At 37.2% G+C, this 72,089-nt stretch overlaps 2 protein-coding genes across 3 annotated transcripts in view; both read left to right on the top strand.

Moving 5' to 3' along the window:
- Window positions 1-4,832, top strand: part of DUSP19 (dual specificity phosphatase 19) — a 15,225-nt gene extending 10,393 nt beyond the window's left edge. Inside the window, exon 4 of one of the 2 annotated variants that reach the window (XM_068969213.1) lies at window positions 4,575-4,832. In XM_068969213.1, coding sequence (XP_068825314.1) covers window positions 4,575-4,832 — 258 coding nt within the window. The remainder of the gene's footprint in view (window positions 1-4,574) is intronic. The other variant, XM_068969214.1, reaches the window with a different exon arrangement.
- Window positions 4,833-22,713: 17,881 nt separating this feature from the next.
- NUP35 (nucleoporin 35) lies at window positions 22,714-55,546 on the top strand. Its single transcript, XM_068968329.1, has 9 exons — window positions 22,714-22,792; window positions 28,428-28,598; window positions 30,766-30,893; window positions 34,364-34,424; window positions 48,027-48,168; window positions 50,877-50,946; window positions 51,690-51,818; window positions 53,805-53,969; window positions 54,955-55,546. The coding sequence occupies exons 1-9, from the start codon at window positions 22,753-22,755 to the stop codon at window positions 55,030-55,032; spliced, it is 984 nt and encodes a 327-aa protein (XP_068824430.1). The 5' UTR covers window positions 22,714-22,752; the 3' UTR covers window positions 55,033-55,546.
- Window positions 55,547-72,089: the final 16,543 nt, after the last annotated feature.

Below are 72,089 nucleotides of genomic sequence, written 5' to 3'. Positions count from 1 at the left end.
TCAGGTGAACTATGGAACAGAGGCTGCTCTGGTCCTTAGTGTATTTATGAAGATGAATATTACTAAGATTGTTTGAAAATGCTGATCAAAAGCTGTCCATTGGTTCTCTGACTTTAGAAGACCCACAGAAAGTACAATACTTTAATTTTGGTACTAGATCCAAGGGAACACTCTGACAGGCAGGGCTTCTAGGTTGGCTTTACCAATTATTATGCCTTGAAATTATATCATTTTTAGTCAATATATAATTATAAAATTTATGTGAGATAAATAGATGGGAATGTAGAAGCGCTTATAGAGAAAAGTTAACTGTCATGGAGCACTTGGCAATAAACGATAGTTAACATTATAGCTTAATTAACTTCTAATGATTTTCCTTCTACCTTATCTCCTTGCCTCTCTCTGTTTCTTCCTTTCATTTAGTAATATTTATTAAGTGCCTTATGTGCCCAACACTGTTCTAGATACCTTCCTCTAGATTGCTGGAAAAATATTAAACTATTCAACCTTATTTAATAGTAGATATTTGGATAAGAAAAAAGAAAGAGGTTTTCTAATTCAAAGCCTAATATTGGCCACTCTTTTAGCTTGTGAAAAACTATATAGATTCTAGATTGTCAGATGCCAGTGTACCAGCTAATAGTCTTAGGAATAAAAGTGATAATGTTTCTGTGTTAGCTGCTTTTCTAAGGAGATGTATAATATGCCTTAGATGGTAATGGAAAAATGTAAACATTATTCATATTTATCTTCATATTAGACATATTAGACATGTCATATTAGACATTAAACATATACATGTTTCAAGTAAAAAGTGAAAGGGATAATAGTTAATTAAAGTGGTCCTTAGTTTGGGTTTCTCAGAAAACAGAACCTGAGGCAAGGATTTAGAGCTGATGCTTCATTTGAGAGGTGCAGTCCCTAGGCAGTGAGAGTGAGAAGAAAGGGAAGTGACTCAGAAAAGGATGAGAACCAATATAAGATGATGTTTTTACCCTGCTGAGCACAGCTTCACAATGAGCTGATAGCAAAATAGCTGGTTCCTTGGCAAGGTGGTACCCAAGACATCCCCAGGCAGGGAATCCAAAGAAACTGCACCTCAATACAGATTTTGGGAAAGAGAGAAGAGAGAGAATTTATCTGCCGGGCTCTCTGTCAGCTCCTGTTTCCCATTGGTCAGAGTTTAGGCATGGAGAGGTAACTAACCCTACAATTCCAGGTTACAGCACCCCACTTTTTCAGCACCCACCTTGAAGCCCTGTGGTATGACTTGCCATCCAAGTTCAGAAGCAGCAAGAGAATCCAGAACTCAGGGTGTACTGGTCTATGCAGAGACTGACATGGGGGAAGAGCCAGGCATTCTTAGGCAAGCAGAACTCAGTAGGCCTACAGGAAATAGTCAGGCACAGAGGTGGCAGCTGAGGTGGAACAAGCTGAGGGTCCATGAGGTCAAGGGAATCTGAGGAGATGCCTGAAGTGTTTCTGCTGTGAGATGTATATATAATATGTTCTGATTTCTCAAGCCTTATGTGTTTTACTGGAACCTGAGCCTCAGCGATTATTTCCTTACCCTGGAAACTCTTTATTGTTTAGATAATGCACATTTAACTTTAGCAACAGAATTTTTGAATTTTGTCATTCTTTTTTTCTCCCTAGAAGAAATCTCTTCATGATTTTGCCTGTTGTATATTCAGGTATTATTAAATGCAATTACTCTGTGAATTGCCTATTTCAGAACTACTGTTCTAGGCCCTAGTTTGTTGTTTTCATCTTTTCACATACAGCTGCCAAATAGAATGTCTTTCATTTCCCCATGTCTTTCCTCATTTTTCTCTGTAGTTATAAAACCCTGTTTGTTTGGTTTCTCTGTCCTTCCTGTATCTCCCCCTAATGTGTTATCTGCCAGGCTTATGCCCAAAGGGACAGAAATACACATGACATGGTAGTAGTAAGATAACTTCCATAGGTTCAAGAGTTCTTTTACTTGAGTATTTATTTGATCCCCTTTTTTATGTGCAGAAGATTTTGTTAGTACAAAATGTGTATTTGATATTCCACATTTATTTTATTATTTATAAGATGTGATTTTTAAAACATGTAAGTGGTTTATAACATTGGAAAAATATAGATAAGTAAAAATTGAGATCATGCATTTTCACCAATACATATAGCCACTTGTAGTATTTTAATGTATTTTTCTATATATCAAAAGACTTATTTTTTTAAAAAAGATCTGAACTTGATCTGTCAGAAAATATGAGTTACTTATTCTGAGAAGGAGGAAGGGATGTATATTGCTGCCTTTAAGGAGCTAGCAATCTAATTGAAAAGCTATGAATAACAACATGAAAACAAAGCAAGCTATATAAAATGGAAATACTATAATTCCTAAATGCCCATTGCAAAATGGTGACATGATTTTTTAAGAGAATGTTTTCTCAAAATGCATAGCAAAATTTTTTTTGCTTACCAGACATTTATGGAACACCTACTATGTGCCAAAAATTGCTCTAAGTACTAGGCATAAAAAGATGTCTTGGAGAGTCCTCCTGCCCTCCTCTCAAGCAGAGAGACAGGCTTCTTAGAAGCCATGGTTAGCTGGACCAACGAGAGGAAAAAGCCTTTTAAACATAGGACGATAGCAAATGCAAAAGAAAAATTGCTTTATAAATTATTTAATTGTCATTACTTTGAATTCTTGAAAGGGAATATGAAGCTAGTAGTTTCTTTGGAAATACTTTCAAGGGCAGTATGATACTCAAGGAATAAGAGGTAAATAAGTAAATTCAAAGGCTGTAGAAACTAACAGAAAAGTATCTGTTACATAAAGAATGTAAGAGAAGAAAATACTAACATTATTAAATAATAGCTAAAACTGATTACACTGTAAGACTAAAAATAAAGCTAGTTTCATTTTCAAAAGCATATGTGTAGATCATAAAATAGCGATAACTGATACATAGGAAACATTAAAAATTACACTGGAAGGTATCTCTTATTAATGTTATGAGCCCAAGTTTCTTTGGAAAATCTGATTTGTTTTGCGTTAAAAGAAGTTCATTAATAGTGGGACTTCCCTGGTGATCCAGGGGCTAAGACTCCGAGCTCCCACTGCAGGGTCCCTGGTTTGATCCCTGGTCAGGGAACTGGAGCCCACATGCCACAAGAAATGATTAAAGACACTGCCAGCTGCAAATAAGACATGGTGCAGTCAAATACATAAATATTATTTTTTAAAAAGAAGTTCATTGGCAGTGTCCATTGGTTACTGTAATATGATTTTAAAATGTCTTAAGTCTTATTAAAAAGAGCCATTGTACAAAGTGAGAAAAGTTCTGTATATGCATAGTGAATATTTTTGTTTTGCTTTTCTTGTGCAGAAACAATATCTGGAAATGACTCTGAAATATATAAATATAAACAATTGAAATTGTCTTTCTGATATGAGAATTTTTAAAATATTAACTAATCTTGTGAATCATCTTTCTTTCTTGAAGTGAGATACACTCGCTACACTTGTTATAATAGTCTTAGGAAAGGAATTTTGCAACCGATTTATGCATCTAAGAACTACCTTGTAAAATAATCTAATAAGCCATGAACATAGCATTGTTGATGTATGCTTTGGGCAGAGAGTTTTCAGTTGTCAGGTTTTTTCTCCCCTTCTCTGTTCCTATGTTGTTTGTGTTGTACGAAAAGAAGAATCAAGAAATGAAGTAACTAAAATGACTGGTTCTACAGGGTGTGCTCGCCATTCACTATGTTTCATTAAGATCATTAACTTTTAAAAGGCCTGGGATAAGCCAACCTGTATCAGTGCTGATCCATCAGATATATCACATTCATTATTAATGCAATATTACCCCCATCAGCATTGGTCTTGCACTGTGTCCCTTTTCACTTGTAAAGTATCATTTGCAAGTTACCTGAAACGTTTTGCATTTATTGACCTCATGCTGGTGTCTAAATTACCTTTTCCACTTCATGTTGTCATGAGCTATTTGAGTCAACATTTTACTGCCTCATAAGTTTAACTACTTTTTTAGGTCATTTCCCTCCAGAATAAAATAGATCCAAAGGAAGAACATTTTTTCCTTCCTGATCATTTTATAGATAGATTTCTAAGCCCATGATACTAGTTCTTTATAGGGACGGTATATGTACCTAGGATATGAGCTTTTTGTGTAGTTTATGACTGTGGTTTTATTTATACTTCCACATATATTTTCTCTGATTTTTCTCTTATTTATAGGCCTATGGCTACTAAGTTACTAGATTTTTATGTGTACTTTACTAGATTACTTCAGGGTAGTAAAAGATAATTTCAGAATTCCAAATATATCATCAAAGCATTTCAAACCTGGGAGGTGGGAAAAGAAGATGTTGATTAATTGATTGATTTTTTTCCCCATTCATTCCCTACAGTGCATTGGTTTCTGATGCACTGTATCAGAATAAATTGAGTCAAATAAATTGATAAAGTGAATATTTTTATCTTATAATTTTTAAATAGTGTAAGTTTTCAGTACAACTCTTAAATAAATAATGAAGATTTTTGTTTGGTTTTATTATAGGATGGAGTGGTTCTTGTTCATTGTAATGCAGGAGTTTCCAGGGCTGCTGCAATTATAATAGGCTTCCTAATGAATTCTGAAGAAATCTCATTTACCAGTGCTTTTTCTTTGGTGAAAAATGCAAGGCCTTCCATATGTCCCAACGCTGGCTTTCTGGAGCAGCTTCGTACATATCAAGGGGGCAAAGAAAGGAATAAATGTGACAAACTACAGGAATTAGAAGAAGCAACAGTTCCTGAGTTACATTCTAGCCAATGATGGACAACTGTTACTTTCTGAGTTGGTCTCTAGAGCCACCACCTTCCCTCCTTTTTTGGAGAGTAAACTAGTAGAAACCTTCTTTTCTCATGCTTTTTTTTTCAAGTGGAAATAGAGGTCAATTGATCGTCCTAAACTAGAGTATAAATAAATTTTTAAATTATATCATGTTTTCTTTAGTATTATAACGTGAGATTAAATGCTTTGATTTGCTAAGGAAAAATAACAATGTATTACCAATAATTGACTTCTGCAGAAAGAAAAGGTTTACATTTAACATCTATATTAAAGCATGAAAGATTAAATTAGTTGATTAAAACTTCTGGTAGTTTTCTATGCCAGCAACTATTTCCATGAAAGAAATAACGTGAAGTGCTGTTTGATTTACTACTTCAGAAGAAGGCAAATTTCTTTGTAAAGAGTTTAAGATTAAAAAATGACACCTTAAACCTGCCCCAAAAGGTAACCAAAATCTGAAGATTTACACAATACCTATGTAGTAGTTACATTATTCACAAAATTTTTATGTCCTTTTATGAAAATGCACCCGCTTTTCATTTTGATTTTTAAATTATATTCTGTTTTTTTTCAAACATTTTTGTGTAGCTATGCTCTCTTACATAATTGTGAGCGTATGGTTCTTTAATTAGGTGCTAGTCTCTTAAATTGTGTACTTTTTATTCTGGGTTCCTAGCATTCTGTTTTTGGATTCCATGTCATAATTATCTGATCTCCTTGAATCTGTAGGAAAGTGTTTCAAACTGAAGAATCATTTTTAAAATGTGGTTTGTTTTCTAGTTTGGTATTCTACAAGGGAACATATTTTTAAGGAAAGAACACTTATGGTTTTGTAAGAAATTTTGAATACATTTTAAGAAAGCCCAAAATCATTTACAATTTTATTTTTAGCCAGAGGCTTTGAATGGTTTCTTTTTTTTTTTATTAAGTCTCCTTGTTGGCAAGGCTAAACTCTGTTCATTATGAATTTGTTTAAAGATATGCTTTGAATTATTCAGAATAAAATCCACTTAATATTAATTATAATAATTAAGATAGAATTTAAGAGCTTTCAGGTAGACTTGCATGACTTAGAAAATATCACTGCCCTGTAGATTTTAGTAAGAAAATCCTGAGCTCTCCTTAGATACACATTATAGAAAGCAAGCATTTTCCTATAGATAAGTTGGAAAGTGATCATTGAGCACATCTGTGCATTTGAAAAAGAGGCTTTCTTATGCTGGCAGGAGCAAAAAGTAGAAGCGATAAATGCAAATTATGTTTTAAGATTGCTGATAGCCTGACAAGATGTCATCGTGTGCAAAGCTATGAACTTTCCATCTGTTAAGAAGCAGCATAAGTATAATCAACCTACAGTGAGCTGTCTGAAGCCTGCAGACAGAATCCTCTTAAATATGAGACTGGTGTATGATATTGTCTTTATAGTTAATATTGCTGAGGATTTGCTGGGTAAACCTTGTCTGGTCACGTGTAAGTATTTATTTAAATACATTTTCCTTTGTTATTGTTATTTAGTTTTCAGCCATTAAATGTTGTGAACATGAAGCCTTAAATAGAACTTATTCCTTATGGATAGTTTAGTTTTGTCTGTAGTTAAATGTTGTTGCCTGTAGTGATCTGGTTACAGTGCAAACATGTATATTCTGGCACATCTACAGAAGGGCATTGAGCATCAATTTTGTTTTCTTTTAAATGGTAGTAGTTTGCTGTATCTAAAATAAATCAGTGAAGGGAATTCAGTCTTTTAAATGAGGGGTATTATGTAAGGCAATGATAGGTTATACATGTAACATGTTTATTTGGCTTCCCGTGAGTATGTCACTCTGTCATACCTAGTTATTTACAAAAAGGAGCTTTATTACTATGATTCTCTATTCCACATATTATAGAGAAAATGAAAGTGTTAGTTGCTCAGTCATGTCCGACTCTTTGTGACCATGTGGACTGTAGCCCACCAGGCTCCTCTGCCTGTGGAATTCTCCAGGCAAGAATACTGGAGTGGGTAGCCATTTCCTTTCTGGGGGATCTTCCCAACACAGGGATCAGACTTGGGTCTCCTGCACTGCAGGCAGATTTTTTACCATCTGAGCCACGAGGGAATCCCTCACATATTATGAACAGATCTCAAATATACATCTGTTTTGAGGGAGTGACAAAACTATTTCAAGGACTTTGTGCCTCTATTTTAAAACAGATTTTTTTATTTTAGAAAGTCTCCTTCAAAGGTAAATTCTCCAAAGACTCTGGAATGTAGCAACTATAAATCATAGTATTGTCCTTTTACCTTACACAATAAACTGGGTGAGTTAACACCTTTACAAGCAAACCCACAATACATTAAAAAAAAAAAACAAAACAGAAATGTAGCACAAGAAATTATTTGACTTTTCCAGCTGACCCTAAGTAGTTGATTTTTCTGCCCAAAGCCTCCTGAACATATTTAGTTACCTGTAGTTATTTAAGAGTTTAAAGCAGAAGATTTTAAGGTTTTATATTCTTATGTTACATGCAATGGTATTTACAATGAACACATTTTTGGTTTGTCTTCATTGATATACTTAAAACAGTTTAAACTTTTCTACTTCAAGTGAAACTCTGACTTACTGTTTTGTATCCATATTTATAATGTGCCCTTTATTGTTTCTGGGTATTGATATACTTTAATAAAAATAATAAATTTACTATTTCTCCCATTAGTATCTTTATTTCTTTGCGATTATTTGTTTTAAAAGACTTATTTGCCATCAACTTCTGGATTAAAAAAAATCTTGTTGGCAAAACACTGAGTTATACGTTTTAGAATATAAGTTAGTTTAAAGGTCTGTGGAAATTTGATGCTCCAGCCACCTCAAGAAGTGAAAAGCTAAAGTCAGTTCTTGTAATTGGCATTACTGTGGATAAATTGGCAGTGAAAATTCAATAGCATATCTTAGTACTTTAAGTCAAGAGAAGATGCTAAATTACTCTCAGATTAAACTGAGATTTACGTTCTTAGTAAAACCTTCTCTGACCACCGTATTTCAAGCGGCTCCCATCCTTAGCACTTACATCTACCTTTCCCTGTTTAATTTACTGCATATCCTTAATTGTCACCAAAATTGTACGTATTTTTATTTATTTTGTTGCTTTTCCCATCAAAACTTGGGCTCCCCGGGAGAGCAGAGATTTTTACTATGTTGTTTATCTGTACCAGTGTGTACCCTATAACAGGCACTCAAACATTTCTTGTGAGAAAGAGAGGGAGGGGGGAAGGGAGGAAAAGAATTGATGCATGTTGCTGTGCCAGCTTAACAGTACCCACTGCAGGTCATAATTCATGCTCTGGCAAGTGAGCTGCAGCATACATCTGCAGCCCTGGCAGATAGTGCATGAGCGCGACAGCAGGGAACACTAGTAATAGGTCTGAAACAGGACCGCATAGGACCCTACACAACAGAAAACATGAGCGTCCTTTTTAATTTCTGAATAATTTGCTTTCTCTTTTTTGGCCATGCCCACAGTTTACAGGCTCTTAGTTCCCCGATCAGGGATTGAACCCGTGCCCCCTGCAGTAGAAGAATGGAGTCCCGGCCACTGGACCACCAGGAAATTCCCGCAATAATTTTCTACCAAAGTTATTTAGAAATTAAAAAGTTGATCAAACATTCAGCAAGAGTATCCAGGATATGGTATTTTACTTTCACTCAAGATATGAAAGAATAATGGCTTACGTGCCAATTACCCATTTATTATCTCAGCTCCAACTCCACTCATAATTATGTCTATAAAAAGGAAGATGGGCAATCTACATACCTTTCTCTTGACAGTGGCTGTGATGTTGAGCTTTCTCAGTAGAAGGTGCTGTGTGTTGGAGAGCCCTTTCAGGAGGAAGGATCATTTCTACTGGGCTTGGTGTGCTTCCAAGGCAGGCTGCTGCAGTTCAGATAGCCTCCAACAGTGCTCACAGCTTCTCTGCCACCTAGTTAGTCCTCATTACTCCAATCCTTTTATAATTAATAAACTTTTATATTAAACTTTCCCACTCTTATTGTGTGGTTTATCTCCTGATGGACCCAGGCTGTCTAGCCTATAATTTACAGTCAATTATTTTAATAATTGTCCTTGTGGAGTGTTTCTAGCAGCAGGTCAAGCTATGTTATAGCCATGCACCTTATGATAACAAAGCCTCAAATGGCAATTAATGTTGTAGGAATATTTTTTGAGAGAATAATTCTAGGAATATAAACAGTGTTCTGTGTAAGAAAGTAAGGGTATAAGCACAATGACCTGATTTTGCTAATGCTTCTTGTCTACAGAGTGGTGAATTCTTCAAAGTTAAAAAGAAAGCACATAAATAGTGTAATTTGCTACTGCTCTTATGTTTTCACCCACTCTTCCCATTTGTATATCATACCAGGAGGAGAGGAAATTGCTTTAAGTGCTTGAACTGAATTCTCACTGCACTCTTTGCACAGGCCAGTTGTGCTACTAAATTTGTGAATCCACTTACTAATAGTTGCAATTACTGCTAATGCAACTTCATGAACTCAGGGAGTAAATGAAGACACCTAATGTCTCACCACTAGTGATGTGTGTGTGTGTGATGTCTATACACACACATATATATATTTATTTTTTGTAATAGCAAATGCTTGTATAAGTGCTCACAACCAAAAAGTTCCCTACATTTTCTCTAGAATTGGCATACAGCTTACTATGTATAAGTTATAGCATTACTATGTATACGTTATAGCATTCTCCCTTTCCTCTTAAAAAAAATCTGGTATAATAATTGCCTATCTTCAGTTTTATGACACTCTCACAGCATGCCTTAAGTATAACTGATCTTGCTTTGAGAATATCACTAGCAGATTTTCCTAGTATTTCTTCAATATAAAAAAAATTTTTTTTTCACATTCAGGGACTCCCCTGCATGTCAAATACTGTGCTAGGTGCTAAGGATATGATGATAAGCAAAACAGTCAAAAATCCTTGCCCCCATGGAGCTTGCTTTCAAAGTAGCACCATTGTATAATAAGCAGACACATCTACATTGATCACTCAGCCTTCTGCTGGTTAGATTTTTTTCTGTTTTGACATTTCTGAACCATGGAGGTCTTTCTTTACTAACGAGAGGTAGGCAAATTACCAAGGGCAGAATTTTCTAAGGATCTCCCAACACAACCACTCCTGGTTCTGCTAAGATAAATAGTAGCCTTAAGAAGAAACACAAAAACTCCTCCTCACCACCATCTACCTACAATAATAACATTAATTAATAATAATTACCAAAGTTTAAAGAGAACAATTTCCTAGTAATCACCAGAAAAAAATTGTCTATAGATATCAATTATATATTCTTTCTATTACAGAAAGAATATTCTTTGAATTATAAATATTATAATTAAAATATTATAAAAGCTTTCTTCTTTGATGTGCAGTTTTGATCAAGCTACAGAAACATACACACATATTCCTTTGTAGGCAGTGAATGTGTTTTATAACTGACTTTCAAAACACCTATAATCTTTTAAAATATTAATCAAGCTGATAATTACAGAAATAAGAGTTGATAGTCTTCTGTTCTGTCAAGGTATGGAGTCCTTGGATGACCATATCTGTATGGGAGAAACCTATGTGCAGGTCAGGAAGCAACAGTTAGAACTAGACATGGAACAACAGACTGGTTCCAAATCACCCTGCTTATTTAACTTATATGCGGAGTACATCATGAGAAACTCTGGGCTGGAAGAAGCACAAGCTGGAATGAAGATTGCCAGGAGAAATATCAATAACCTCAGATATGCAGATGACACCACCCTTATGGCAGAAAGTGAAGAGGAACTCAAAAGCCTCTTGATGAAAGTGAAAGAGCAGAGTGAAAAAGTTGGCTTAAAGCTCAACATTCAGAAAACTAAGATGATGGCATCTGGTCCCATCACTTCATGGGAAATAGATGGGGAAGCAGTGTCAGACTTTATGTTTTTGGGCTCCAAACTCACTGCAGATGGTGACTGCAGCCATGAAATTAAAAGACGCTTACTCCTTGGAAGGAAAGTTATGACCAACCTAGATAGCATATTGAAAAGCAGAGACATTACTTTGCCAACAAAAGTCCATAGTCAAGGCTATGTTTTTTCCACTGGTCATGTAATGGATGTGAGAGTTGGACTGTGAAGAAAGCTGAGCGCCAAAGAATTGATGCTTTTGAACTGTGATGTTGGAGAAGACTCTTGCGAGTCCCTTGGACTGCAAGGAGATCCAACCAGTCCATCCTAAAGGAAATCAGTCCTGGGTGTTTATTGGAAGGACTGATGCTGAAGCTGAAACTGCCATGCTTTGGCCACCAGATGTGAAGAGTTGACTCATTGGAAAAGACCCTGATGCTGGGAGGGATTGGGGGCAGGAGGAGAAGGAGACGACAGAGGATGAGATGGCTGGATGGACATGGGTTTGGGTAGAATCTGGGAGTTGGTGATGGACAGGGAGGCCTGGCGTGCTGCGGTTCATGAGGTCGTAAAGAGTTGGACACGACTGAGCAACTGAACTGAACTGAATTGAAACTGTTAATTAACCGTCCTCACAAGAAAGTTGAAAGAATTAGCAATTTGATATTTATAAACTTTTTTTGTTTCTTTGGAAGATATTGCAATTATTATTACAATACTAAAGAAGTTGCAGTAATAGCACCTAGCTTAATAGTAAGTTCAATTTAAATAAAAAATTGAAGTAGATTTCCAAATGGTGAGTAGCCTAGAAATAAAATTTTCTCACTATATAGTCCGTATCCTTAGGATAGATCAAGCATTTATTTGTATCTTAAGAAGGTTGTCTTTTTCAGTAAGTACCAATATTTTCTACAATTCTCATTAATTCCAGACAAAAGAAGCCATTTGTTAAAACTTTGTTTAAGAAGACCATTTTCTTTTCAGTAGTTAAGAAACTGAGAAATCAATAGAATTCAATTCTGTGGTCTTTTCCTATTCAATGAGAAAGAATAGCTGTGGACCTTGTTCACAAGTAATACAGCAAGCTAACCAACTGCTTCAGTGGCTCCTTGACATTTCATATTCTTGGTGCTGTTGAGGGTAACTCCACTCAGATCAGTTAACAATTGGTCTTCCCTTGCAAAACTTCAGAGACTTCCCTGGTGGCTCAGATGGTAAAGCATCTGCCTACAATGCGGGAGACCTGGGTTCAACCCTTGGGTCGGGAAGATCTCCTGGAGAAGGAAACGGCAACCCACTCCAGTATTCTTACCTGGAAAATCCCATGGGCAGAGGAACCTCGTAGGCTACAGTCCATGGGGTCGCAAAGAGTCGGACACGACTGAGCGACTTCAGTTTGCAAAACTTTGGTCAAAGGAGTCTGGAGCAAACTGAGAGTCAAGACGTTCTCTTTTATTACCTGTTAACTTGATGTCATCTCCCCTAATCAATGGCTCTACAATTGAATTGTATGAAACTATGTTTTCTAAAACTGTAGAGTGCTATACTACTAGTATTATTGTGTTGTTACTTCGAATTAGGAAACATTTTTTAGTCATTCTGGACATTCTTCAGATGCTGCTGTGCTTTTTCTGTAAAATATCTGTTGGCAGTACAGGATATGTTGATCCTCCTCTATAACGCAGCCTTCCCTGATTCTGTAGCAAAGAGAATACTAGCCCTCTCCTAGCCCATAGTTCAGGGCACGTCAGTGTTACATGTGTATCTACAAACTTATAGAAATGAAAAACAGATTAGTGTTTTCCAGGGGTTAAGAAGGTGGTTGCAGCCTAGGGAAGTAGGTGTGGTTACAAAAAGGCAACAGGAAAGATCCTGGTCAAAATGTAAATGTATCAAAGTTGAGTATCCTGGTTGTGACATTGTACTATAGTTTGGCAAGATGTTACCACCGGGGGAAACCGGGTAAAGGGTACATAGCATCTCTCTACCTTGTTTTTTACTTCCTGTGAGTCCACAAGCATCTCAAGATAACAAAAGTTTAATTTAATAAAACCATTAACAAAAACCTCCAAGTACCCGACTTTATGAAGCTTACAACTTAGCTGGGGGGAATAGATAATTTTAGAATTATAGAAGGATATATTTCAAGTCATAATTTGTCAAGTTATAAGGGAACGCTCTCCTGAGCGATGTTTGAGATAAGCGCTGAAAGATAAGTAGGGTGTTGAAGATCTTCCAGAACTGAGAAAACAAGGCATGTAAAGACCCAGGGGTGAGAAAGGGCATGACACATTAGAATTTTCGTCTTTTAGAGCAGTAGATGGGATGGAAAGATTTTGATCTGGAGAACAACTTGCTCAGACGTTATTTTTAAAAGCTCACTTCAGCTGTGCTGTGGAGTGTGGATTAGGGAGGGTAAGACTAACCAGGAAGCTAAATACAGGTATCAGATGGTAAAGCCAGGATTTGGTGAAGGCAGTGAAAATGCAAAGAAGCGGATGCATTTGAAAGGTATTTAGGGATTATTACTCGCAGGATTGGATTGGTGTTGAAAGGGTTGGTATTTAAAGACCATGTCAAGACTTCATTCTTTAGCAACTAGATAGCTGGCGGGGTCATTCTCTGAGATAAGTAATTAAATTTTACAGAAAAGGTAGTAAGTTTGGCTTTTTATATTTTATTTTGAAGTGCCTTGGAGATATTGAAGTGTAGATGTCCTATAGGCAATTGTATATGTAATTTTGGATGTCAGAAAATGATTTGGGTTGGTGATATGAATTGAGAGTCATTAGGACAATGGATGTGAATACTATTATACAGAGAAAGAGTTTAGAGTAAGACCAGACCATGAGACTGAGCCTTGGGAACATTTCTGGGGTAGATAGGGAAGGATAAGCTAAGAAAAGAGACTTAGCCACATGATCAGAGAGGTAGGAGAGAAAGCAAGAGAGGAAGGGGGAATTTCAAAGAATGTTTACTGTGAACTAATGGTGCTACAAGTTATATGAGATATAAAATGACAGTGTCTTGGATTTAGCCTTGTGGAGGTCTTTGGTGATGTTGGCAAGAGTTGTTTGTGAATTAATGGAGGAAGAAGCCAAATAAGCTTTAAAAGCTATGTAATAGGTGGAGTGACATAGAAGAGCATTAGGATAAACTTCAGTTATTGAATGTATATTGAATATTGAATAGTGAATATTAAATGATATTATATATCACTGAGTGAATAAGTCAATACATTGTAGCTACTATAATTTCCACTATTCAGATTAAAAAGTTAAGTCCTAGAGTTGTTGATGTCATATAACTATTACTGCTGCTAAATCGCTTCAGTCATGTTTGACTCTGTGCATCCCCATAGATGGCAGCCCACCAGGCTCCCCCATCCCTAGGATTCTCCAGGCAAGAACACTAGAGTGGGTTGCCATTTTCTTCTCCAACGCATGAAAGTGAAAAGTGAAAGTGAAGTCCCTCAGTTGTGTCTGACTCTTAGCGACCTCATGGACTGCAGCCCACCAGGCTCCTCTGTCCATGGGATTTTCCAGGCAAGAGTACTGGAGTGGAGTGCCATTGCCTTCTCCAATATATAACTATTAAGTATTTTTATTTAGTCAAGATTTTTGCACCTCTCCTCAACAAAATGCTACTTCTCTAAATGAAGACATTATCAAGTAGGAAAAGAGTAATTTTTTTCATTGGTTTTTCACTCTCATTTATTCACATAAACTGGGAGAGAATGTATGATCTTTGAACACCCTAGTACTGTGCTTGTGCTTAGTTGCTCAGTTGTGTTCACCTCTTTGCAACCCCCATGGACTGTAGCCCACCAGGCTTCATCTGCCCATGGGGATTCTCCAGGCCAGAATACTGGAGTGGGTAGCTTTTCCCTTCTCCAGTGAATCTTCCCAACCCAGGAATTGAACTGGGGTCTCCTGCATTGCAGGCAGATTCTTTACCCTCTGAGCCACCAGGGAAGCCCAAGAATACTGAAGTGGGTAGTCTATCCCTTCTCCTTATTGCTTTAAAAGAAGAGTTTAACTTGGGAAAATGTCAAAATACACAAAATTCGAGAATACTATAATCAGTTGGCCATCAACAATGATCAACTCATGGCTTTTCTTGTTTAAAGGATGTGCTCAACTATCCTTTTCCTCCACTGCTTCTGCCCTCCCTTATTACAGTGGATTATTTCAAGGAAAGTCCCAGACAAAGCTTTCTGTAAAGTAAATCCTATTTTTTTCAGTATTGTCCATTTTTCCTGCTAAAACTTCCATGGGGCTTTTAAATATCTGATTAAACCTATCTAATAGTTCACATATAAAAGCAGGAAATGAAATCGTATTTATAATATATTTAATTTATAAAAAATAATTTATAACACCTGAAAGTTACATTTTTTAGAACAGTTTTACATTCATAGCAAAACCGAACAATAGGTATGGAGATGTCCCACATACCTTCTGCCCTCACACATGTTTAGCCTCCTTTTTTTATCACATCTCCCACCAGAGTGGTACATTTGTTGTAAGTGGTGAAACTACATTGAAACATCATTATCACGCCCTGAATCGATAGTTTACATTACTTTGGATTCACGCATGGTGTTCTACATTCTTTGGGTTTGACAAATTTATAATAACATCTGTCCACCATGATAATATCATACAAAATAGCCTCACTGCACTAAAAAACCTGTGTTCTGCCTGTTCACCACTCTCTCCTACAGTTATATGTAAGTTTTGATGTCTTTTTACTTCCAACAGGTGTTAGTGAGTGAGTGAGTGAAAGTCTCTTAGTGGTGTCCAACTCTTTGTGACCGCATGGACTATACAGTCCATGGAATTCTCCAGGCCTGAAGACTGGAGTGGGTAGCTTTTCCCTTCTCCAGGGGATTTTCCCAACCCAGGGATTGAACCTAGTTTTCCCACATTGCAGGTGGATTCTTTACCAGCTGAGCCACGAGGGCAGCCCCAACAGGTGTTAAGAACTATCTAATCGGTTAAAAGACAAGTAAGTCAGCTAAACTGATATATCTTTTGATGTTTGGCTACCCTCTTTCTGCCAGTTGTTTACTATAATGAGATCAGAAAACGCTGGTAAGTTTCCAAATATAATATTGATTTTAGTTTATAAAGATGTAGCTTTGGCCATTACTGTTTATAGTGATCAGACAATGCAAATAACAACTAATTGATTTGCATTTTTTCTGGACAAAATCCCTGCGTCTTAAACACCATAAAGCTCTTTTGGAGATCACTTGTCCCTGGGCCCTATGAAATCATGATCTCTCCATATGCTTTATGTGACATCACAATCTACGTCATGGCCTGTCCATGCTACACCAGCTGCCAAAAGCTCAGAGGATGGGAACATGAGTGCGACAATGTTGCCTCTCTTGGCTCTCTTTTCGAAGGTGACAAACTCTATTCTTTCCCTAAATTCTTACCAAACATGGATATCATTTTTCTTTGCTTCAGTGTCAAGATTCTTTGTTTTTATTTTTAAAGTAGACTAGGAGTGGGATTTAATAATTTAGGTTTATATACAAACATTGAATATTAATAGACATTTATAAATAGGTCGATGAGTATTTAGTGTGTATAATAGACACACAGTAGTTTGGCTGCAAATACATCAAATATATTGAAAATTGAAACATTTTGAGAATTCATGTCTCAAATACATTTCTGACTTTTTAAAAATTTGTGTTTAGAAGAAAGTTGAAATGTATATAGCCAGAAACTAATCTGCAGATTGGACTCTCTGTAGCCGTAGGGATTTCACCCAAGTGCTTCAGGGGTCATTTGAAGGCGATCATTGACAGCTGAGAGGGAGAGAATCCTGAGTTAGTGGGGCTTGCACTTTTCCTGTTTTATTTTTCTTCCCCTCAACCAGAGTAGGTCTGTTGTAGGTATTAAGTATCTGCACAAAACCTTGTTAAATGAAAGATTATTCCATATAAATCTGAAAATCAATGATCTACAAAAATAACACTTTGATGGAATCATGTGTCACTGGAAGGCAGCATTCAGAGAACCACAAATCCAGAATAGAAATAAGGAACAGGTGTTCCACTTTGACATTTTATTTACCATGTTTAGAAAAGAAAGTCGGAAAGCAAGTATTGCAATTAAGATAATATCCATGTACGGAAGACTATGATGAACATGCAGTATTTCTAAAGACTGTAGTTTAACAAGAAACATAAAAAGTAAAATTGTGCTATACAATGGTATTCATTCAAGATAACCCATTTTATCTGATTTTATAGAAATTTCATTTTACTAAAAAAGGATAAACAGAACTACAAATAGGTCTTCCATTTATAATATGTATAATAAGCACTTCTAATAGATTTAATGTGTAAAATTATTATTTTAAACATTTTAAAACATGAAAATTGCATCAAATAAGTTATATCAGATAATTACACTTATTCAATGTTTATATAGAGTTTGTCATTAAAATTTGTTCATTCATTTACTTTTTCAACATAGTTTTGTTGGAAAGTGAGAAAAACAGAATAGAAAATATTACGATCCTGTCCTCAAGAAAATTCATCTAGTAGGGCTGAAAAGAAAACTTTAAAAAAAAAAAAGTATCTTGTAGCAAATGAGTTGCAGAAATGATGTGTTGTACCTTTTGAGATAAAACGATTATTAAAGGCTGGCAGGGCTGAAGCAAGTTTCATGGTGGAAGAGAGCTGCCACTTGCAATAACAGGAATTTGTAAATTGCAGTGGAAAGCGAAGAGATGCTAAACAGGGGTACTGCTGTGAGCTAGGAGTATAATGTGAAGATCTTTCTCAAAATGTTGAAACACTTGCAAAGGGGAAAAATGGGAGAACTGATTGGAGCAGAAAGCTAGGGTGAGAGAGTGAAGAGACTGTTTTGAAACTGAGGTTCTCAACCAACTCTGGTGAAGGTAGGGTGACAATATATATTCCTTTTAGGGTGCCTGTTGAATCAGCAAAAGAGATGCTCCTACTGTCCTGTCTCAGTTTGTTTGGGCTGTTTGCTTCCCTGGTGGCTCGATGGTAAAGAATCTGCCTGCAATACAGGAGGCATCGGTTTAATCCCTGGGCTGGGAAGTTTCCCTGGAGAAGGGAATGGCTACCCACTCCAGTATTCTTGTCTGAAAAATTCCAAGGACAGAGGAGCCTGGCAGGCTACAGTCCATGGGGCTGCAAAGAGTCGGACATGCCTGAAGTGACTGAGCACACACACAGCAGAATACCGTAGACTGGGGGGAACGTATAAACAACAGAAATTTATTTCTTCAAAGTTCTGGAGGCTGGGAAGTCCAAGATCGATATGGCAGATTTGGTGTCAAGTGGGAGCCTGCTCTTACAGACAGCATCTTATTGCTCTATGCTCACATGACCAAAGGGATTGGGGAGCTCTCTGGATGGTTTCTTTTATAAAAGTGCTAATCTCACTCATGAGGACTTAACCCTCATGACCTAATGACTTCCCAAAGTTCCCAACTCCCAAATAACATCACACTGGGTGTTAGGATTTCCAACAAATGAACTATGGGAGCACAAATATTCAGTCTATAGCAACTTCCACCCCCAAAGGATTCTGATTTTCCTCTCTCTTGTTGCCTGGGTGAGAATGTATACAGTGTAATGGGAGACACTATTGGTTGGCATGTGCTGCACACGTGAAGCTTGTGAAGTTGAAGAAAATGAGGCTACTGTAGGGAGTGGGAAGTCAGTGAGAGTTCTGGACAGCCGACTAGTGTGTACAAGGAAGGGAGCATTGGATAGTGGTGTTTGGTGGGAGAGATTGAAGCCATGGCATTGTTAAGAGTTGACTGCAATTGTCTAGGCATTGAGGAGAGAGAAAGAACAGGACTTGGTATCTGAATGTTTGATGGAAGGGAAAATGGAAGGCAGAAAAAGCAAAACGGACCAGGCACTGTACTAATCATATTGTAATTGTTAAGTCACTAAGTGGTTCGAATTGTTTGCACTCCCATGGAGCCTGCCAGGCTCCTTTGTCCATGGGATTTCCCAGGCAAGAATACTGGAGTGGGTTGCCATTTCCTTCTCCAGGAGATCTTCCTGACCCACAGATTAAACCCACCTCTCTTACGTCTCTTGCCTTGTCAGGCAGATTCTTTACCATTGAGCCAACAGGGAAGCCTGTACTAAGCATAACCACCTTTCATAGTAGGTATTGTTTCTATTTTACAATCTAAAGAGATTTAATACAAATTGAGGTAATACAGGATTTAAGTGTATGAGCTGGACTTTGAATAAATGTCTGTATCATTTTAGACTCTAACATACTGTGATTTTGAATTTCTAAGAAGTCAATAGTAAAAGGGACAACTGGAATGGGGCTGGTTTTAAGGTAAGATGATTTTATTTTTGAGGCTTGATGTGCTGGTAGATTGTTCATCAAGCATCTGGGAAAGTATCAGTTGGCTTTAGAGAGAGCTGGGGCTTACAATATTGGAGGTTTTTTTTGGCATAGACATGGCAATTCACGAGGACTCCCAAAGAGAACATAAAGAATTTAAGAAGAAGGAGGACAAAGTCTTGACTATTAATAATATGTGCAGGTTAGAATAAAGTAGGATCAGGTATAGAAAAACCAGAAAAAGATTAGAAAGTTATGGGATAAAATAGGAAGTGTAGCCTCACCAAAAACATGGAAAACACTGTCTAGACAAAAAGATGGTCAAAGCTGTTGACTACTGCAGATATCAAGAAGACAGGCTTAATCTGGCCACAAGGAGAAAAATAGCTGGGGATCAGTAGTTTCATAAGAGTTACATAGTAGCCTGTATGTAATGAATTAAACAATAAGGTGGTGAAGTTAGGGAAATAGATCATCTACGAAAATCTGTAGGCTCTTAATTTGAGATCTTGAGAAAAGGAGAGAAAATGTGAGAAAAATTAGTGCATGGTAGCTGGAGAATCCCAGGGACTGGGGAGCCTGGTGGGATGCCGTCTATGGGGTTGCACAGAGTCGGACATGACTGAAGTGACTTAGCAGCAGCAGCAGCAGCTCGGACAAAGAACAAGATATAGGAAAGTTTCTGTGAGAGGGACAAGTAGGCATCTTTATAACTTGGTAAGGAAAGAGACAAAGGGTAGAAGACTGAAAAGCAACTGAAGGAAAATGGCTTTCTTAAAGTAAAGAAAGTGTTTTAATTTGAAGAATACTAAAAAATAGTAAATAATGCCTATAATCAACTATTAAAAGTTATATAAGGTAAAATAAGGGCCCTTCTTAAGCCCCCTGATTTACAAACCCCTATCCCATTCTACCTTCCCTGTTAATAGTTTGGGAGGAATGTTTTCTAGAATTTTCCTTTATTTAAATAAGCATCTCTGTCTCTGTCTCTTTGCATCTGTTCTCAGATGTATACTTTTTGTTAAGTTAAAATGAAATGATGCTATGTAATGTTTTCAAATTGCTTCTTTCACATCAACCATGGAGATTTTTCTAGATCAATACATACAGTCACATATCCAATCCATTTTATTCTTTTTAACAGGTGCATGATGTTCTTTTATTTCGCTAGATCATAATTTATATTGAAATCCCTTCATTGATGAACTTTTCTTGGTACCTTATTTCTAGAAAGGGAATCGCTGGGTGTGGTGGCCTGAATAGAGCCTCCAAAGGTATTCCACATTTTAATCTCTGGAATCTATGAATGTTACTTTTTAGACATCATTATTAGCTTAATCACCACAACTGGTTACCACCGTGGGAAGATTATCCTGGATTGTCTGAGTAGGCCCTAAATGTGGTTACAGAGGTCCTGATAAAATGGACGCAGAGGGGGATTTTACTATACGAGGAAAAGACCACGGGCGACAGAAGCAGAGAGAAGCAGTGTCAGAGGTGGAAGATGCTATGCCACTGGCTCTGAAGCAGGAGGACAGGGCCAAAAGCTAAGTGCATACATAACATATGGTTAGCCTTCAGAAGTTAGAAAAGCAAGGAAACAGTTTCTCCCCTGGAGCCTCTTGAAGAAAGCAGTCTTGTTGACATTTTGGTTTTAGTCCCATAACAATCACTTTGGATCTCTGGCCACTAGAACTATAAAATATAAATTTGTGTTGGGTTTAAGCCATGAAGTTTGTAGTAATTCAGTATGACTGCACCTGAACATGATTACATCTACAAAGACCCTATTTCCAAATAAGGTCACATTCCTATATATTGGAAGTTAGGATCTTAACATTTATTTTGGGGGATAGAGTTCAACCCATTCATAACATCTGTTAAGAAAAAGTCACTTCATCTGTAAGTGGTTTTAAGCTTTGATTTCTGGAAACTTGTCATTTAATGCTGGAATTGTTACTACCTCACCCAAATTAGAAAAGTCCTGTCTGGATTTGGGATTTCAGGAAAACCTCAGAGGAAATAAGACAGGATGGTGAGTATTTGCAGGATAGTGAGTTTGGTATGGATCAGAGAGCATCTCAGAATATACCCATGTAGCATATCACTTTAATTAGTAAGTGAGTAAAATTAAACAACACATTTTTTCCCTTTTATTTCCTTTTAATTTTTATTTTATACTATAGTTGATTAACAATGTTAATTTCAGATGTACAGCCAAGTGATTCAGTTATACATGTACATACATGAATTCCTTTTCAAATTCTTTTCTCATTTCAGTTATTACAGTGTTGAGCAGAATTCCCTGTGTTATACAGCAGGTCCTTGTTGGTTATCTGTTTTAAAACTAGCAGTGTGACATGTCAGTCCTAAATTCCCAATTTATCCCTCCTCCCTATCCTCTCCCCTTGTTAATCATAAGTTCTTTCTCTATTTTTGTTTTGTAAATGAGTTCATTAGTATTTTTCTTTTTTGGATTCTGCATATAAGCTATATCATATTTGTCTTTCTTGGTCTGATTTACTTCACTCACTATGATAATCTCCAGGTCCATTCATGTTGCTGCAAATGGCTAAACAATTTATTTTCACACACACATATTGATAATACAATGTGTTTGTGTGCGTGCTCTTCAGATAATATCTAAAGAAAAGCAGCACAGCCACTCCAGTGTTCTTGCCTGGAGAATCCCAGGGACAGGGGAGCCTGGTTGGGCTGCCCTCCGTGGGGTCGCACAGAGTCGGACAGGACTGAAGCGATTCAGCAGCAGCAGTAGCAGGGAAAGGCAGACAGCAGGGATGGCATAGGGAGGAACACACAGGCTTCTGCAATGTGGTGAGTTCACGGGTGTGTAGCATTAGCCTTCGTTATTTAATCTTTTGTTTATATTAACATATAATAAAACAGCAAGTATAAATTACGCTTTAAGTAAAATGGGCTTCCCTGATAGCTCAGCTGGTAAAGAATCAGCCTGCAATGCAGGAGACCCCGGTTCGGTTCCTGGGTTGGGAAATTCCGCTGGAGACGGGAAAGTCTACCCACTCCAGTATCTGGCCTGGAGAATTTGTACAGTCCATGGGACCGCAAAGAGTAGGACACGGCTAAAACTGTGCCTATATAACAACAACAACAACAAAAAGCCATAGAGATTGTAGAAAATATGCTTTGAGAATGGTTTCATGCAGCTAGGCCCAGAAATTGACACTGGAAAGCGGCACCATCTGTTTCTCAAAGGCAACTTTTCCCGGCGGTACTTGAGAAAGAGCACTGGGTAAACTCCCGCTAACTATGAAAGCATTACAGTAACTTGTGTTACTATACGACTCAAGCACCAACAAATCAGGAGGCTCACAGGTGAGCAATGAAGCCCCGAAATCACAACTTCCACGTTGTTTCATCACTTTACCAGAGAAATTCTTCCCGCACAAGCAGCGGGAGCAAAGACTGCTGCCCTATGCCAAAAAGGTAGCGCCGGCGCCACAACAGCTACAGCGCATGTCCGGAAGTTACGCAATCCCATAAGGTAGCGCGGCCCTACCCGTGGGGAGAGTTTCCGCCATTTTTGAAAATCAGGAAGGTCCGGGGGTGAGTACAGCTGCTGCTGTGATGGCAGCCTTTGCCGTGGAACCCCAGGCGCCCACGTTGGGTGAGTAAAACACTGCTTTTCCTCGCTAGCACTGCGATGCACACTGTCAGCTTGGAAGCGGGCACGTGCGAGACAGTAATCGTAGGGTCTTGTCTGCTAATTTCAAGCCGCAAGGGGCTAGCCCTTTGGCTCGCCCCCAGGTTCCAAGTCCGCCCCCTTCTCTAGGCGTAGCCACCCTGTAGCTACCAAGGGGGCTCCGGGACGCTGCGGGCTCCGAGGAAGTCGAAGAAACGGCGGTCTTCTGGTGACTAAGCCGCTTTGTATTCTCCCCGCAAGCCAGAGCTAGACCTGTCCATACCTGAGACGCCGCCGGCGCGGCAGAAGCTATGCTGGATTCCCGGATCCTGTGAAGCGGTGGGAAGGTCCTCACCTGTGAACACGTGGGTGGGCGGTGCCCTGGAGCGCGGTCACCTTTCACCGCTGTTCGATCATCTAGGCTTCTCATTACTGCTCGATTCCAACTCCTCCCGGGATTCGCAGAAGCAATGTGTTTTTGATGGAAACTTGAGTTGTTCGATATTTAATTAACCAGGTGATGGCAGCCGTTGAGATATTCCCTTAATAGGAAGCCATGAGTTCGCTTCATTTTCTTTATCTTGGGAAAATGACTCAATTGTAATGATTTTAAAAATCATTTCCGTTATATAATGGGGGCATTAAAAAAATCTTGCATGTCAACCTTGGATGTCGGTTATTGTGTGTGTGTGTGTCGGTTGAGTTGTGGGTTTTGTGAGAACCGTGGAATAGCTTGAAACAGAAAATAAACGGTCTACTATAATAGCGACGTATTTGAAAACTCGATTACAACTTTCTGAGTTTGGAAAGGAGAGCAGCACGATATGTCTGTGTAGAATGAGTTTTGTTAGAATTGAAGGATATATGATGTTGGCCATATTTTGTACAAAATCAGTTTCTTTTGACAATAGAGTAACTTGAACTGTTTTACTATTAGTTATAAAAATCTAAATGTATAATATTAGTGGAGATACTCAGCTACATTTAAAGATGGCCTAGGTATTTATGTCTTGTATTATTTTAGAGGTCAGAAAATTTTTCATTTCCAGTATGAAAGTCTTCTGCTTAACAAAAGCATTCTGGTGTATATATTTCTTGGGGTTACAATTATGAATAAACCCCTAGTCCGAAATCTGATATTAGCTGATGTTGCTTAAATCCTTATTTCAGACGAGGTATAAACATTTTCCCAGCACCTCAGTTCAGTTCAGTCGCTCAGTCGTTTCCGACTCTTTGCCACCCCATGGACTGCAGTATGCCAAGCCTCCCTGTCCATCACCAACTCCTGGAGTTTACTCAAACTCATGTTTGTCGAGCCGGTGATACCATCCAACGATCTCATGCTCTGTCGTCCCCTTTTCCTTCAATCTTTCCCAGCATCAGGGTCTTTTCATGTGAGTCAATTCTTCGCATCAGGTGGCCACAGGATTGGCGTTTCAGCTTCAGCATCAGTCCTTCCAATGAATATTCAGGACTGATTTCCTTTAGGATTGACTGGTTGGATCTCCTTGCTGTCCACGAGACTCTCAAGAGTCTTCTCCAACACCACAGTTCAAAAGCATCATTTTTCGGGGCTCAGCTTTCTCTGTAGTCCACCTCTCACATCGATACATGACTACTGGAAAAACCATAGCCTTAACTGGATGGCTCTTTGTAGGCAAGGTAATGTCTTTGCTTTTTAATATGCTGTCTAGGTTGGACATAACTTTTCTTCCAAGGAACAAGTGTCTTTTAATTTCATGGCTGCAGTCACCATCTGCAGTGATTTTGGACCACCCCAAAATAAAGTCTGTCACTGTTTCCGCTGTTTCCCTATCTATTTGCCATGAAGTGATGGGACCAGATGCCATGATCTTAGTTTTCTGAATGTTGAGTTTTAAGCCAACTTTTTCACTCTCCTCTTTCATCAGGAGGCTCTTTAGTTCTTCACTTTCTGCCATAAGGGTGGTGCCATCTGCATATCTGAGGTTAATATTTCACCCGGCAATTTTGATTCCAGCTTGTGCTTCATCCAGCCCTTCTTATGGTGTTTCTGTGTTTCATCCAGCGTTTCTTATGGTGTATTCTGTGTATAAGTTAAATAAGCAGAGTGACAATATACAGCCTTGATGTACTCCCTTCCCTATTTGGAACCAGTCTGTTGTTTCATGTCCCGTTCTAACTGTTGCTTCCTGACCTGCATATAGATTTCTCAGGAGGCTGGTCAAGTGGTCTTGGTAGTCCCGTCTCTTTAAGAATTTTCAACAGTTTGTTTTGATCTTCTCCTTGCAGCAGAAGTAGATATTTTTCAGGAACTCTCTTGCTTTTTCGAGGATCCAACGGATGTTGGCAATTTGATCTCTGGTTCCTCTGCCTTTTCTAAATCCAGCTTGAATATCTGGAAGTTCACGGTTTATGTACTGTTGAAGCCTGGCTTGGAGACTTTTGAGCATTACCTTGCTAACGTGTGAGATGAGTGCAATTGTGCAGTAGTTGAGCATTCCTAGCACCGACACGACTGAGCAACTTCACTTTCACTTTTCACTTTCATGCATTGGAGAAGGAAATGGCAACCCACTCCAGTGTTCTTGCCTGGAGAATCCCAGGGACCGGGGAGCCTGGTGGGCTGCCGGCTGTGGGGTCGCACAGAGTCGGACACGACTGAAGCGACTTAGCAGCAGCAGCAGCAGCACCTAATGGAACACTAAAACTAATGGATACTTCGACAAACGATGCTAGCTGAGTAAGACACACTGCTTAACAGTTTAGGAGTAGAGACTTGGAAATGGAAATTTAAGACTTGAGGATCCACCAATATAACTCTCTAAGGAAAATTAGTCTGAGGGCTCAGTGGTCAGTGACAGTTTAGTTAAGAGTCCTTTGGCTCTCCTCACTCTGGTTATTTCTGTTGTATCACAATATGTATTTAGATGTGTCAGAATTTTTTTGACTTAATTTTTAGTATACTTGGCTGTTGTTGTTTAGTCGCTAAATCATGTCTGACTTTTTTGACCCCATGAAAGGTTCTTCTATCCATGGGATTTCCCAGGCAAGAATCCTGGAGTGAATCTCCATTTCCTCCTCTGGGGAGTTTTCCGAACCCAGGGATTGATCCTGTGTTTCCTGCCTTGGCAGGTGATTCTTTACCAATTCACCACCTAGGAAGCCCATATATGTTTTTTTTTCTCTTTTGGGGCTGGGAGATGGTACCTAAAACTTTGTACTTTGAGTTTATGAATATATGTTCATAATATGCTTTAGTTTAGACTTTTGATTTGATTTTACTATTATGTTCTTTGGAAATATGTAGTAGTACCATGGTAACATGGTAATTAATTAGCACTTTGAAGTAATTACAGTGTAATATAGCTATTCACACCTATTTCAGTATTTGCTTTCTTTTCCTTTTTCATGTGCTTGCATTGTTACTGTCAAGTTCAGTTTAGTTCAGTCGCTCAGTCATGTTCGACTCTTTGCGACCCCATGAATCACAGCACGCCAGGCCTCCCTGTCCATCACCAACTCCAGAAGTTCACTCAGACTCATGTCCATCCAGCCGATGATGCCATCCAGCCATCTTATCCTCTGTTGTCCCCTTCTCCTCCTGCCCCCAATCCGTCCCAGCATCAGAGTCTTTTCCAACGAGTCAACTCTTCGCATGAGGTGGCCAAAGTACTAGAGTTTCAGCTTCAGCATCATTCCATCCAAACAACCCCCGGGAATGATCTCTTTTAGAATGGACTGGTTGGATCTCCTTGCAGTCCAAGGGACTCAAGAGTCTTCTCCAACACCACAGTTCAAAAGCATCAGTTCTTCGGTGCTCAGTTTTCTTCACAGTCCAACTCTCACATCCATACATGGCCACAGGAAAAACCATAGCCTTGACTAGATGGACCTTTGTCGGCAAAGTAATGTCTCTGCTTTTCAATATGCTATCTAGGTTGGTCATAACTTTCCTTCCAAGAAGTAAGCGTCTTTTAATTTCATGGCTGCAGTCTCTCATTTGCAGTGATTTTGGAGCCCAAAAATATAAAGTCTGACACTGTTTCCACTGTTTCCCCATCTATTTCCCATGAAGTGATGGGACCAGATGCCATGATCTTCATTTTCTGAATGTTGAGCTTTAAGCCAACTTTTTCACTCTCCACCTTCACTTTCATCAAGAGGCTTTTTAGTTCCTCTTCACTTTGCCATAAGGGTGGTGTCATCTGCATAGCTGAGGTTATTGATATTTCTCCTGGCAATCTTGATTCCAGCTTCTGCTTCTTCCAGCCCAGCGTTTCTCATGATGTACTCTGCATATAAGTTAAACAAGCAGGGTGACAGTATACAGCCTTGATGTACTCCTTTTCCTATTTGGAACCAGTCTGTTGTTCCATGTCCAGTTCTAACTGTTGCCTCCTGACCTGCATATAGGTTTCTCAAGAGGCAGGTCAGGTGGTCTGGGATTCCCATCTCTTTCAGAATTTTCCACAGTTTATTGTGATCCACATGTTACTATCAAGGTCTGCTGTAATGAGAAATAAGAGGAAGAGTAATTAATTGACAGCATTTGGATAGCATTAAACACAATTTTGAGGCAGTTAAAAGTTACGGTGTAGTTAATAAAGGCTGTATAAAATATCAAGTACTTTCTGAGTTCCATAAATCACAAATCAGCCTTGTCAGATAATTGAAAAATTAAATTTTCATAAGCAGAAATTGCAAATTTTACATGTATACAGTAAGTTTTGGCTATTGTACTATAATAATAATAATAACTAATATTTGTGAGTACTGATTGTATATTAGGCACTTGAGTTAAGTGCTTTATTTGCTATCTTTCTAATCAAAGCTGGGAGATGTGATTATGTCCATCTTTCTGAAAGACTTGAAACCAGGTCTCTTGACTCCAGAGCTCATGTTTTCCTTACTGTGCTATTTTGTTTTGAAATTAGAGGAAGTTATAGCTTCCTTATTTTCATAGTTGGAATAATAATATTACCTATCCTATAAATTGTGAAAAATAATTTTGAACGGTTCATCACAAAGTATCAGCTCTCCTCTTAATTGGTTTTCTGTTAGGGAGATTTATTGATTATTCCTAACTTTAAAATGAATGGTTCTAAAAAATTACCCGAAGCATATTTCTAAGTTGATATGCTGTCATCACTGTTATTTCATATGTGCTTTAATGTGTGCATAATTACACTTTTATTATAGAAATGACATGGTTTTTGTGTATGGGGAAAGAAAAACGGGACATACAGCTAAACCTGTTGTGTCTAATTTGCTTAGACTTTATGTTGCTAGTGCATCTTGTCCTTGTTTTTGGTTGTTACATAGTAGAAACTGCCAGAAAGTCCTGTATGTATTAGGGATTTTTTTTTAGTCAATAAGCAAAAATTTAAAAATGAACATTGATTCTTAAATCTATGAAATAATGTAAACAGCTGTCAAATATTGTTTTGTTAATGCAAAATATTTTCATATTTTTTTGGAAAAAATTTTAATGGTTTTTAAAATAATTTAACTGTGGTTCTGTAATATTTAACAATTTTTATTAAATTCTCAAAATTGTGTATACTGGTCCTTGTATCTTTTTGTTACCTATTATTACATTGAAGTCCTTTCTCTGTATTTTATTTTCTGATTCATTTAGGATCTGAACCAATGATGCTGGGTTCACCCACATCTCCAAAGCCAGGGGTTAATGCCCAATTCTTACCTGGTTTTTTAATGGGGGATTTGCCAGCTCCAGTGACTCCACAACCTCGATCAATCAGTGGCCCTTCTATAGGAGTAATGGAAATGAGATCACCTTTACTTGCAGGTAGGTAAATGCTTGGGCTTCCCTGGTGGCTTAGCCATAAAGAAGCTGCCTGCCAATGCAGGAGATGCAGGTTGGATCCCTGGGTTGGGAAGATCCCCTGGAGAAGGAAGTGGCAACCCGCTCCAGTATTCTTGCCTCGGAAATCCCATGGACAGAGGAGTCTGGGGGCCTACAGTCCATGGGATCTCAAAAGAGTTGGACATGACTTAGTAACTAGACAGCAACAAAGGTAAATTGCTTAGTATAGTTTTAAGTACTATCAGTGCATGTACTAGAATTTTAAAAAGAGTAGTGATACAGCTTTCACCTTCATCAACTAAAATTGAAACAGGTGTAAGCAATGTAATTTAATTCTAAGAATCTCTAAAAATATGCATACTGCATTTTATTCAATCTAGCATTGATTGTAACACTCACCATTAAGCACCACTAGGAAAGAAAAACACTAAATATGATACACCATTTGCCATTTTTTGTAAATTATTCCTATTTCAGAGATGTTAAAGTGGGTTTGGATAGGGGGAGGGGAATATGGTCATTCAGCTTCAGCTGGATTCAATTTAAAAAATTTGTCTTAATATAATAACAGCAAATATTCAAAAGAAGTATAATTTGTAAATTTGTAGATGTGAAATTGACTTCTAGTCTTAGTGAGTTAAGATTCTCACTCAGTGTGTTTAGTGAAGGGACTTACTCCACAAACTATGCTTTGCAGTTGCCAGCACAAAATATTGTTACGTAAATGAAACTTCTAATACAGGACTCTTTTAGCAAACAGATATTTTAAAAGATAGTTTGGATATTTTGACCATGGGTAGTGAGAGCTACAGAAATGGTTGAATTCCAAATGTGAGCTAATAAGTGTTTTAATAGATATTTAAATAGAAATTCTTCTTTCTTTAATTGTCCTTAAGGTATTATTGGGCTTCCCAGGTGGCGCTAGTGGTAAAGAACCCACCTGCCAGTGCAGGAGATGTAAGAGACTTGGGTTTGATCCCTGGGTAGGGAAGATCCACTGGAGGAGGGCATGGCAACCACTCCAGTATTCTTGCCTGTAGGATCCCATGGCCAGAGGAGCCTCGTGCCCTGCAGTCCATAGGGTGGCAAAGAGTCAGACACTACTGAAGCAACTTAGTACGCATGCATGTGCGGTGTTATTTGTGTTAAAGTGGTTTATAATTTTTTTTTAAAAGATTTATCGGAGAATTATCATAAGTTATAACTGAAGCGATTCAGTTAGAAACATTATCTTGGACAGATTATTTATTTTTACATATTTCAAGTGTGTTATTTTATTGTTGTAGCTACCATATATTAAGTATTTATGAGCCAGGGAGTATCCTAAGCATTTTATATGTTATCCTGTTCTTTTATCAGTCTTAACAAGTAGTTGGTACTGTCTCCGTTTCTTAAAGGAGTAAACTGAGGCTAAATGCGGCATAGAGCTTGCTGGAGCTCGCTGGTTAGTGACCACAGGTGGTCAGAGGTTGGGCCAGTCTTGTTCTATAGCCTGTGCTCTGGTGTGAATGGCTTTTGCTGCACTGTCTTGACTCAGACATTAGTCTTACAGACGGTGTGGGTTGCTCTACCAGTTGGCACTGATGATTCTCTGACTTAAGAAGGCCTCTTTGTAGCCCCCAAAGTTGGTCCTTTTCCTGTATGTTTATTATGTACTTTAATAAATTTTTACTGTGAGAAACATGGGAATTTGACAGTCAAATTCCACATTAAAATATTATATTTTTTCAGGTATATACAGACTGGAGCTGTTTAATATTCTACTTTCAAGTGAGAAATAGGATTAAACTTGGTATTGAATTGTTAAGCATTTTGTAGAGAAGACAAAAGTTGTATGCATTCACTAAAAACTAAAATTTCTATATAGTCCTTCTTCTGGAAGCTTTTGTTCAAAGGGCAATCTGTGAATCACCAATATTGGCATCACTGGCAGCTTGTTAGAAATTCATAATCTCAGGCTCCATCCCACACGGTCTGAGACAGAACCCGAATTTTAACAAGATGCCCAAGTGACTCTGTGTATTAAGGTTTGAGAAACATTGGGAGACAGGAGTTTAAGCCATTATTTTAAAAATATTAAAGGATCTTACCAGATAGATGGAAGATTTCTTTGTTTTCTCACCTGACTATGTCTCTTTTACATTGTTAGGTGGATCACCACCACAGCCAGTTGTGCCAGCTCATAAAGATAAAAGTGGAGCTCCGCCAGTTAGAAGTATATATGATGACATTTCCAGCCCAGGACTTGGATCAACACCTTTAACTTCAAGAAGACAGGTGATATACACATCCTCATTGATGACCATCCATACTCATTTCATGTTTTCATGTCGTTACACAGTGAGGGTCGGTAATTTGAAATGTTTCCCTGAAGTCTGTTTTAGTATAACTCTGTTGCACAGAAATAAGCATTAGGGACAGTTACCATAGAGTCTACTGTTTATGGTAAACAGTCAGCGATTGTTTAAAAGTTCAATATACATAGTTTTGTGACTTAACAAATGAAGATCTAGGGTTTTATCCAGATCTCAGGTACCTTGTGATGATTTGAGGTCATTATTTTTAGGGATGGTTTTATTAGTATAAGACTAATGCTCTTTGGAAGGAAAGTTATGACCAACCTAGATGGCATATTAAAAAGCAGAGACATTACTTTGCCAACAAAGGTCCGTCTGGTCAAGGCTATGGTTTTTCCAGTGGTCGTGTATAGGTGTGAGAGTTGGATGGTGAAGAAGGCTGAGCGCCGAAGAATTGATGCTTTTGAGTGGTGTTGGAGAAGACTCTTGAGAGTCCCTTGGACTGCAGGGAGATCCAACCAGTCCATTCTAAAGGAGATCAGCCTTGTGTGTTCTTTGGAAGGACTGATGCTAAAGCTGAAACTCCAGTACTTTGGACCCCTCATGTGAAGAGTTGACTCATTGGAAAAGACTCTGATGCTGGGAGGGATTGGGGGCAGGAGGAGCAGGGGACGACAGAGGGTTAGATGGCTGGATGGCATCACCGACTCAATGGACATGAGTCCGAGTGAACTCCGGGAGTTGGTGATGGACAGGGAGGCCTGGCGTGCTGCGATTCATGGGGTCGCAAAGAGTCGGACACGACTGAGTGACTGAACTGAATCTGCATGTTTATGAGTGATGGCTTAGTACGTTCCTGGTGTAGGTGTTCTGATGGTGATGTTAAATCGTGGCTGGTGTGGATGTACGTGTTCTGCCAGTGTTACTTTCAGTTATGGATTGCAAGGTAGAGATTCTCTGTTTTGATGGGACTGATAGCACAAAAAAGTGTCTAATACTTATGAAGTGCCTGTAGTGTACATGCCCTGATCTCATGTATTGTTTCATTTAATCCTCACAGTGACTCTGGGATGAATGAATCTCTTAGGAGCTTTGTCTTATCACTGAGGAAACTAGGACACCAAGAGCCCAAGGCAATTAGTCTAGTTGAGCCAGATTTTAAACCTGGGAATATTGACTCTAGAGCCAGTGTTTACAAGAACAATGTTGTGCTAATACTACTATGATTAGTCTTGGTTGTCAGTTGAAAGGTAGTATGGATTTTTCTTTTAAGTAGCAAGTTTAGGAGCTTTTATAGTTTTCTCTCCTATTACTGTTATGCTTAGTAGGATACGGAAACAAAGTGTTTCAGCTAAACTGGTAAGTTCGTTGTATAAAGATACTTATGCTGTTTGATTTGGAGGAATATTAAAGGCCTTTCTTTAAATCAAATATAGTATATTTATTGGCAAGTTTAAGAAAAGTAGAAAAATCTTTCAGTAAATTTTGATTGTAGGCTTGATACACCTGGCCTACTGGGCCTATTTGTAAAGCAAAGCAAAATTAATTCATTGTGTTAGACAGAATACTTTCTCTTACCAACACTGGTACACCTGCCCTCCTGTTCAGTGTAGTAGCTACTAGCCAAGTATGGCTGTCTACACTTGAAATGTGGCTAGTCCCATAATTAACTGAGATGTTGTTTTGCAGAAAGTTTTAAACCCTTCATTTTAGGTTAGAAGGATTGATTAACAAAAGAAGCCATTCATTACACACACAGTAAATAGTTTCAATTCTCAATAAAGGCTTATTTGATTAATTTCAATATACTGTCTCTGAGAGAAAAGAAACAGAAACAATAGAACTGTGGCATGCATATCACCAGATTGTGCTGAAACCCACATCCAGACTTGAATGGTGCTGGGAAGTCCAGAGTAACAGCAGTCTGGAATCCCTTTTAGGGAAGAGAGTCCTGGCTGGTGTGTCCACTCCACGGGTGAGGTTTTTGGGGACTCCCGCTTATAGTTCCAAGCTGCAAAACAATACCATCATCAGCTCGTGTGCAAAAATGCAGCTCTGGTTTTTAAGTTTTACATTGCTGTTTCTTTTACCTTATGAGTCATAAGACTTCTTAGATCCTGGGAGGCTGGCTAGGCCTCCAGGGGCTCAAGAAATTACAAACGCCACTCCTTTTCTTATCTAAAGTGCCACTTGATTTGCTAGTAACAGTTGGTGTGCTTGCTGGCAAGCACATAGTTTGGCATGGTGAGAAGTCAGTCAGAGGCCTGCTCTCCAGCTTCTGAAGCCTGAACAAGACTCCCTCCATTTTATTTATAATTTCCCTAACAGATGTACATGCCTACTCTAAAACAATTACTTGTGTGGCTTGTGTTATATTTGGACAGTATTGTGATAAACTTAACTAAGTCCAGAATATTCTGTTGTATTTTTCTAAAGGTTGATAGGTAAATCTGATGTTTAATTTGGTATGAGGACCTCTGGCTTATAAGTTTATGCCACCTTTCATTACTCCTCTGATAATACCTGGAAAGAAAAGGAGTTTATAGTTACTGCTATGTTCAAAATGTTTAAAAATCTTGTGAGCCATAATTTGTAGATAAAGCTTTTGACTTGAAAATTGCTAAGAATATTATTAAAGCCCAAATTAGTTTTACCCGCTGAGACTTTGGAAATCCTCTCTACTCATAAGTTCTCATTAAGAATTGAACAATGAATTTGTATCCTCCTTTAATAATCTCTTGACATTTGATCTGGTTGCTGGGTAAATAACCAGATTTTAGATTTTCTTAGTTTAATCAAAATCGGTTAAAAAAATTTTCTCTCTGTTTACTTCTAGAGAAAGAGTCTTTCTCATTCTCGATTAGCTATTGTTTTCTATTTTGTTTATAGAAAGATTTTTTAACTACTTAAATCTTTAATTTTCTCAGATTTAAAGGAACTAGTTTTTGTTACTTTTTACTAGTAGAGGCAGAGATATGCTGTTTACTGTGTAGACTGGTTTGAATCTATACTATTTCATGATTTGTAAATGTCAATTTAAAAATACAATTTTGCCAACTTTCTGTTTTTCAGTTTGAACTTCGATGATTTGAAGAATCACCCTTATATCTGTTATTTCAAATACTGTATTTTAGGTACTAAAAACAAATAGCAGTGTTACTGTTAATAAAAATAGTGTCTTTTTACCTAGTGCAGCTTTTCTTATTTTAAACATTATAATACGCTAACGAATCTGCCTTTTTAGATTAGTAGTGTTCAACTTAAAAAAAAAACAACAACAAAACAAGCAAACTTAGAAAGTACTCTTCAATTGTGAGCTAATAAGAGGCATTGCCAGTACCTGGTAGACATTCAGTTGTCTGTTGAATGAAGTTCTTCGACATTTACTGTGTTTGTTTTATGGTTAGAACTTTGCATTTGACCTGAACACTTTCTTCTGTTTTCGCGTAGGCAAACATTTCAGTAATGCAGAGTCCTCTCGTTGGAGTTGTGCCAACTACTCCTGGAACAGGTAAGCAATGCCTTTCAATACAGTGACAATTTTTTACTCTTTTAATGAAGATAGTAAGACCTTTGTTGGTAATTGCCAAACTTTTGTCTTATTTTTCAAACTTGGAGACTTTCTCAAATGTCAGTAACTTTCTTTAGGAAGGAAATATTTGTATATTGGTTCTTTTCTGAACTTACAGATAAGGTTATGCTATTCTACTGTGTCTCCTGAATTGTTAAAACTGTAATTAAAAAAAAAAAGTTGCAGTTGAGAAGAGGAATGCAGACTGAATAATAAAGATGTTTTGAGAGATATTAATGCATAGCTGTAAATCTGAATGTCACTGACTACAAATAGCCATTGATTATATCTCGTTTTTCTTTAAGATTAATGGTATTTCTGTCACTGTCAGCATCATCATAAGCACAGCTTTTCCTACATATTTATGTATTTATATTTATAATCTATCAAATGTTCATTCAGCAAATACTTGGCATACAATCATGTACCATGCCCTGGGAAACTGAAAAAAAATAGAATCTTTGCCTTTATGGAGCTTACATTTACTTATGAAATTTACATTTATAAGTAAATAAATAGTTTGTTAGAAGGTAACATATTTTGTGGAGGAAAATTAAGCAGCAAAGGGAAGTAGGAAATAAGGGCTTATATAACTAAGGTAGCGTTATTAGTTTTCTTTTGCTGCTGTAACATATTACCATAAACTTAAAAGTGGTTTGAACAATTCAGTGTATTATTTTTACAGTTCTGGAGGTGAGAAATCTGAAATGGGTTTCAATGGGCTAAAATCAAGGCATTGGTAGCCCATGTTAATTTATGGAGGCTCTGGGGAAGAATCCGTTTTCTGCCTTCTCCATCTTGTAGAGGCTGGCCACATTTCTTTCTGGTCTTCTTCCTCCATCTTTAAAGTCAGCAACATTGTATCTTTCTGATTATTCTGCTTCATGTCAAGTCTTGCTGTTTGTCTTTTAAGGACCCCGGTGAAGACTTCCAGCCCTTGTGGATAGCCAGGATAATCTCCGTATTTTAATGTCATCTGATTAGCAATATTAACATCTGCAGTCCTAATTCTCCTTTACCATGTAATGTAAGATTCCTAGGTTTTAGGGATAAGGACATGGACAGCTGGGGTGGGAGGGCATTATTCTGCTTACTACAAATAGTTATGGAAAACTAACATTTGCTCAAAAATGTTTAGGGAAAATTTCCTAAACAGAGGAAGAAGCAAGTACAAAGGCACTGAGGTGGGATTGTGTCTGGAGTGTTCAAATACGTGTCAAGAAGTTAGTGTGAACTGGAGTGAGGGAGGGGGTGAATACTAGGAGATGAGGCCAGAGAGGTAATGGGGGTTATTGTATTAATAGCACTTGGTCTTTACCCAGAAAAGGTAGAAAAATATAGGACGAGACTGCCCCTGTGAGTAAGGGAGTAAGGGACAGGGTGGAAGCAAGGAGATCAGATAGTTGGCTACTACCTTAACCCAGGTCAGAGATGGGGGTGGCTTAGACGGAAAACAGGACAGGAAAGGAGGAAAAGAGAAGCAACAGCAAAAACAGATGAAATGAAAGAAGCACTAGCAAGACAGTAGATTTAAATGAACTGAATGGACAATTATATAAACGAAAGGTGCCCAACACTCCTGTTTAAAGGCAAAATGGATGACAAAATAATAGCAAGTGACAAACAGATCTTTTTATCCTCCAAATCTTGATTTCTTCAAGCGGTGTGTGAGCCATCACTGGCAGTGCTCTTTAAAGTGTAGGTTTCTGGCTTGTTCAATGCTATTTCTATCATCTTCCTCAAAGTTCTTCCAGCCTCTACCCACTGCCCTATTCTAACGGCATGTCCACACTTACAGATATCACAGCAGCATTCTACTTGGTACCAAAATCTGTATTTTTAAAGAACTTTTGCTGTAACAAATTATCACAAACTTAATGGCTTAAAACAACACACGTTTATTATCTCATAGTTTCTGTGGTCAGATGTCTTGGGCAGAGCTCAGATGTTAGCAGGGCTCTGTTCTTTTCTGGAAACTGGATGAATCTGCGTCCAGGTCATTGGTCATTCAGTTGCATTCAGTTGGAGGACCGAGGTCTCTGTCGCCAGAGGTTGTTTTCATTGTCTAGAGGCTGCCCTCACTCTTTGGCTTCTAGTTTTCTTTCTGTCTTCAAAAGCCACAATGGCAGATCAAGTCTTTTTATATGCTTTGAGTCTCTCTGACCTCTCTGTTCTCTTGTAGTTCTGATTTGACTTTTCTGCCATCTGCTGCTGTTAAGGGATCATTTGATTCTTTTGGTTCACTGCAGTAGTCCACAGTAGTTCTTTATTTTAAGATCAGCTGATAAATAACCTAATTCTATCTGTAAAATCCCTTCACAGCAATACTTGGATTAGAGTTTGGTTGAATTACCAGTCAATCAAACTGGGGGACAGAAACCTTGGGGTGATGTCTTTAGATTTCTGACTATCACATATCATGTTAAAAAATCTAGGATGTCACCTCTATTTCAGTTACATACTTGAGGTGAAGTGTTCTGGGGGAATTAGTTCAAGTTTTAGCCATCTTAATCTGATCAAACAAATAGGTAGGTGACAGTGCTTTGTTGTGTGATAATACCTTGCTACTTGACTGTGTGCTATAATAGTGACTGTTTGGCTGAGTCAGTAAGTGATTCCAGAGACTTTGGAAATGGAAAAGCATGTAATTTAAGTAATATGTTATCTTTTAAAGCATTTCTTAGTTCTCTAAAAAGTGTTACAATATTCTTATTGCTGTCAAGTAGAAGAGTACAGAGTTAAAGCTAATTAAACTTTCTTTTGTTACTCTGTTTTTTCTAATACTGTAACTTCTATGAGGTTCTTGTAATTTTAGAAACCATATGTGAAAATATAAAAACTGTGATAGGAAAATATCCCTGTCATAAAATTGGCCACTGGGAGCCACTGCTGCTTCTCCTTTAAGTTTAAAGAATTTATGTATAGAAAGTCTTAATGGGACATAAGTGAAAAAGAATGCTTCTCCTTGAAAAAGAATCCTTTTGAAAACATGTTGTAGGTATGAGGACTATGATGCGTGGTCAATACTAAACAAGAAATTGAATAAAAGAGTTGAGAAAATTGAGGGAGAATATGTGGACTTTTCGTTTTTTAAACTCTTACATTTAATGTTAAATACATGAAAACTTCTATAATTTGTAAATTTCAACTTTTGGAGGTTGACAGCTTTTATAAAGAGATATCACAGAACTTAATGGTATGAATTACTGATTTATGCTGAGGTCTTTGTACCCATGAGTTTAAAGCTCTGGGAGTTGGTGATGGACAGGGAGGCCTGGCGTGCTGCAGTCCGTGAGGTTACAAAAAGTTGGACACGACTGAGCGACCGAACTGAACTGAACTTGTATGTAATAAGAAGATTTTGGTTAGTTTTTAATTCTTTAACTGAGGTTAAAAATCTCTTAAAATCTTATTTCTGGTGCAGGAAAACCTTGGTCATACAACAAAGTAGGTAATCAAGATTAAAGAATTTCAGAAACTTTTCAATCATTATTGCCTCTGGTAAAGAATATTGAATGTTTGCCCTGTCTTTCCCCATCCTCACTGATTAGGTTTCTTCTGCTATTTAAGTATTCTTCTATTTTTCATCCTATTTTTAATTGCATTTTTTTTTCTTAAGTCCTTTCTTTTACTTGTCACCCTTTGCAAGCAGTATAGCATTTACTTGTACTGAGCTAGAGTCCTTATTTGTGTTAGCATACTGTTAACAGGTTAAGTATGATATTTAGATTATAGCCATTTCTGGCTGCTTTTGTTGATGCCAGGAACTCAGAATTCTAATAGTGTTCCCAGAAGAGCAGATAAAGGGCTGATTTTTCTGTGAGCAACTTTTCCCTGACACTTCTTTTTCTGATCTGGGTTAGCTGTTCCTTGTGTGTGCGCCTATAGAACTCTCTGCTAGGCTCTTATCTTACCCCATTACTGGGTTATGATCTTTAGGACAGAGATTCCTTCTATATACCTTCATTGTTTACCTATCACAGAGCTGGGTATAAAGGGACGTCAGAAAATGTTGGTTGACTGAATGGATTGATGGATGTAAGTTGTAGTGAGTTGAATGGTTGCCTCCAAAATGACATGTTCATATTCTAACTCCTGGAACCCTGAGTACTGCTTTTTGTGGCCAAAACGTATTAAGTTAAGGATCTTGAGAGGGGTATCTCTCAAGGAGGGTGGACAGTTAAGGAGAGAGGAAAAGAGGGGAAGATAATCCTGGTTATTACCTGGATGCAAGTGCGCCCTAAATCCAATCACAAGTGTTCTTAGAGGCACAGAGAAATTTGGCACAGACAGGAGAGATATACAGAGGAGAAGGTGATATGAAGTGAGGCAAACATTGAAGTATTGCAGCATGAAACTAAATAAATTTTGGTGATTAATTTTAAAAAGTTTAATTTTAAAAAGAACTTATAAAACTTGTTGCAATTTAGGGAAATTGATCAATAAAGATAATTTATTTTGCATTAAAAAAAAAAAGTTAATGCCACAGGCAGAAAGAGAGTCCCCCAAAGATGTCTATGTCCTAATACCCAGGAGTTGTGAATATGTTACATTACATGGTAAAGAGAAATTAAGGATGCTATGGAATTAAGATTGCTAATCATCTCATTTTACACAAGAAGGTTATGCTGGACTAATAGAATGAACCCAACAAAATCACAAAGGTTCTTAAATGGCGAGGACCATTGTGTTCTCTAACACAAAAGTCACCAGGGTTTCTGGAAGCTATAGGAGCCAGCAAGCAAGGAATTATTTGATTGCTGCCCTTCAGTAGGTGTTAGACTCTGCTGAAAACTTGTTCTTAGACTTCTGGTTTCCAGAACTGTGGGAGAATAAATTTCTGCTGTTTTAAGCCACTCAGTTTGTGGTAGTTTGTTACAGCAGACAGAGGAAACTGCTATATGTATATAGTGTTTTGAGGCAATGACATCCCAACACTGATGATTGGAATATTTGTGTCCCAACTTGGCGTGGCATAGTTTTTCTTTAATATATTGTGTAAAATTAGCCTTAATCTAGGTTATATTAGTTTCTTATTGCTGCTGACACAGATTATCACAGATTATAGTGGTTTCAAATAACTCATTTATTATTTTAAAATTCTGGAAGTCAGAAATCTGGAATATGTCTCTGTGGGTTAAAGTCAGAGTATTAGTAGGACTCCATTCTTTTGTGGAGGTGCTAGGGGAGAATCTTGTTTTCTTCTCTTTTCCAGCTTTTAGAACTCCCCATGTTTCTTGCCTCATGCATTCTTACCAACTTCAAAGCCTGCAGTGGTTAGTTGAGCCTTTATTTCACATCATTTGTTTCCCCTCGCCATTTAAGGACCTCTGTGATTTCTGTTGGGTTCACTCTATTAGTCCAGCATAATCTTCTTGTGTAAGATGAGATGATTAGTGATTTTAATTCCATAGTATCCTTAATTTCTCTTTACCATGTAATGTAACATATTCACAACTCCTGGGTATTAGGACATAGGCATCTTTGGGGGACCATTTTTCTGCCTGTGGCATTAACTTTTTAAAATTAATGACCAAAATTTATTTAGTTTCATGCCAAAGTAGCCATAGTACCATTGATTGGTCTTTAATTTTAGTGGGATAATATCTTATGTTTTAGTCAAAGTACTAATTGCAAATTGTTTAAAAATAGCACATAGTACTTAAATGCAGTACTATAATGAAATGCTGCAATCTTTAGCTTTATTCCTCCAGAACTAGCTAGTCCAGATCTTAGAGCTATTCCTTTTGGAATTTAGCTTCCCTTACCTGAATAAGTTGCTGTATTAGCTGTCTGTTGTCACTATGACAGATTACCACAAGTTCAGTGACTTAAAACTGTTTGGATTTATTTTGTAATTCCAGAAGTCAAAAGTCCAGAGTCAGTTTCATTGAGCCACAGTCCAGGTGTTGGTAAGACTAATACCTTCTGGAGGCCCTAGAGAGGATCCATTCCCCTGCTTTTTGGTTTTGTATTTTCCAGTTTCTAGTGGTTACCTATATTCTTTGGTTTGTGGTCCCTTCTTTCAACTTAAAAGTGTGCTGTGTCACTCCAGTCTTTTTCCATCATCACATCACATCTCTTGTGAGGACACTGGTGGATGTATTGGGAGTCCACCTGAATAATCCTCCATAGTCTTCCCATCTCAGGATCCTTAATCTTAAATGCATAATCTCTTTCGCTATGATAAAGTAACATCACAGGTTCTGGGGATTAGGATGTAGCCATCCTGGAGGGCCATTACTTAGTCGACTGTATATAATTATATTGCTAATTCTTGATTTTTATTTTTAAAGTTGCTATATTTATCTTAAGGTAATTGAATATAATTATCTCCCTTGCATTATCTGAATATAATTGAAATATATCAAACTTTATTCCTTTGTCAGTGTTTTATATTACTATGATTATATAGGTGCTGTTTAGTGTTGCATCAAGTAGTATAATTTATCCTTCCTGTAACATTTTAATTTTTCTTTAGTTAATAGTTTCTTTTTTCCATTTGTCTAATTTTCTATGTGCCATTTGCTTCCTTTAAGCAACTGTTCTGCTGCTGTGTCTTTTTAAAAATGTTCATGGATTCATTTTTGTTTGTTTTGTTTTTTTTCTCAGCTTCTCTTCTGGCTGTTTCCTATCTTATCTCAGAATTTGCCTTAGCAAGTTTCTAGAGTTGCTCTATTTTTCCTAGTTAACATGTTTTCTTAGTTTATTTTCTCATTTTGGTGAAGGACATATTTGAGTACCTTTCTAGGAAAAGTTAACATGGGAAATAAACTTTAAGACCTTGAGTTTGCAATGCTTTTTCTCTTCCTTATAAGCAGGCTGCTTGTTTGGCCAAGCGTAGAGTTCTAGATTGGAATTTTGGAGGCATCATTTCTTTGTCTTCTGGCTTCCAGAGTTCTGCAGAAGCCATACTCGGTGATGGCTCCTAAGTTGTTGTAGGGGCTTGGTTTCAAAAAATCTAAGGTCTCTGTAGGGTTAGTGTTGTCAGTTTCACAAATCTGCCTTGGTGTGGGACTTTATTTTTCTGGGGAATTGGTGGATCCTTTAAATCAAGACACTTGGCCTGGGTTTTGGCAAACTTCCTTGTATTTGATAATAGCTTTCCCACTGTTTTCTGTGTTCTCTATCTCTCTGGAACTTCTTCTGTTTTGTGAGTGCTGCAGAGATTTCTAAATTTCTACTTTTTCTGTGTTAGAGTGTCTTTTATATCTGTATTCTGCTTTCTGAAAGAAGTCATAATCTGAATTTCCAGTGCATCTAATAATTTATTTTAATATTTTAATATTCAATGATCTTTTCTGCTGCTGTTCTCTTAAAGTATTTAAAATGTAGCATCCTCTCTTGTTTCATGGTTAAAATAACTTACCAGTGAAGTTCACGTTGGACTTTTATTCCTGTTCATATTGTCTGTTTCCTTCTGGATCTTTTTTTTTCCTCTCTCTCTCTCTTTTCTTTTTTTTTTTTTTAATCTTACACCTTTTCTTAGTGAAGGCATATATATTGAATGAGGCACTAAATAGCTACTTGGAGTCTCTGTGTGTGTGTTGACAATGGTAGGAAGGGGGAAATTAGTGGAGAGAGGTTATTCTGTCTCTTTTTGGGCTTTGCTGTAGGAGCACTGGACAGTTAGAGATTTTTCCAACAAAAATGTATCTGATTTCAGCATATATAGGTCCTTTCTCTTAAATTTCCCAAAGAAAAATTCTTTAATATTTGGTATTAATGTCTAAGCTGTTCTGAATGTAGGAAAGGGGAAGTCTTCTTTTCAATATGCAGATTTTCGCTTAGTTATTACATAGTTATTCTCCACTGTGACTGGGACCCACTGAGTCCTGAGCTATTGACGCTTCTTTACCTTGGGGATTAACACCTTGGTTTTATGGGGGTGGAATAAGCTGCACAAGATGAGGAAGGGCTTGCCTTTTCATCTCTTATTATATACTCTCTTAAACTAGTTTTCCTTGATTTCAACCAGGAGTCTGTTTCACACCAAAGTCTCCAAAACCTTGGACTTTCCAGAATCATTGTTATTAGTTACCTGGCAAACGCTGGAGATGAATACTGGTATTCAGTTCGTCGTACTGTTTTGGACATTGTTATATTCATCTGGGTACAATGCATTTATCAAACTGCAAGTCTGAGCAGACAGTCCTTGCAGGAAGTTTAGGGGTCCCCAGGGCCACTTTCATTTCATACTTGCTGGCTACAAATTCAGGCTTTCCCAAGCCTAGTCTAAGGTCTGATAATTCACTGGACAGATTGAGGATCCACTGAAAGTGCAATGCTTACAGTTAGTTTTATTATGGAAAAGATACAGATTAGAACCTTCTAAAGAAAGAGCTACGTAGGCTGAAGTCTGGGACTGTTCCAAGCAAGAGCTGTGATGTGTTATCCTCTGGCCGTTGAGACATGGCACTATGCACAGAGTAGCAAGCAGGGAAGCTCACGGAGCCTCCATGCCTTGAGTTTCCATTGGAGTTTCATCACATAAAAATGATTGCATCGTTGATCAAGTGGCTAAACTCAGTCTCCATCCCTTCTTCTGTCCAGAGGTGACCTTTTTAAATAACATGAATGGTCTTTATGGGTGGTCATTATGGCACGACCTATTTCACTAGAAGTCACCTTGTTAGCATGAACTGTCAGACTCACTTGAGGTTGAGGGGCTTGCCACAAATACCAGAAAGCACTCTCCTGGCTGGGGAAATTCCTAGGGTTATAGGGGTTATCTCCCAGGAACCTGGAAAGGCCAAACATCTCTTTGGATTGAAACCAAATTCTTTTTTATACTTTGTGCTACATTGTTTCATGCTAAGAAGGTAACAGCATTGCCAGGAACCTCTTTTTCTGGGAAGTTTCATATGCCATGTATCTTATTTAAAATTTCCCACTCTTTCTGTCTCTTATTTTCATTTAGGTTAGTGGTCTGTTTTGAAATAATTGAATCTGGTCTTTAATTAAAGACGTTTTCATAAAAGGTAATAAGTTCTTTTGCCCTCCACTTCCAGTCTGATCTTAAGACTGTTTGAGTAATGATTTACTAAGGGAGACACAATTTGATGTGGTATGATAGGCATGCTTTTTCATTTTACAAAGCATTGCTTGTAGGTACCAGAAGTCTGATTGAAAGGAAGTAAAATTACTGGACCAATGAAACAGTAATAAGGTGGGGGGCAATTGTGCTAAAGTTATGTACATACTTTTAGGTTATGTATTAGTGATTTGTTTTTCAGAGTAGTTGATGGGGCAAAAGTTAGATTGCTTATTTGAGACTTAATTTTGATTTGTTTTATTTTTAAAGGTCATAATGGTTGTCTTATTTTGATCCTTCATTTAATTTCTTCCTTGAAGGTTATTACATGATATAGCAAAGCTAAATTGTACCTTCTTAATGGTAATACAGGACATAAAATTTTTGAATTGGCTTTAGATTTTATACTAAAATGCCTTTTATCATCTCTTTTATTGTGTTAAAGGCATGTCTTTGTAGTAAGAACTAAACTTATTTAAGGTTATCGTTTGTGTGCTTCTCCATATTTCCTAGCAGGAAAGTTGATAAGTTGATGAGCTCACTTATTAAAGTAGGGTGTTTCATTTTAAATCAGGCTTATTTTAGAAATATTTTATACCTATTAATGCCTCTGTGATGATGAAGAAAAGAATAATTGCTAGTAAAAGAAAAGTGGCCAAATGTATTATAGCATCCTGTGCAGTTTAACGTTCTTTAAGTTACTTACTTTGTATTGTCTCTCTTAAGCATTAATTTAATTTTAAAATTAGGTGCATCTGTAGACTGAACCATGTAATATACTAGAATTCCATGTCCGTCTTGGATATCCTTTTGTTTTCTCTAGAGTTAATAACTGTTCCATACCTTCTTTTGCTTGATTACTGTTGTAAAAATATTTAAATATTTGTTTGTCAAGTTTCTGGTTGCTAAATTGTTTTTAGCCTGATTTCTTGACAACTGAACATAAAAAAATCAGTTTTGAGCATCTTCTCTTATTTTCTAGTAGGGGCTAGGATAGTGTTCTGAATTAAATAGATTTCTTAATTAGCCTAGCAGATCTGAGGTGATCTGAAATTATTTATTTTTTTCCATAAGGAAAGGCTATATTAATGTGTTAGATTAATTCTGATTTCTGAACTTGAGTCCAGATGATGTAAGGAAATTCAAGTTGTGTGGAATAAAGAATTAAGAACTTTGAAATTTGTAAATGATCATATTTTTCCTCTTTAGTTAGAATCACATTGTTACATTGCAGTTTTTACTTTATTGATGCCTTTGACTTTTAATTCTGTTGAGGCTGTAGTTTTGGTTTGATACTGCTTGGAGGCAAGAGAATGGAGATCATTCTAGGAAGTCTTTTATTTTAGATTTGACTCTGAATATATTTGTGCTGTTGATGCAAAATAATAATTGTACCAAGTGCATCATTCATAGTATTGAAGTTATATCTTGTTAAAATAGTTAACTTTTGTGAGTTCTTATCTATTTAAAGTTCCATTTGAATCTTGAAGTAACGTACAAGTCTACTGTTACAGGTTAATTTATGGATAGAATAAAATAGATGGAAACTAACATTACAGAGTTACTGAGCTATAATTGACAGTCTAGTTTAAATTGTATACTATGTGCTGATTTGTTACACTGATATATTACAAAATGATCCTAGTGTTGCTGACACTTTTCATCATATTACTTAATTACCATTTCTTTCTTTCTTTTTTTTTTTTTGTGGTGAGAAAACTCTACTCTCTTAGCAGCTTTTAAGTATGTAATCTGGTGTTAGTGATAATCAGCATGCTGTACTTAAATCCCCAGAGCTTATTCATCTGTCCCTTTGACCAGAACAACTCCCCTTATCCTCTATCCCCAGGTCCCTGGTAACCACTGCGGGGAGTTCTGCTTTTTTACACTCCACATATAAATGAGGTGATACAGTACTGGTTTGACTTCTTTCACTTACCATCTTGAATGTCATGCACTGAAGGTCCATCCATATTGTCACAAATGGCAGGACTTCATTCTTTTAAATGGCTGACTGACATTTCGTTGGACATGTAGCACATCTTCTTTATCCATCTATCTACTGATGGACCTTTATTTTGTATCCATATCTTGGCTGTTGTGAATAGTGCTTCAGTGAACATGGGAGTGTAGATATCTGAGATCCTGCTTTCGTTTTCTTGGGCTATATGCTCAGAAGTGGGATTGCTGGATCAAATGTAGCTCTATTTTTAATTTTTTTGAGAACCCTCTATACTGTTTTTATTTATTTATTTATTTATTATTTTACTTTACCATACTGTATTGGTTTTGCCATACATTGACATGAATCTGCCACGGGTGTACATGAGTTCCCCATCCTGAACTCCCCTCCCACCACCCTCCCCATATCATCTCTCTGGGTAATCCCAGCGCACCAGCCCCAAGCATCCTGTATCCTGTATCAAACCTAGACTGGCAATTTGTTTCTTACATGATAGTATACATGTTTCAAGGCCATTCTCCCAAATCCATCCCACCGTCTCCCTCTTCCACAGAGTCCAAAAGTCTGTTCTATACATCTGTGTCTCTTGCTGTCTGGCATACAGGGTTATCATTACCATCTTTCTAAATTCCATATATATATGTTAGTATACTGTATTGGTGTTTTTCTTTCTGGTTTACTTCACTCTGTATAATCAGCTCCAGTTTCATCCACCTCATTAGAACGGATTCAAATGTATTCTTTTTAATGGCTGAGTAATACTCCATGGTGTATATGTACCACAGCTTTCTATCCATTCGTCTGCTGATGGACATCTAGGTTGCTTCCATGTCCTGGCTATTATAAACAGTGCTGCGATGAACATTGGGGTACATGTGACTCTTTCAATTCTGGTTTCCTCGGTGTGTATGCCCAGCAGTGGGATTGCTGGATCATAAGGCAGTTTAATTTCCAGATTTTTAAGGAATTGCCACACTGTTTCCCATACATACTGTTTTTCACAGTGTGTGTACCAACTTATATTCCCACCAGCAGTGTATAAGGATTCCCTTTTCTCCAAATTCTTACCAACCCTTACCTGTTTTTTTTTTTTTTCCCCCCCTAAATGATAGCCATTGATGAATAGCCCTGAGATATTTCATTCTGGTTTTGATTTGCGTTTTCCTAATGATCAGTGATATTGAGCACCTGTCTTTGTACCTGTGGACATTTGTATGTCTTTGGGAAAATGTCTGTTGAGTTCCTCTTTCCATTTTTTAAAAAAATTGGATTGGTTGTTTTGTTGTTGAATTGAGTCCCTTATGTATTTTGAATATTAACTCTATCTGCATATGTATTCCTTATCACTCTTCTCTGCATTATGTTTTTTTTTTTTTTTTTTTAACAGGATTTTGTTTTCTAACATACTGGGTATTTGCTTGTCCCTCTTCCATGAGAATTTAAGCTCTGTTAGAGATTTTTTTTCCTCCCTTTGGTCTAACTTGGTCACTTTTTATATCTTTAATACCTGTAATGATCCTTAGTGTACATTTAAAATCTCTGCTTCCCAGAAATATGTGGTCTCAATAGGACAGAGCTTCTGAGATAAAATGAACATGTAAAGTGTTTAGCTTGGCATGTTGGACATGAAGCACTCATTAATTGTAGTTGTTGAAGGATAAGAAAAGAAAAAATAGAATCAGACATTTCGGATAGAAATATCCTGAATAAGAGAAAACTGCATTCACATCTTAGGGACTAGGGTAGTACTGTTTAGGGGCACACTGGAAAAATAAGGTTGGAAGTATAGTGATGCTTTTGAATTGTGGTGTTAGAGAAGACTTTTGAGAGTCCCTTGGACTGCAAGGAGATCCAACCAGTCCATCCTAAGGGATATCGGTCCTGGGTGTTCATTGGAGGACTGATGTTGAAGCTGAAACTGCAGTACTTTGGCCACCTGATGTGAAGAGCTGACTCACTTGAAAAGACCCTGATGCTGAGAAAGATTGAGGGCAGGAAGAGAAGGGGACGACAGAGGATGAGATGGTTGGATGGCATCACCAACTCAATGGACATGGGTTTGGGTGGACTCCTGATGTGCCATCTTCATGGAGTCACAGAGAGTTGGACATGGCTGAGCAACTGAACTGAACTGATATTGTGGAGACTGAGGCATTTGGATTTTGTAGTGTCTAATGAGAAGTAATTGAGTATTTTTAAGGCAGAGGTGCCATAATGTAAGTGGTGGGTTTGGAAGATGAGTCCAACAGAAGTCCTTGAGGTTGACTGGACATCATTCTGGTGTAGGTTTAACTGGAAATTAATGAAACATTTAGAAATTTGTAATAAAAAATGAATTTGCAAAGTCATAAGTTACACTCAAATTTTAATGGTTTCCTCTCATTGAATAGTAGTATATAATTATGATTTGGTTACAGTATGTATTTTGAATTATTTATGGAATTGCCAACTTTTAATATACTTTTCCATTTAGAACTAAAGCTTTCATTTAAAATAAACCAAGGTGTTTATATTGGTAACTAACTTACTAAATATACTAATATAGGGCAGAGTATGTTTAGTCCAGCAAACATTGGTCAACCCCGAAAGACAACATTATCTCCTGCCCAGTTGGATCCTTTTTATACTCAAGGAGATTCTCTGACATCTGAAGATCACCTTGATGACACTTGGGTGACTGTGTTCGGGTAAGGTTTCTAGATAATTTACCTTTAAAGCAACAATGTTTTCTAATGAGTATTATCAAATATATTTAAAAAAAGTAAAATAGTTGCACAGCAGACACTCATTTATCCACCTAGATTCACCTAAATTCATCTTTTTTGTTATTGTTGGTACATTTCAGGGTAAGTTGCAGACATCAATATATATCACCTTGACATTTCGTCTCTTCTTCTCTTGACGTTTCTTTCCCTTCTCCGAGGGATCTTCCCAACCCAGGCATCGAACCCAGGTCTCCCGCATTGCAGGCAGGTTCTTTACGAGCTGAGCCACAAGGGAAGCCCTTGACATTTCAGCATGTATATTACTTTTTGATTTTTAATAGTTTTTCCATCATTTTTCTGTTTGCCTTTTCTTAAATTATTTTCTCTTCAGTATATTTGCTGAATATTGGAAGAGGGTTGAACCGCTAGACTTAGGAAGCCCCTTCCTTTGTTGGAACTGTGTCTTTGCTTATATTGGACTTTACCAGTTTTGAGCTAACAAGTTGAATTGTATTTGTATATGTATGCATACTATGTCACAGGATTGGTACTTACTGACTATAGAATATCGAACATTAATAGAAACTGTGCATGACAGTCCTAGATGCGTTTGAATAGGTTTTTAGATCCAAAAAAAGTAAGGCATCTTAGAAATCATACTGTGTCACTCACAGATGAAAAACTGAAGGGGTAGACAGATTAAGTGATTTACTCAGAGACTTATATCTAGTTATCAGTAAAACTTCAGCAAAAACCCAGGTTTTTTATTTTCAGGCTATGATTGTTTATACAATACTACATAAGGTTCGTTTCTGAAAGTGTGATGTCATACTGTTGCTGCACCTTACTTTACTTAGTTTGGGGGTGAAAAATACAAAAACATAAGAGCTTGAAGGAAGAACAATGCACACAGTATTAGTGTACTTTATTCAATTTATTTAAATTCAGAGGGATGTGTAAGATTATAGTGGAGTTTTCCTTCTCACCTTTTCCCCAACAGTTACAATTTTTTTCCTTGTAAGGTAGTTACTGCCACCTGTTTTTTGTGTCACCTTCCAGAGAGAGTCGTTATTGCTGATTCTGTTTAGGTAAAAAGCGGGGTCATATTGCTTTTCCTTGTTCTCCAGAAAGCCCACACTCAGCCCTACGTCCATAGCCACTGGGCTGACTGCTGCTGCCTTTTTTTTCTGTGTTTGTGTTTAAGTTTTTGTATTCTCTCATGACGTGCTTGTCTGTCTGTTTTTCAATGTATCTGTCCACTCAAGTGTGTTTTTCAAGCTTAGTAGTAATGGTGTCACTTGAAAGCTTCTTCAGTAGTTGGATAAATTAATTGAAGTATTATACTTCTGTTAGTTCTTCATTTTTAAGACTTATCCTTTCCCACCCATGTATTTTCTGTTGGTTTTATATTTTAGTAACCCTGCTTATGAGTTTAATTGCAAGAACAGAAACATTTTCTTCTAATGGATAAAATACCATCTTTTGATGATAGGGAAGTACAGCTAAAATACATTATATATGTTCTTCCTTTGATAATTTGACTTTTTCCTTCTGACTCAGGGTCATCATGAAATAACATTTATTGTTTTAGGGTAATGATTTTTTAAAAATTTTTAATTGGAGGACAGTTTCTTAACAGTGTTGTGTTTGTTTCTGCCATACAACGGGTGAATCGACCATAAGTATACATATATCCCCTCCCTCTTGAGTAGGGTGATTCTTTGACAGGATATTGGACTGTTTCTCCTCAGAGTGGTCCTAGACCCTTAGATTTATGTTTTATTTCTCAAGTGCCTCCTTCAAGTGCAGACATTATTTCTCTCTCTGGTTTTGATAGTTTTTAGTTCTGCTTTGCAGTCACCCCGACTTTTTTGATGTTTTCATTGAAGTTAGAAACCTTACATCCAAACTTACATAACATAAATTTCCAGTCTTGAATGTAGTCTTTTAGTCACATAGATTTTAATATATGAAGTTTCTTATTTATTTCTGTGACTCACATTTTTTCCTTCAAGTTTCTAATTCAAGCTCCAGATAACTGAAGTTATTGGTTAAGGAAACTCCAGATTTTCAAGTTGAAAATAGCTTTATTATTTGAACTATCAAAGTTATATCTCATTGTTATAGTCAAGGCATTCAGCGCTTTATGAAGAAGAAAGTAAAAATCACTTAGAATTTTCCATACAGAGATGAGGCCATTTAAAATTTTGGTAGCCATCTTTTTAATTGATTGTTTACCATTGATTCTGGTTCTGAGTTTTTGTTTCAGGAACACATTTTTGAATTTTCAGGTGGTGCTCAATATATATTGATATGACTCTATATAATGTAAAGTTCTTTGCTCTATAATAACCATAGTAGTATATCTCCACCCACCCCCCCCAGGCATATATGCACATACACAAACGCATGTAAAGTAAGTTATATGCAGAACTGTGACTTGAATTTTAGAAATTTCAGGGGTGGAATTTGGAGATGGAAAGAAGCAGCTGAGTCAGAACTAATTTTAACATAATTTGCTTTTGGGTGATGGGCAAATGAATAGATTTAACTAATAATAGAGGAAAGCAGAATGATCAAGGGTCTCTTATTAATGTACTAGACAGCTGGGGGGAGTTTATCTTGAAACGCTTGTAAGTTAATTTGCATCCGTCATTATTGAAGTTGACTGGGAAAGTTTTTTTCCCCAGGTTTCCTCAGGCATCTGCTTCCTATATACTATTACAATTTGCACAATATGGGAATATCTTAAAACATGTGGTAAGTCTTAATTCTTTCCAATTCAAGATTTAAGCTGAGGAAAGATAACCTGTGAATTTGCCGCTGAATGTCTTAAAAGTTTTTCTTTCTTTTAAAAAATTTTCAAAGGATATATCTATTGGAGTCTGACAGGCTAGAAGTTGCATAGTATTTGATAAAAAGAGATAGAGAAGATAAATAAGTGAGAGTTTCAGGCTTCCCCCCTTTTAAAAATAGTTAACAGTCTCTTAAAAAAGATTATGACAAATTTTCCAATTTGAGCTTGTTTTTATTGGGGTAAACGAAAGGATATTTCTGACTTTGAGTTCTTAGAGTTTCTTTAGTTTTACAGAGAGCATTTTTTTTCTTTAAATTACCTTGCACAGTAAATTATAAGTAACAAATTTTTTTTTTATTGCTAGAGATTGACTTAATTCCTACAAAAAAATCAGATCGATGTATACAGTTTTAAAAAAATTTCATAGCAAGTGTAGATAAGACCTTTTTGTAAGAAACAGTTACCTTTTGAGAATTACTTTGCTCGTAGAGAATATTTGCCACATATTCTTTATATAAGAGATTTAAGAATTAGAGATACTGAAATTGTTTAAAAAGAATTTTTGTTGAATTCTAGTATACAGCTTTTTACAGGGCATCAGATAAAAAGTAGAAGATTTATTTTTGTATGTTTTTGTTTTCTAATAGAAAATTTGAATTTTGTATACTTTATATTTTAATTTAAGAGAAAACATCATTTTTTGCAGATGTCTAACACAGGAAATTGGATGCATATTCGTTATCAATCTAAACTGCAGGCCCGGAAAGCCTTAAGCAAAGATGGAAGAATTTTTGGAGAATCTATCATGATTGGTGTAAAACCATGTATAGATAAAGTAAGTTATTGCTGATGTAAGGAAAACAGCTTAATTTATATGAAGAACACAGAACTAAGTACTAACATTGGTGGCGTGTCACTTTGCTTCACTGTGCTGCTTTTGCTTACTTTTTAAAAATGTGATGGATGATGTCATAGCACTCTTTTACGATAAGTCAAAGATATTTAGTCACAGTACTCTAGACATAATGTATCCTAACCCCTTCACTCTGTAGGTACAGAGGTCAACAGGTCTTAAGTAACTTACCCAGGGTTGTTAAGGTGAGGCCTACATTCTCGGTCTTTTAACTTTTAACCCATTCCCTTTTTTTGTGCAAAGCAACGTCAGATTCAAGTACTTTAAAGGAGTGGTGCTATTTCAGAATGAACTGTTCCATATGAATGGTAACTGAGGGTTACCTTTTGAAAGACTGAAGCTTTTTTTTTTTTAATGTAATGTCAAATAGACTTATTTACACGTATATTTTTTAAAACTTCGTAAAAAATGCATTTTTATTTGGCTGTGCCAAGTCTTGGTCGCAGCACGTGGGATCTTGTTGCCTGACCAGAGATTGAACCTGAGTCTTCTGTGTTGGCAGTGCAGCGTGTAGCCACTGAACCACCCTATACTGAAATATAGTTGATTAATAATATTGTGATAATTTCAGGTATACAGCAAAGTGATTCAGTTATACATATACATGTATTCTTTTTCAAATTCTTTCCACATTTAAATTGTTAAATAATATTGAGCAGCGTTCCCTAAGTTATATAGTAGGTCCGTCCATGTTGATTGTCCATTTAAAATATATTAGTGTGTTCATGTCAGTCCCCTTAACCATCCCTTCTGCCCATCCTTATCCCAGCAACCGTTGATTCTCTAAGTCTGTGAGTATCTTTCTGTTTTCTAAGTTCATTTGTATCTTTTAAAATTCCATTTATAGGTGATATGTATGATATTTATCTTTCTCGTTGTGACTTACTTAGTATGACAATCTCAAGGGCTGTCTGTGTTGCTGTAAATGGCATTGTTTCATCATTTTTAATGGCTGAGTAATACTCCATTGTATATATATGTCACATTTCTATCCATTCTTCTGTCAATGGACGTTTAGGTTGCTTCCATGTCTTGGCTGTCGTAAGGTGAAGCTCTTTTATTAGTCATTTCTGTTTTAAAATATTTAAATAATACTAAATGTTTATATGGGGCTTCCCTTGTGGCTCAATTAGTAAAGAATCTGTCTGCAGTGCAGGAGACCCAGGTTCGATCTCTGGGTCAGGAAGATCCCCCTGGAGAAGGGAAAGGCTACCCACTCTTGTATTCTTGCCTGGAGACTTCCGTGGACAGAGGAGCTTGGTGGCTACAGTCCATGGAGTTGCACTGAGTTGGGCGTGACTGAGTGACTCTCACATATATATACACACAGACATATATTTATATACTTTTAAATAAACTGAGTACACTTTAAACTTTTCTTTGTGGCTTGTAAAATCATGATCATTCTTTAATATATGTGAACTTCTGCCTACCAGGCACTGTTCTTGATACTTATATATATACATTAGTGCATGAATTAGACATGGCTCCTGTTATTATAATCTAGGATTGCTGAGTAGTTGTGTAATTATTACATTGTGCTGTAACAAATCATCGTAGAGGCTAGAGGAAAATTTGGGGTAACTGGGTATAAAATAGCACTGGACTTTGATCCCCTACCCACCTCAACTTCCCCCCAAATTCTCTTGTCTTTCTTACTGATTTTCCATAGTGTTTGTTAGGAGAGTCTTACTCTTGAGAGTTGATAGTAGATATTTGAGGTGAGATTTCTGTTTGAGCATTAGATCTCATGCTAGCTAAGAAGCAGGTATTGTTTTATCAAGTCTAAAATTATTTGAAAGGTGAATTAGATCAAATAAAGTATGCTTCTTTTAATGATGTTTTGTTTGGACGTAATAGTGGATAAGATGTATTATGTTAATAAACAGAAGTTCTTTCTTTCTCCAGAGCGTCATGGAAAACAGTGACAGGTGTGCTTTGTCATCTCCATCTCTTGCCTTCACACCACCAATCAAAACCTTAGGTACACCAACCCAACCTGGAAGTGCTCCTCGGATTTCTACCATGAGACCTCTTGCTACAGCATACAAAGCTTCTACTAGTGACTATCAGGTATTTTAAGGACTGGATGAAAGAACATACTTTACAGGCTGCAGTGCATAGTGTGTTTGTTTACCTTTTTCATTGGGTTGATTTGTATGCAATTAAATGCCATTAAATATTTCCTATTGAAGTTGATTACCTTGATGAAACCAATAAACTTTGTGTTTTTAAATTTTCTATTTTACAAATTACAGTTTTGGCCAGTGGAAATTTATCTTGAATTTTCAAAAAAAAATCTTTGTCATTTTAAAAAACATTTTGAGAGTTGTTATTTTATTTTTTTCTAAGTTATGTTTGCATATATAAAAAGTTTCTTGTGGACATCTCTGGTGTGAGAGAATGTTAAAACTCTATTAGGTGATAACTAAATGTGATGGTATCACAAACGAAGTACCTTAGATTGGAAGTAGTTTTGGTGATCAAAAGAAAATACTGCCCAGCTCCCATTTCAAAACTTACCATTTCAAAAAAGCTTAAAGGAAAAGTTCATTATGTTTATTGAAGAAAACTAGAAATATTATGACTCTCGTTCAGTATATAATTGTCTCCTGCTTAATTAAATTAGCCAGGGGTTCTAAACTTGTCCAGCTACAGACACAAGTCCTAAGACAGCAAATAGACACTTTAATAGAACAGTTGGACTTCCCTTCAGATTTGGGGATAATTCTAGAACTGGCTTAATTTTTCCTTTTTAGTTGTTGTTGTTTTTTTTAATCATCATTTTAAAGTCCTTATCTCCTGTAACTTTAATGTTTGTTCACTTTACTAATTGGGCAGCAGATACACTTTGCTTTGCCAAAGGAGTATAATTTTGCCATTCTTAAAAGCATATGGATCTTCTAACTAAGCCTGTGTTTTAATCTTTAAATAAACAATTTAGTGCTACAAATCCATTTTAATGTTTGGCACTTTAAAATTGGCTGTTAACTCTAGAATGGACTCTGACACTAAAACCATAACCATACAATGTTACATATGTGTGTTTTTTTGATAGGTGATTTCTGACAGACAAACACCAAAAAAAGATGAAAGCCTTGTATCCAAAGCAATGGAATACATGTTCGGCTGGTAGTGTAGGAAGAGCTGAGACGCCAACTACAAGGAGAAGACTGCCACACTAAAACAGAGTTAGCAGGGTACTGCTGGATTCTTCGGTTAGTTATATAACCACTCTTGACAGTGTCGGATAGCTGTCTCATACTTCCTTTGGAAGCTTTTTTCTTTAAGAATATAGCATACTTGTAGCTCGCACTTTAAAAGATGCTTGAGATACATTTTAAAGAAACAAATCCCTGTATAGAAGATTTTGGGCTCTCTGTGATAGTGTGTGATTAACTGCAAAAACTCATTGATTACTGTAAATTATATAATTGAGTTTGTAGTGAGCCTTTGTAGTCTTCATAAGTTGGTGAGGTGAATTTCATGAAGGGTAACTGTACAGCTGCTTCTAACAAGACACAAAGATTATAATTAACAATTTGAATTAGGGTCTTTTATTAATTTAGATAGTATTTAATATTTTAATTATCCTTGTTTATATTTGTCCTGTCCTGGATGATCCTCTTTCAGCCTTGTAAAGCCAATGCAATCTTTTAAAGAACCTGAATTTTCTTGATAATAAACTTGTCAATTATATGTATTGAGCAGTTTTTGAGAGTGATTTATTAATTAGTACAAAAAGTTTGAAGTCTTTGCAGAAATAGAGAAAATATGTCATGAACCTTCATCTGCCTATAATCCAGCTTTAATAACCATGTAACCACCACTACTTTGCCATGCTAGCTTAATCTCTCTTTTGTTTAAAGTATATCTGAGATGTGATTTTTAATACTTGAGGTTATATCAAAGAAATAATATTTCCATATGTAATTATCATGTCAGTATCTCACCTAAAAGAAGAATAATTACTTAAGTTCTAATATCTAGTCCTTTAAAAAACTTTTCCAATTGTTTCCAAAATTTGTTTGAATTTTACAGTTGGTGGGTTTGAGTCACTATTGAGACCACGTCTACACAGTGTATTTGGTTTTGTCTTTGGAGTGTGTCTTGAAGTTTGGTTTCTCTGTTCTTCTCCACCCTTCAGTACACCTTGACTTGTTGAAAGTACCATGTGAGTTGCCTCTGTAGTATCCCACAGACAGAATTTGATCAGTAGTTTTTTTGTTTTACTTATTCTGTCATTTGTCCCATATCCTAGAAGTTATATCTAGAGAAGGTTAATTAGATTCTGATATCATTTTTTTGAGCAAGAATACTTGATGGTAGTATGGGATACTTTATGTTAAACCAGGGGACATTTAGTTCTGGTGGTCCCACTTTTAATAATCCTGAGGTTGGTCACTGGGCACGTTGGCAAAAGCTGGACACTATCGTTGGAAAGATCCCCATTAACTTTTTATATAGCATTTTTAAAAGCGTGCACTAATGATACTTGAATGAATCAGTTATTAAGGTGTGTCAAATGATGCTTTTCTTTCATTCCTATTGCACTTATTAGCTGTAATTCTTTTCATATGGAAAAACTTTGGGCCATCCATTAGGGCTGTTTGGTTATCATGGAATACATTCATGCCAGGATGCCAGGATAAATATTTGTTTCCTTTATTAGTTTTTTTTTGGTGCCCTGGCAATGGCCACTGCTGTTCTGAGTTAAAAAAACAAAGTTTTTTTTGTCCTTTTGTATCACTCTGTACTTATTATGGCTTTAAGTTTTTGTTTTTTGGTTTTTTTTTAATTCACTGTTTGAATTGCTTGCAGACGTTGTCTTACTCAAATTATCCTCCTTGGCCAGTGAAAACCTCCTCAAGCTGGCACTTGTGTGAAAAGGAGGTTTTAATTGACATAATATTTCACCACAGAACATGTATCTAGGTAGTCTGCATATTTCTTTATATAAAGAATAACTAAAATAATACCTTGTATGGAAGGTTTTGATACCCTTTTTAAATTGCAGCAAACTACTGTGAAGACTTGTTCTCTGAGATGAAGGGATACTAAAGAATATGCTGGGATGGATGAAAATCATTTATCATTACATTTATAAAGTACATTTTACCTAAAACTTTAAAAATCTTTTCCAACTTAAAATAGGATTGTATTTTATATCCTGTTTCATTACATACAGAACTCAGTTATTCAAGGTAGAACTGGATACTTCTCCCATTAAAACTTTCAGATTTGTATTTGAGTTACATTTTTGTAAAAGGGCTGTAGATTTTTGTTTTGAGAGGGGATTTTATTTTCATAGACCTCTCTGGAATATGAAGTTTTGCTTTCTAACTAAAAATATTTGTTTGCTATGGTTGAGTTTGTTCTTTTTACCCAGTATTGTCTCTGACCTATCTTTGTATATATCACATCATTTATTTAAAGAGAGCCAGGAAATAGATGACATATATGAGTATGTGTGTGTGCAGAATTGTTGGATGTTTTTGCAGATGAACTGCGGTTTTATTGTTTAGCCGCCAAGTCGCGTCCACCTTCTTGTGACCCCATTGACTGCAGCACACCAGTCTTTGCTCTCCCTCACCATATCCCAGAGTTTACCTGAGTTCATGTCCATTGAATCAGTGATGCTATCCAACCATCTCATCTTCTCTTTTTGCCTTTGGCCTTTTCCAGCATCAGGGTCTTTTCCAGTGATTGGCTGTTTGCATCAGGTGGTCAAAGTGTTGGTGCTTCGGCTTCAGCATCAGGTCTTCCAATTAGTATTCAGGGTTGATTTCCTTTAGGATTGACTGGTTTGATCCCTGTGCTGTCCAAGTGACTGTCCAGAGTCTTCACCCGCACCACAACTCAAAAGCATCAGTTCTTCGGCGGTCAGACTTCTTCATGGTGCAACTCTCACATCTGTACGTGACTGCTGGGAAAATTATAACTTTGGCTGTATGGACCTTTGTCAATAGAGTGGTGTCTTTGCTTTTTAATACGCTGTCTAGGTTTGTCACAGTCTTCCTTCCAAGCAGCAAGCGGCTTCTAATTTCATGGCGGCAGTGATTTCATCCACAGTGATTTTGGAGCCCTAGAAGAGAAATCTGTCACTGCTTCCGCTTTTCCCCCATCTGTTTGCCATGAAGTGAAGGAACTGGGTGCCGTGACTTTAGTTTTTTGAATGTTGAGTTTTAAGCCAGTTTTTTCACTCTCCTTCACCCTCATCAAGAGGCTCTTTAATTCTTCTTTGCTTTGCCATTAGAGTGGTATTGTTTGCATATCTGAGGTTATTGATATTTCCCCTGCCAATCTTGATTCCAGCTTGTAACTCATCCAGCCCAGCATTTCACGTGACATACTCTCCATATACATTTAAATAAACAGGGTGACAGTATACAGCCTTGTCGTACTCCTTGCCCAGTTTTGAACCAGTCAGTTGTTGCATGTAAGGTTCTCACTTTACTACTTGACCTGCATACAGGTTTCTCTGGAGACGGGTAAGATGGTCTGGTATTCCCATCTGTTTAAGAATTTTACACAGTTTGTTGTGATTCACACAGTCAAAGACTTTCATATAGTCAATGAAGCAAATGTTTTTCTGGAATTCCCTTGCTTTCTCTATGATCCAGCAGATGTTGACAGTTTGATCTCTGGCTCCTCTGCCTTCTTCTAAACCCAGCTTTTACACCTGGACATTCTTCATTCAAGTACTGCTGAAGCCTAGCTTGAAGGATTTTGAGCATAACCTTACCATGGGAAGTGAGTGCAGTTGTCTGGTAGTTTGAACATTCTTAGCCCTGCCCTTCTTTGGAATTAGGATGAAAACTAACCTTTTCTAGCCCTGTGACTACTGCTGTGTTTTCCAAATTCGCTCGCATATTCAGTGCAGCACTTTAATAGCATCATCTTTTAGTATTTTAAATAACTCGGCTGGAATTCCGTCACCTCCACTAGCTTTACTGGTAGTGATGCTTCCTAAGGTCCACTTGACTTCACACTCTAGGAATGTCTGGCTCTAGGTGAGTGATCACACCATCATGGTTATCTGGGTCATCAAGACCCTTTTTTGTACAGTTCTGTGTGGGAACTCTCCACTATGATCCGTCTGTCTTGGCTGACTCTGCATGGCATGGCTCATAGCTTCATTGAGTTACACAAACCCCGCCTTCGCCATGACAAGGCAGTGATCCATGAAGGGAATAGTTTTATTACTAACTATTTTTTGGCAATAAGAGTGAAGAAATGTAGAAATGGGTTTAGGAGCTTAAGTTCTGCAAAGAAACCAATCTTAGTTAAAAAGATAGTAATCTGTAGCTTCAAAGTTTGCAGTTAAATCCCCTCATTCCTTTCTGAAATATTTTTGCCTTTTTTCCACAAAATGTCTTAATTAGGTTTCATAAAGTGCTGTAAAACTAAGGAGCACTTTCCCTTCCATCTCTCCTGTTGCTACCTGATCTTAACTCTTTTAATGTTCTTACCATTCATTTGTCAAATGTTTACAAAGTGTTTCGTCTTATTCATTATGCTAGTTGCTGGAGATTGAGCAGCAGTAAGGCATAGGACTTAGATCTTTTTCCCCGAGATTCAAGATGATTAATTTATTTAGTGTTCCCTCCACTCCTTTGCCATTTTCACTCTTGTTTACCCAGAGTTTGGGTTTCCCAGGTGGCGCAGTGGTAGAGTCCTTTTGCCAGTGCAGGAGCAAGAGACGTGGTCTCATCCCTGGACCAGGAAGATCCCCTGGAGTAGGAAATGGCAACCTACTCCAGTATTCTTGCCTGGAAGATTCCACGGACAGAGGAGACTTGCGGGTTACAATCCATAGAGTTGCAGAAGAGTCTGAGCACGTACACACACACCCAGAGTTTACCCTTGTTTACCCTTCTTTAGTCTCACCACCTTTATTGCTTCTCCACCCCCCTCATCTTTCCCCACACTATGAAGAAAGAATAATAGAGAAAATAGAATACTAGAAAAAAACAAACTGTTGCATTGTGCTTTTTGAATCAAAGTTTAAGTTTGATGTACAGCTTTCTTCTCTTCTAACCTGCATGTAAAATAAAGGTTGTGGCCATTGACAAATCTTGAGCTAGATGACATTGTGTTTTGATTTTTTTTTTTTTTCCTTTTCAGTTTCATGTTTTCTAGCCCATCTGTGTCTCAGATGTCCAGGGTAACTTAAATGGCAAATGCTGCCTATACTTCTTTCCTTCTTTTCATAGTTCTAGACACTTTAATGTTATGACACTAGGGAGAAAGGTGAGTCTCTGTTTCTCCAATATCCTGTGAATTGGTTGGCAATAGCTGTGTGATTTAGGACATGAAGACACTCCTGTGATTTACACAGTTAATCTTAAATCTGCTGCTGCTGCTGCTAAGTCACTTCAGTCGTGTCTGACTCTGTGCAACTCCATAGACGGCCTCCTACCAGGCTCCCCCGTCCTGGGATTCTCCAGGCAAGAACACTGGAGTGGGTCGCCATTTCCTTCTCCAATGCATGAAAGTGAAAAGTGAAATTGAAGTTGCTCAGTCGTGTCTGACTCTTAGCGACATCATGGACTGCAACCTACCAGGCTCCTCCGTCCATGGGATTTTCCAGGCAAGAGTACTGGCATAGGGTGCCATTACCTTAAATATAAATACCCTTAAACCTCAAGTACTTCCCAAACATTTTTAAAAAATCTCAATATGTAGGAAAAGACTAAGCGTAAAATACTCTAGTACATTGTAGCTTCAGTCATGCTTGAAAAGGGTTGTGACTTCTATGTGATGTAGAAATCTGATTGAAGTTAAAGTTCTTAGTAAGCTTGTATGACTTCTGGATGTTAATGAAGCAAAAGTGTAGGTATTGTGACCCAGATTCAGCTTTGGAAGTTCACCTCATGTTAGTAAATAAGTTGAACCAAAATTATTTTAGCTTAAAATTTTTAACTAGATTGTTAAAAGGTAATGTAATAATGTAAGGTGAAAATAATCCCTCTGATATTTTTAAATAGTTTTCCAAAGTGGGTATCTGACTATCTTGGTCTAATACTCATTTTCTTGACTCAGTGTTCTTACATTAATTTCAGTAAACATGCTGAAAAACTATACAGTTCAAATTACTATAATACTAGCTGGTTAATTAAAAGGTAGTGTTTAAAGTTACTGGAATTTGCTTTTTATAATGATTAAAAGCATAGATTTTGGAGTGAGACTATTTTTAACTCCTGTGTCTGTCTGATAACTATATAACCTTGGATAAGTTACTTAACATTTTTTGTGCCTCAGCCTCATCATGTATAAAATGATGATAGTATATTCGTTATTGTATTGTTAAGATTAAATGTGGTTTACATGTAAATCACTTAGCATCTGGCATACACTATGCATCCATTAAACATTAACTATTAATAGTTTATATGCTTGCTAATTAGTCTCATTAAAAAAATGAGTATGTGATGGATTAAAGATGGCTGCAAATTTTTGACATTCCTCCCTATTGAGCCACAGGATCTATTTCTCCTTCCTGTGTCTGTGTGTGTATGTATTTAACTGATATAATACAGTGTAAGTGATGGTATGCCAGGCCCAGAACTAGCCTATTAGAAGATCAGCAACTTCCACCTTGGTCTCTTGAACTCCGGATCTCCCAGGTGGGAAGACCCATTATCCCATGGGAGAGATACAGAAAGGGCCTGAGACTGCATGGAATGGGAGAGGGACGTAGCTTTCAACAAAGCCTTCTGTTGACAAGGCTGCCACTGAGGGTGTCACAGACTCTTAGCATAGCCTAGCTGCCAGCTCAGAATCACCAGGAGCCCATTCATATCATGGAACAGGAGAATTACCCAGCCAAGACTTATATGAATTCCTAATTCACAAGATCATGAGATATAAGAGTAAATGGTGGTTGTTTCAAGCTACTAAGCTTAAGGGAGGTAGGTTATGGAGCAGATGAAACAGAAGGTAAGAACACATTACACATGTCTTGCCTAAAATCACATAGATATATAGTGATAGCAATTGGACAGAAACTCAGACTTTTTAGAGTGCAGTGGTGTGGAATTATAGTGTATTTTCTTTAAAACTTAAGATTATTTGATTTTTAAATCATTTAATTAAGATGCATTGGAGTTGAGAAGTGTTTTAACGAATGTCCTAGATTACAATTGTGGCTGTAAAAGTAGCTATTATGTAATAGAATATTTAAAAAGAAAGTTAAAAACTATACATGAGTTATTTTTGGTCTTATAAAGTTTCTTAAGAATTTATAATATATAAAGCATCAACTCAGCATAAATCACTGCACACATTTAATTGTGAATATTTAAACATCATTAAAGTTTGATAAATTCTTCATTTAAATATTTTCCATTCTCTTTGTGCCAGCACTTATTATCTAGGGTTAGGCTTCCCTTGTGGCTCAGCTGGTAAAGAATCCGCCTGCAGTGCAGAAGACCTTGGTTTGATCCCTGGGTTGGGAAGTTCCCCGGGAGAAGGGAAAGGCTACCCACTCCGGTATTCTGGCCTGGAGAATTCCATGGATTCTATAGTCAATGGGGTAGCAAAGAGTCGGACACGACTGAGCGACTTTCATTCATTCATTCATTCATTAAGGCAGAGGGAAATTGGGGGACACAAAGGCATCTCTTGCCCAGAGGACACATGTGGATGGTTTAGCTCCAAGTTTCTGCAGTCAGAACTCTCAGGGCAGTGTATGCTGGAGTAGAGACCCTGATACTGGGAAGAGACTCAAAACCTTTTTCTGGGATGTGTCAGTGAAACAAGTGTTTTTGAAACCTTTGGGTCATATCTTGAATGATCAGGTTATTGATTAATCAGTAAAGATACTTGTACAAATTTAAGCTGTCTGTCTCTTCCTGGCTGTTTTCTTGTAAGTAGCTAAGTCTTGCGGAAATAGTTTTTGAAGTGTAATTTCAAGTGGAATTTAACTGGTTAAATTTTTTTGTTGTGAAAACATCCATTCGTGTTCCTATTACTTCAGAAAAATGTTTAACTCAAACTGCGGATGTGCTTCCATCTTGTGGTGACTGTCTGAAGTGTCCAAAATGAAAAAGTTTGAGAGTAAACCTGAGATAAAAAGGCATTGTTGTATTCAAGCTTTTGGAACTAATGACAGCTTCTTTTTTACATTTTTGATTCTTTTTGCCTTTTTTGTTTGTTTCTTGTGTACTTGGTGTTAGTCTTACTGTTTATTTACTTTTATCATAAAAGATCAAAAGTATTTTTTAAAGGGAATGGACAGTTATAAATAAGTCTTTTTTTCCCAAAATTTTCTTTTGAGCCAGAATAAAAGAAATATTGATCTTAATGAATTAAAATATGAAAACACTGAGTAATGTCATTGGTTTAAAAAGGATCAAGGTAAGGATCAAGGAAATAATTCATTATTTCAGACGGCTCTATGGCAGTTCACTTGACTTACAAAAAGAACATAGAACATGTACGTGTAATCCCATCCATCCATCAGTATTTCAAAAACTTCGTTCAACTACCAATTCAAGTAATACTTATTGAGCTTCCAGTGTCTACTATGGGGCGTCCCTGGTGGCACAAGAGTTGCAGGTTTTATCCCTGGGTGGGGAGGATCTGGAGTAGGAATGGCAACCCATTCCAGCATTCTTGCCTGGAAAATCCTATGGACAGAGGAGTTTGGTGGGCTACAGTCCAGGGGGTCGCAAAAAGAAGGGGGTTGAGCTGGACACATCTCAGTAACTAAACAACAATGTGTTTAATCAGTAGTAGCCTTGGGTTACATCAGAGGGATAAAGATGCCCTTGTGGAACTAATACTCAGTGGAAAGAGACAACAGGAAATAATCATAGTAAATAAGTTTCAGTTTAGTTGCTCAGTTGTGTCTGACTCTGTGACCCCATGGACTGCAGCATGCAAGGCTTTCCTGTCCATCACCAACTCCCAGAGCTTATTCAAACTCATGTCCATCAAGTTGGAGATGCCATCCAACCATCTCATCCTTGGTCATCCCCCTTCTCCGGCCTTCAGTCTTTCCCAGCATCAGATTCTTTTCTAGTGAGTCAGTTCTTCACATCAGGTGGCCAAAGTATTGGAGTTTCAGCTTCAGCATCAGTCTTTCTAATGAATATTCAGGACTGATTTCCTTTAGGATGGACTGGTTGGATCTCCTTGCAGTCCAAGGGACTCTTCAAAAGTCTTCTCCAACACCACAGTTCAAAAGCATCAATTCTTTGGCACTCAGGTTTCTTTATAGTCCAACTCTCACATCCATACATGACTACTGGAAAAACCATAGCTTTGACTAGATGGACATTTGTTGGCAAAGTAATGTCTCTGATTTTTAATATGCTGTCTAGGTTGGTCATAACTTTTCTTCCAAGGAGCAAGTGTCTTTTTAAATTTCATGGCTGCAGTCACCATCTGCAGTGATTTGGGAGCCCAAAAAGATAGTCTGTCACTGTTTCCATTGTTTCCCTGCCTATTTCACATGAAGTGATGGGACCAGATGCCATGATCTTAGATTTCTGAATATTGAGTTTTAAGCTAACTTTTTCACTCTCCACTTTCATCAAGAGGCTCTTTAGTTCCTCTTTGTTTTCTGCCATAAGGGTGGTGTCATCTGCATATCAGAGGTTATTGATATTTCTCCTAGCAATCTTGATTCCAGCTTGTGCTTCATCCAGCCCAGCGTTTCTCATAATGTACTCTGCATAGAAGTTAAATAAACAGGATGACAATATACAGCCTACTTCACGTACTCCTGAAGGGTAATAGGTGTTATATGGGGTAAAAAAAATACAATCAAACACTGGCACTCATGGTAGGCCTCATTAAGAAGGTGAGATTTGAGCCAAGACATGACGGATGAGATTTCCAGATGAATCTGGGGAAGAGCTTCAGCCAGAGGGAACAAAAAGGACAAAGGCAGGAGTTGTGTGTTCAAGGAAGCTAGGGTTGCATGAGCAGGGGAAGACTAGTAGGAAAAGCGGTCAGAGGTAGTGGAGACTTGGATAACATAGGATCTTAGAGACCTTGATAAGGGCTTTCCCTTTTCTCTTTGTGGTAGACACTAGTGGTCCCCAGAGTCTGGGAGTCTGCTACTTAACATGGCAAGGGAGCTATGCAGATGTGATTAAGGATATGGACCTTGACAATAGGTAAACATGAAAAGATACTGAACATCACTAATCAAAAGCAAATCAAAACCACAGTGAGATACCACCTCACACCTGTTAGAATGGCTATAAAGAAGACAAAAAATGTCAAGTATTGGCAAGGATGTAGATTAAAGAAAATCCTTGTGCGTCCATGGGAGGAGTGGAAATGGATGCAGCCATCATGGAAAACGGTATGGAGTTCCCCCCAAATTAAAAACTGAACTGCCATGTGATCCAGCAGTCCTACTTACGGTTATTTATTTGAAGACAACAAAAACACTAATCTGAAATATATGCACATCTATTTATTGCAGCATTATTTATAATAGCCATGATGTGGAAACAACATGTGTCCATTGACATATGAATGGGTCAAGAAATGATGGAGGGATATATATGTATATGATGGAATATTATTCAGCCATGTGGCTCAGCTGGTAAAGAATCTGCCTGCAATGCACCAGGCCTGGGTTTGATCCCTGGGTTGGGAAGATCCCCTGGAGAAGGGAAGGGCTACCCACTCTGGTATTCTGGCCTGGAGAATTCCATGGGCTGTATAGTCCATGGGGTTGCAAAGAGTTGGACACGACTGAGTGACTTTCACTTTCTTTTCATGAAAAGTGAAATCTTGCCATTTGTGGCACCATGGATAGAACTTGAGGGCAGTATGCTAAATGAAGTAAGTCGGATGGGGAAGACAAATAATGTATAATCTCACTTACATGTGGAATGTTAAACGAAACAAAACAACCAAGCTCACAGCCTGAGAGAACAGATTGGTGGTTGCCGAGATGGGGAGTGGGGGGACACAATGAGTGAAAGGAGTCACAAGATACTGTACAAACTTCCAATTATAAAATAAGTCATGGAGTGTAGTGCACAGCATGGAGTTAATAATACTGTGTTGCACATATGAAAGTTGCTGAGAGTAGATCTTAAATGTTACCACAAGAAAAACAATTTTAACCATGTGTAGTGATGGATGTTACCTCGGCTTATTATTGTGATCCTTTTCTATTACATACAGATATCAAGTCATTGTTATACACATGAAACTAATAAAATGTTATATGTCAATCTTCAATTAAAAAAAAGTTTATGTAATTGAAGTATAGGTGATTTACAATGTGTTTACAACGTGTTAGTTCCAGGTGTACAACAAAGCGATTCAGATATATATATATAGAGAGAGATACTGATATATTTTCAGATTCTTGTAGGTTATTACAAAATATTGAATATAGTTCCCTGTGCTGGACAGTAGGTCCTTGTTGGTTATCTGTTTTGTATATATAGCATCGTGTTTGTGTGTTAGTCATTCAGTTGGTTCGACTCAGTGCAACCCCATGGATTATAGCCTGCCAGGCTCCTCTGTTCGTGAAATTCTCCAGGCAAGAATACTAGAGTGAGTTGCCATTCCCTTCGTCAGGGGATCCCAAACTCCTAATATATCCCTCCCTCCCCTTTTCCCCTTTAATCATCAGTTCAGTTGCTCAGTCGTGTTTGACTCCTTGCGACCCCATGGAATGCAGTATGCTAGGCTTCCCTGTCGATCACCAGCTCCCAGAGCTTGCTCAAAATCATCCATCAAGTTGGTGATGCCATCCAACCATCTCATCCCCTTTAATCAATTAAAAAAAAAAAGCAAGCAAGTAAACAAAAGGGTACTGACCTTGAGTTGGCAAGAGTATATTGGTTACTCAGGTGGACCCAATTTAATCAATCAGTCCTTAGACTGCTCAGAGGATCCCCTCCTCCTCCCAAGTCAGAAATAGAGCTTCTGAGAAGAGCTGTCAGCTGACAGCAAGCAATTGGAGACAGTCCTACAACTGCTGAATTCTGGAATCAGCCAGAAGGGGTAAGAAAACATTCTCTCCTGAAACCTTGGAAAAGGAACACATCTCTGCTAACTTCTGGATTTTGGCCTTCTAAGACTCAGATTCATTTGAGCTCTGGACTTCTGACCTGTTGGATCTGTGAGTTAATAAATTTGCACTGTTTTAAGCTGCTAAATTAGTGATAATTTGATTTGGCAGTAACAGAAAACACGACAGCAATTGGATCCTTTCTAGCAGAGGAGTATTATGATAGGACTTTCGTCCTTTTTACTAATTATGCAAATTTCTCTGCTCTCTTGACACACACAAGGGGTTTTTTATAATTAATCTGTCACTAAAGTTAATCACCTTCTGACTTTGGTAGTTGAAAGCTGAGTAATTTATATCCTTAACAGCAGATACTGTTTTGACAGTTTGAAAAACCTTTTTACATTTTCTTAATTTCAGCTTTAATATATATTTCTTTTCCAAGAAGTCCAGATTAATATGATCTGGAACATTTAAATAAAGTTACTTCATTTTCTTTGGGAAAAACGACACTATCTGTAGCAAAGAGTCAGTTGTCTCTGAAGCCAGTCTTTACCACTTCCTTTTTAGCCCGTCTTTTACATTTTTTTCTTCCCATAAAGTAAGTCCTTAATAAAACTGAAGTTACTAAAGGGATAACAAGCTATTAAGATTGCCTTTAAACTACTGTCACAATATTTCTTAAAATTTGGTTGTATTTTCCATAGCATTCCGCTTTGGCTGTCTCAAGCAGAAGCAGCATATGCATTTTTTGAGTCACTTCTCAGTAAATAACTCTTTTAAGTTTGTATAGAGTAACAACTTACTAAAACCTAGTTCATTTGAGGCACCACATTTCGGCTTGGAACCACAGAGCTTCTCCATCAGCTATGGATAAGAAATTGTAGTTCTCAAGAAAACCTCTAGGCCAACATGCAGAAAGGCCCAAAACGGGACTCAGCAGTTACTCAGAGAATGTTCTTATAAAGAGATTTCCTCAAAATCATCTGTATTCAGTATATTAATAGTATACATATTGATCGAAGCTAGTCCTCTGTTGTGCTTTTGTGTTTCAAAATAATTGAATAACTCTGCACTAGGAGGACACTAGCTTTAAAAACATCATTTTGAAGTGGTAGAACTATAATAAGTAAACATTCTTAGGGACAAACTCCCATCTCTTTGGAGAAGAAAGAATTGAATCCCTTTTCTTTGTGGTAAAGTGCTGGGCACAGTGGATATTACTGCTTCCACAGCTTTATACAGTTAAAAAATATGAAGTTACTAAGTTTCATTTATGCATTGTAATTTGAACCAGACATCAGGCAATTGGTTTTCTTAAGGGTCAATAAAGCCTGGTCACACTGAATCTTTAGCATAATACAATTTCTCCTGGCAGCAAGTTTCTGTTCCTACTGAAACCCTAACTCCAATGTAACATTGTCAGATTTAAGTTAAAACATTTGAAATATTAATGATCAGTATTATGATTCATTTAGAAAAGAGAAGTTAGTACTTTGCATTACTGAAAACCAAGGAGATTGAGGGCTCTAATGTAAAATTTAATGTAAACTTATTCATAATGAGTTAAGAAGCTGCATTCTGAGATTTGGGGGGACCCAAACTCTAGTCAGACCTAGAACATTCCACTTCTGCAAATTAAGACTTTATTATTAGGTTGCCCTTCTAATTCAGTCCTAAGAACACTATGATCAATTACCTATGCCAAAGGTACAGATTTATTTCAAGTTATTCTGACTAAGGCTTTGACTTTACTACCCTTTATGGCAACCACATCAACCTGTTTTTGACAATTAAGTATTGCGACCTGGTCACTGTCACGCTGCTACTGTCCCTGCTGAACTCAAGGAGCCTGGTTCAGTGGCAGCAGTTCCTGTCTTTTCTGGCCTGCAAAGAACAGCCAGCTCAGAGCTTTGAAGATGCCTGGGTACCCCCCATGAGTGTTTATTACATGGTCTTAGGGAAAGGAGTGTCCTTTGGACTCTTCAGGAGATACAGAGTTGGGGGTTGGATGAGCAAGTCTACATGATGAATTCATTCTAGCATCCAGTCTGTCTAAGCCTTTGGTATCTTTCTCTTCCAGATTTTCCAGAGTATTATCTGGGGACCCTTTGGGGTTGCTGAGAGCCTTGTTTAGTATCTATGAACTCAAAAAGCTTTTTTCATAATAATAAGACATTATTTTGCCTTTTCCATTCTTACATGAGTAGAGTTTTTCAGAAGCTAAATAATATGTGATGATAATATCTCTATGATGGCTAATGGAATATGTGGTTGTGTGTTCTTGTGTTCTAAATTTGGGGATAGGAGAGTGCTCAGTGTTTTCTGAGTGTGAAGAGGTGCTGAGACTAAAAAGTGTGAGAGCCAATGCACTATAGTCTCTCAAGGAAGTTCTCATTTCAACGTTATTTAGAGTGAGCTACCTTTGATTTAATAGATTTTTCTCAGTTGTGTTTTTAATTGTACTGATTTCTGCCCTAATATTTAGCTTTTTATCCATTTTCTTTAGTCCCCCCCCCCACCCCAGTTTCTTAACATAGACCCTAAGTCATTGGTTTCAGATATTTCTTCTTTTCTAATTTAGGTGCTTGATGCCATACATTTTTCTTTAAGTATTGCTTTAATGGTATTCTATGCATTTAAAAATGTTGGATTTTAATTTTCATGTAGTTCAAAATATTTAAAAATTTCTCTCAAGATTTCTTTTTTGACTTATTTATTTAGAACTGTGTTGTTTATATACCATATATTTGAGGATTTTCCAAACTCCTTCCTATTGATTTCTAGATAGTTCTGTTACGATTTGAAAATGTAATTTTATGATTTCTATTCTTAAGAGTAGATCTTATTTGTTTTATGGCCTTGAAGATGCTCTGTCTTGTATGTTTCATATACATTGGAAATAACTGGGAATAGACCATATATTAGAATGTTTCAGAATAATACAAAAAAAATGATGTATGCAGTGGTAGATAGATAACAAAAGAGCCCAATTATTCACCTTATATCCCCTTTGGAATGTGACTTTGCAGTTTCTTGCATTACAGAGTGAAGTCCATTTCTCCACTCTTTGAATCTGGGATGGTATAGTGAGTTGCTTTGACCAATGGAGTCAATGGAAATGATCGTGTAAAAGTCCTAAGTCCAGGCCACCCCTTGCACTCTTCTTTCTCTCTCTTGCAATTATCCTGCCATCACCATAAAAGCAAGCCTAGGTTAGCCTAGTGGAGCAGGAGAGAGTAGGTGGAACAAAGTTGAGACCTCCCAGGTATTTTGAATCCACTCAAGTTTGGCCCAGATCAGCAGAGCTGCCTGGCTAACCCAGCTGATGACAGGGATCTGAGTGAGGTGGGCTAAGACCTGACTGCCCAGCTGACTGACAGGAGAAACAGGAATGGTTGTTATTTAAGATTCTAAGTTTGGGGGATAGTTTATTAAAATGCACATGATAATTGATAATTGACACATGGTCCAGGTCTAAACTTACTCAAAGCATGTTTACATGGAAACAGGTAAAAAAAGAGTTACAGACTCAGATAATTAAATTCAAAGTACAGTATTACAACTTTTGTGGTGACAGAAGTTCATAGTTCTTCACAAAGGCACATCTCTCCCTCATTCTACCTTTGATTACTTGCATCTATTAAAAAAAAATCTTATTCAGTAATTCGTTTAGACAGAAACAAATGAAAGACTGTTTAGTCTAATGATTCAGTGTGCACGCTCTGGGGATAGAGTCTTCCACCCACCCAAGATCTATATGATCTTGAGAGATGATACTAATGCCTACCACATGGAGCTGTTGAAAGGGTGAAATGAATTAATGTTTATCAAGTGCTTAGAAGAGTGCACGGCAAGTAAATACAGCTGACCCTTGAACATGAAGGACTTATACTGTGTTGGTCCACTTAGACTCAAATTTTCTTCCACTAAATGCATACTGGAGCAGGATGCCATCTGAGGTTGGCTGAATCTGTGGATGCGGAACTGGATACTGAGGTTTCACTGAATAGTTACACCTCATCTGCTGCATGGAGGGTTGGTGCCCTTAGCCCGGAGGGTCAACTGTATTATAAAAGTAAATGTTAAGCAAGTTATTCTTAGTTTCATTAAATGCGGACATCCTGTTACTGGGAAATTACAAAGCTTATGCACTTAAATTACTTCATAAAGAAGTCAGTCTTCAAGAGTAATTTTGTTAGTAAGTTTGATATATCTACTATGCTTGAAATATTTTATTCTCTTCCCAATCACAGCACTCAAAATGCTACTGAGACTTACTTGTTGGTAGAAAGACGGAGGAGGCAGTAGAAAAGTAATAGCTCTTACAGGTCAGTTCACAGAGCAAATGTACATTCTGTTAGATGTTCTAAAGAAGTCTTTCTGGAGTGATTTTAGAATATAAAAGTTTGAGGTTAGCAATTGTGTGACTACTTAAAAAAAAAAAATAAAAAAAGCCCCTGAACTCCTTGCAGCTTTAAAAACATTCTTAAAATTTTAGCTTTGGTTTTTCTGCTGGGCATAATGCTAATTATAAGGCCCTTTTCTTCCTGCTAAAAATAGTGATTTGAGGCTCCTAAAATAGTTATTTACATTTTATATTAAGCTTGATAGATATTGCTTTAATTTTTTTATTTTTTAAAACCAGTTAGTGTTAAAGAGATTTTTCTAAAGTGTGAGAAAATATTTTTATAGGGATTATACTGTCAAAGGCCAGAAGGAAATATAGTATAACTAAGTTCTGTAGGTATATGTCTATACTTGTACTTTGGTTCTTTCCAAAATGCATTTGAAGTACCTAAAAATATACCATTACAGGATGAAAATTATTTAGAGGGAACCCCAATTGAAGAACGTAAAAGGAAATTGTTTCTTCCTTTCGTGTATTCCTTTCTTTTTCTTTGCTTTTCTGTTTAAGAATATTTTTGCATGGAGTAGAAAATCAGATGTTATAGAAAAGTTGATATCACCAAATTTATAATAAGGAGACTATATATTCTAAGAAGTTGCTGACCCATTTGGAAGTTGAAGCAAAGCAGAATTTTCAGGACTAGAAAGTCATCAATAGATGTGATATAATGCCATATCATATGTTAATATTTATCTAATATACAGTTAACTCCAACTCATTGATTACTTTTTGGGATGAAATAGAATTAGAGCAAAAGGCTTGAGGAATTCTGTGGTCTCCTTGATGT

This window comes from Capricornis sumatraensis, chromosome 3 (assembly GCF_032405125.1).
Source record: "Capricornis sumatraensis isolate serow.1 chromosome 3, serow.2, whole genome shotgun sequence".
NCBI classification, from domain to species: domain Eukaryota; kingdom Metazoa; phylum Chordata; class Mammalia; order Artiodactyla; family Bovidae; genus Capricornis; species Capricornis sumatraensis.
The sequence above is the reverse complement of the archived record's forward strand: the minus strand, read 5'-3'. Positions and strand labels throughout refer to the sequence as shown.

Bases quoted from the DNA above. Each gene is read 5' to 3' on its own strand.
- NUP35 (XM_068968329.1), top strand. From the start codon at position 22,753: ATGGCAGCCTTTGCCGTGGAACCCCAGGCGCCCACGTTGG. The intron at 30,894-34,363 runs GTGATATACACA...GTTTTCGCGTAG, and splicing joins CTTTAACTTCAAGAAGACAG to GCAAACATTTCAGTAATGCA. The intron at 48,169-50,876 runs GTAAGGTTTCTA...TTTTTTCCCCAG, and splicing joins ACTTGGGTGACTGTGTTCGG to GTTTCCTCAGGCATCTGCTT.